Source organism: Zeus faber (assembly GCF_960531495.2).
Source record: "Zeus faber genome assembly, chromosome: 20".
In the NCBI taxonomy this organism is placed as follows: domain Eukaryota; kingdom Metazoa; phylum Chordata; class Actinopteri; order Zeiformes; family Zeidae; genus Zeus; species Zeus faber.
In genome coordinates, this window is record NC_137207.1 from 28,526,331 (window position 1) to 28,598,419 (window position 72,089).

Here is a 72,089-nt window from a genome sequence, read left to right on the forward strand (position 1 = left end):
ACCCACCACGTACTACATACTACACACCACATACTACGTACCACATCACATACTACACACTACACACTATATACTACACACTACATACTACGTACCACACGCTACACACTGCATCCTAATAACTACACACTATACACCATATACTACATACTACACACCACATACTATACACTAAACACTACATTCTTCACCCTATTTACTACACACTACACACTACATACACACTACATACTACACACTACACACCACACCCTACATACTACATACTACACACTACACACCACATACTACATACTAAACATGACGTACTACACACTACACACCACATACTACACACTACATACTACACACTACACACTGCATACAACACACTACATACTCGACCTACACACTACACAATACATACTACACACTACGCACTGCATACTACACACTACGTAACGCATACTACACACTACACACTACATAGTACACTCTATATACTACACACTACATACTAGACAGTACACACTGCATACTACACACTATATACTCCATTCTACAGAATACACACCACATACAACAAACTACAGACTACACACCACATACTACATACTACACACCACATACTACACACTACACAATACATACTACACACTACGCACTGCATACTACACACTACGTAACGCATACTACACACTACACACTACATAGTACACTCTATATACTACACACTACATACTAGACAGTACACACTGCATACTACACACTATATACTCCATTCTACAGAATACACACCACATACAACAAACTACAGACTACACACCACATACTACATACTACACACCACATACTACATACTACGCACTGCATACTACACACTACATACCGCATACTACATACTACACACCACATACTACACACTACATACTACACCCTATAGACTACACACCACATACTACATACTACACATCACATACTACACTCTATAGACTACACACCACATACTACATACTACACATCACAAACTACACACTACACACTGCATACTACACACTATATACTACACATTACAGACTACACACCACATACTACACACTACACACTACATACTACACACCAAATACTACATACTACACACCACATCCTACACACAACACTGCATACTACACAGTATATACTACACACTTCATACTAAGTCGTCATATAGTCACTCCACTTCCTTTTAGCACATGGACATGTCAATGCAGCATAAAAACCTTTACTGGCATCTTTCACCGACGATGCATTGTGCAATACGCTCACCATGTAGGGTGCATTGTTTACATCCTACGATATTTCACCAGATGTAGTTTCAGTCATCCTGGTACCACATACTATTCAATGCATAGTACGGTTTTACACTAATTTACACTCATTTGGCATAGTAAGAGCTATACTAGTTGGACATTTCAGTTGCAGGGAACGTGTCTCATTGTCCAGGAATATTATGGGATGTTTTCACTCTGAGTTGACTTTTGGCTGATCTGTACCACAATGTACTTACTGTGAAGCTGTTCAGTAAATACATGTACAGGCAGTAGGTCTCACTGTAGCCTTTTGGTGGCTGGTTGCAGAACTGACACTAAACTGTGTCTTTTCATATCTAAGTCAATGAGTGCATATATTTCATTATATGATTCCATTAACAGATTTTGGTTATTTATTTAAGTGACTCCAATTTTTTAAAATTAGTATATTGTTTTGGTTGTGTGTGCGTGCTTGCGTGTGTGCGTGCATGTGTGTGTGCACAGCTACCTGGTGCTGGAGCACGTGTCGGGCGGGGAGCTGTTCGACTACCTGGTGAAGAAAGGTCGACTCACGCCCAAAGAAGCCCGAAAGTTCTTCAGACAAATTATATCTGCTTTGGACTTCTGCCACAGCCACTCCATCTGGTCAGTGATGTTGTTACACTGTGTGTGTGTGTGTGTGTGTGTGTGTGTGTGTGTGTGTGTGTGTGTGTGTGTGTGTGTGTGTGTCTCACAGTGTGTGTTCCAGTGCGTTACAGTGTAGTGTGTGTGTGTTCCAGTCACAGGGACCTGAAGCCAGAGAACCTCCTTCTGGACGAGAAGAACAACATCCGCATCGCAGACTTTGGGATGGCCTCCCTGCAGGTGGGGGACAGTCTGCTGGAGACCAGCTGCGGGTGAGTCCTAGGGTGTGTGTGTGTGTGTGTGTGTGTGTGTGTGTGTGTGTGTGTGTGTGTGTGTGTGTGTGTGTGTGTGTGTGTGTGTGTGTGTGTGTGTGTGTGTGTGTGTAGTACACTGTACCAGCTCAGTGTCTCCGGTTATGTGTGTTTCCAGGTCTCCACACTACGCCTGTCCAGAGGTCATCAGGGTGAGGAGCATCACATCAAGTTCCTTTCATGTTCTTTCTGTTTCCAAGTGTGGATGATGTGGATGGAAGCCCAAAATATGGACACACTGACAGATTCAAAGCTAGAATGAAATACCATGTACAGCAAAATGTGGTTGTGCTGCAAGAGCAAGGAGAGTTAGATGTCATTTCTTGACAATAATGATAATTTGTCTCGTAAATAGTTCTACTGACCCAAGACCTGGACTGCAGTTTATTAAATCCAGCCAGTCAGGTTTGGAAATGTGCAAAAACTATGTGCAACTTCCACTGAAATGTCTTAAAAATATCAGATTTATTTTGAATGGTTATTGAAATGTTTTGTGGACTTTATAGAATGATATCAAATGAAAAATGAAAACAAATGTCACTTTTAACGCCTTCACCAGATGAGGGCAGCATATCCCCACTTTCTAGTTGTTATAGTTTCATTCCATTCTGTCTGCCTGTCTGTCTGTCTATCTGTCTGTCTCTCAGGGGGAGAAGTACGACGGGAGGAGAGCAGACGTGTGGAGTTGTGGTGTGATCCTCTTTGCTCTGCTTGTGGTAAGACACATTCTGATGCTGTTTTTGAGGAAACGCTGCGTTCCATGGAACCTCGGGAGTCTGTGTTTGCGACTCGCTGGTCTCTAGTTTGATACGTTTGTGAATTGTACAGCATCTGGAGCTAAAACTTCACAGCAGTTTAGATCCAAGTTCTGTGAGTGTTTTCTAATAAAAAAAAACCCCAATGCAAGAATAACAGCAAAGGGAACCAATATTGTAATAATACAATAATAACATTGCAGACATTGTAATTACTTAGTAATAACAAACAGCAACAGTGTACTCATTTATTGTTATCCATGCCTTTTTGCATGTTCTGTAGATTTTAGGATATTTGGCTATTCTTGCTTTATTTTTTCAGATTGTTAAGCTTTGTGCCAATTGTCTGTTCAACAATGCACCGATCGTTACCACAAGAAATTCCTTGTATGTGCAAATTTATCTGGTGAAATAAACAGATTCTAATTCTGATGCTGACTATTTGTTCACCCTGAACAGCTTCCATGTCGCCATGACGTCACGTCTGTTATCTCAGCAAAACAAACTGCTCTGAAATTCCGACTTCAATGGCCGTTCCTTTGCACCTTTTTCCAGTCTGAGGTTGGGTTTTCTGAGTTCCGACTTCCCTGGAACACAGCGTGTATTACAAACGTGGCCACGGCAGTCTTCCGTAGTATATCCACAACATGGAGACTGACACGGTTCATACTACGTCCCCTCTGTCTCTCTCCCTTCCCCTCTCTCGCTTAGGGCGCTCTACCCTTCGACCATGACAACCTGCGTCAGCTGCTGGAGAAGGTGAAGAGCGGTGTCTTCCACATGCCTCACTTCATCCCTCCAGATTGCCAGGCACTGCTCAAGGGCATGATCGAGGTTAACCCAGACAAGAGGTTCACGGTACGGAAACCAGACACCCTACCACCCCTAAACCCTGACATCCTAACACCCAGACAAGAAGCTCACGGTACGGGACGACACAACCTGACACTCCGACACCCGAGACCCTAAAACCTGGATGCCCTAAGACCCTAAAATCCTGAAGCCACAACAAGAGGCTCAAGTTACGGGATGATGAAACACCCTGACACCTCAACATCCTGACACCCTAAACCCCTAAAACGATGACATCCTAAAACCTGGATGCCCTCAGACCCTAAAATCCTGAGATCCCAACAATAGGCTCATGCTATGGGATGACGACACACTATGACACCCAAACACGCCGACAAGAGGCTCACGGTACGGCACGCTGGCTCACCCCAACACCCTGACGACCAACACCCTGACGACCAACACCCAGATGACCAACACCCTGACTACCTGACACCCTGAAGACCTAAGACCCTGATGATCTGACACCCTGACGACCTGACACCCTGACGACCTGATACCCTGACGACCTGACACCCTGACGACCTGACACCCTGACGACCTGAGACCCTGACGACCTGAGACCCTGACGACCAACAGCCTGACGACCAAAACCCTGACGACCTGAGACCCTGACGACCTGACACCCTGAAGACCTGAGACCCTGACGACCTGACACCCTGACGACCTGACACCCTGACGACCTGAGACCCTGACGACCAACACCCTGACGACCAACACCCTGACGACCTGACACCCTGAAGACCTGAGACCCTGACAACCTGACACCCTGACGACCAACACCCTGATGACCAACACCCTGACGACCAACACCCTGACGACCTGACACCCTGAGGACCTGAGACCCTGACGACCTGAGACACTGACGACCTGAGACCCTGACGACCTGACACCCTGACCACCTGACACCCTGACCACCTGAGACCCTGACGACCTGAGACCCTGACGACCAACACCCTGACGACCAACACCCTGACGACCAACACCCTGACGACCTGACACCCTGAACACCTGAGACCCTGACGACCTGACACCCTGAAGACCTGAGACCCTGACGACCTGACACCCTGACGACCTGAGACCCTGACGACCTGAGACCCTGACGACCAACACCCTGCCAACCAACACCCTGACGACCTGACACCCTGAAGACCTGAGACCCTGACGACCTGACATCCTAACGACCTGAGACCCTGACGACCTGAGACCCGGACGACCTGAGACCCTGACGACCAACACCCTAATGACCAACACCCTGACGACCTACACCCTGACGACCTGACACCCTGAAGACCTGAGACCCTGACGACCTGAGACCCTGACGACCTGACACCCTGACGACCTGACACCCGGACGACCTGACACCCTGACGACCAGAGACCCTGACGACCTGAGACCCTGACGACCTGAGACCCTGACGACCTGACACCCTGATGACCAACACCCTGACGACCAACACCCTGACGACCTGACACCCTGACGACCTGACAACCTGACGACCTGAGACCCTGACGACCTGACACCCTGACGACCTGACACCCTGACGACCTGAGAACCTGACGACCTGAGACCCTGACGACCTGACACCCTGACGACCTGACACCCTAAGGACCTGACACCCTGACGACCTGACACCCTGACGACCTGAGACCCTGACGACCTGAGACCCTGACACCCTGACGACCTGAGACCCTGACGACCTGACACCCTGACACCCTGACACCCTGACGACCTGACACCCTGACGACCTGACACCCTGACCACCTGAGACCCTGACGACCTGACACCCTGACGACCTGACACCCTGACGACCTGACACCCGGACGACCTGAGACCCTGACGATCTGACACCCTGACGACCAGAGACCCTGACGACCTGAGACCCTGACGACCTGAGACCCTGACGACCAACACCCTGATGACCAACACCCTGACGACCTGACACCCTGACGACCTGACACCCTGACGACCTGAGACCCTGACACCCTGACGACCTGACACCCTGACGACCTGACACCCTGACGACCAGAGACCCTGACGACCTGAGACCCTGACGACTTGAGACCCTGACGACCAACACCCTGATGACCAACACCCTGACGACCTGACACCCTGACGACCTGACACCCTGACGACCTGAGACCCTGACACCCTGACGACCTGACACCCTGACGACCTGACACCCTGACGACCAGAGACCCTGACGACCTGAGACCCTGACGACCAACACCCTGATGACCAACACCCTGATGACCAACACCCTGACGACCTGACACCCTGAAGACCTGAGGCCCTGACTACCTGAGACCCTGACGACCTGACACCCTGACGACCTGAGACCCTAACATCCAAACACTCGGAAAGCCAGACAGTTTCTTCAAGTCCTTTTTCCTTTATTTTACTTTCTAAATTAATGTTTACCATACAACTGGGGGGGGGGTAGGGTTAGAGTAGTTTTGCATATTAAAACTCTTGTGTAAGTTTATAAATATAACTAACACTGTGCCCCCCCACCAGCTAGAGGCCATCCAGAAGCACGCCTGGTACCTGTAAGTCACACTGTGTGTGTGTGTGTGTGTGTGTGTGTGAGTGTGTGTGTGTGTGTGTGTGTGTGTGTGTGTGTGTGTGTGTGTGTGTGTGTGTGTGTGTGTGTGTGTGTGTGTGTGTGTGTGTGTGTGTGGCATGCTGTTATTTAATCATATTTTCCTGTTAGAAATATGTGTGTTTTACTGTGTGCCTGCATATTATAGTCCAGTTATTATTAACTACTGTTAAATAATTATAATTAAGGATATTATGGTGCTTAGCAGATATTTACTCCATTACTATAAAATACTGTAGGATGTTTTATAGTTACATTATTCATTTTCAGTAAAGTTTGTATCATTAGTAGTATTCACAGTATAATTATTGCAGTATTACAATATCTGCGGAGGATATATTTGCATGTGTTTTCCTTATACTATCAGCTGTTCAAAGAGTTAAGTCTGTGTTTTGGCTTTTTTGAGTTTTAGATGTTAAGTTGAGAGTGTGTGTGTGATGTGTGTGACCCTCCAGCGGGGGCAGCAACGAGCCGTGCCCACAGCAGCCCCCCCCCCGCAGGGTGTGTGTGGGGGGGGTCTTGTCGCTGGCTGACCTGGACCCCGATGTGGTGGATAGCATGCTATCGCTAGGCTGCTTCAGGGACCGCGGAAAGCTGACCCAGGACCTGCGCAGCCAGGAGTAAGTACCCCTGGCACACTAGCACACTAGTTAGTACATAGTGGCATACTACTTAATAAATACTTTGTGGCGGACCAAACCTCTGGGCAGGGAGCTTTCTTCATGTTTGTCTGTCTTGCAGAGGGGATCGGCGCATGGGCTCATCAGCCGACCAGAGACACAACGCCATTCCTCATGCACCCAAAACCCCCACCACCACAATTATTATTATTATTATTATTATTATTATTATTATTATTTTTGTTATCAATACTTCTGGCCAGCGAGCCTTTTGTTCTTAATAAGATATAATGAAAACTCTTGCCATGTTGGCAAACCACGGAAAAAAGGACTCTGTCTCCCTCCTTAAATCCCTCCTTGCGCTCCGCAGCAAGCGGATGAGCCCCTCCTGAGTCCCCTTTCAGGTGCCACTTGTGGGAGTCTCTGCCCACAGGTAGGGGTTTAGGGAGGGAGACAGACATCAGGCTTTGCTGGGCTCGGGCTGTTCGCAGACGATGGTCCAGCGATGCCTGGTTCGACCCAGGGCTTTGGTGGAGGTGTCACAGGTAGGGGTTCAGGGAGGGAGACAGCCCTTTTATCCATGGTTTGCCAACATGGCAAGAGTTTTTATCTTGAACATGAACATCATGAACAAAAGGCTCGATGACCAGAAGGATAACAATGACCAGATAACAATAATAATTATAATCATCATAATAATAATAATAATAATAATAATAACAATAATAATAACAATAATAATATTAATAATAATAATGGTGGTGGTGGTGGAGCTATTGGTTTTGGGCACAGCAGGTATGGCGTTCGGCTCTCTGGCTCCTGGTCGGCTGATGAGCCCATGCGCCGATCCCCTCTACAAACATTGCGAAAGGTCCCTGCCGCGAGTCGGACCAATGAGAGCCACGCTGATTGGTCCAATTCGAGGCAGCTTGGAGGCCACCGGAAAGGGAGCCGCGCCGTCGTCTGCAGCTGGTGCTTGACCATGCCCCTTGATTTGCCACATACTGGCATACTACTTAGTACGGTACATACTGGGATCCTACTAAGTACATACTAGCACACTACTTAGGACATACTATCATACTGCTACAACTCCTTTGTACACCAAAGTAGTGTTTAGTATGTCTGAAACCATGATATGCATCAAATAGTGTGTTAATAGTACCAGGTTGACATACCGCATCTGGTGAAATACCACAGTATGCCAACACCGCACATTTTACTGGAGAGCAAATCCCACAAAGCACTGCGACGTCTAGGCGGCAGTAAAAGTGTCCATGCAGCATCGTCATGACAACGTGCTGAGAGGAAGTTGAGCGGCTGCATGACGATGTAGTATGCGGTATTTAGTACATAGAATAAAGTATGTAGTATGCAGCATATAGTATGTAGTATGTAGTTTCGAGCATATCGTTTGTAATAGTAAGTAGTATACAGCTTGATGGACATGTATTTTCCAACCTTTTCTGTCTCTCTCTCAGGGAGAACCAAGAGAAGATGATCTACTTCCTGTTGTTGGACAGAAAGGAACGTTACCCGAGCTACGAGGACGAGGATCTGCCGCCCCGCAACGACGCAGGTCAGTACAGGAAACAGGAAGTTCAGAGAAAGCCATCTTGGCCCAAATAAGGATCGAAAGATACAGTATTTAATCTTCCTATACACTGTTTTATAAAGATGTAAGCTCAGCTTGACGTGTTGCGCCAACCCCCAGACCCCCCCAGGAAGCGCGTGGACTCCCCCATGTTGACCCGTCATGGCCGCTGTCGCCCAGAGAGGAAGAGCCTGGAGGTCCTGAGTGTCACCGAACAGGGGTCTCCCACCCCACCACGCAGGGGCCTTGACACAACAGCACACAGCCAGAGGTACACACCAACCCCAACCCTTAGACAACTCACCAAGTGTTTGTGGAAGTTTAAAGTCGCGTTTGTCTGACCTGTTTTAACTCGTCTCAAACCGGTCTCAAAGACTAAGGACTTTCACTGTGTCTATTGGTCATTCAAAATCTGAACGTCTCTTGGCATCCAACGAGGTTCCATGCTTGGCTCCATACCGTTTTTTTCTACAGACATTTATTGGTACCATTGTACAGAAATACAAAGTACAGAAATGAAAGTGTCTTAGCGTCCCACAAGGTTCCATTCTTGGCCCCCGACTGTTTCATCCATACACACTGTTGTTTAATACATTTCTGTACAATGGTACCAAACAGTGTGTACAATTGTACGTTGTACTCTCCGTTTACTTTTCGGCATCCTTGACCTTGTGTGAACTCCGGTTTGGAGCAGAACTTTGGATTTTATAGCGACTTCAGCTCTAGCTTCGAGACTGACATTTCACGTGTCATTCCCTGTCTGCTCTGATGAGCTTTGACCTCTGGTGATCTTGTGGCCTTCCAGGTCTCGCTCGGTCAGTGGAGCCTCGACCGGTCTTTCTTCCAGCCCCCTCAGCAGTCCCAGGGTACGGCATCGACTCTAATATCATCGATATAATATTGAACAATATGATGTTTTGATATTTACCTTTTTCTGTTTGACTTCAAACTGACCTTACTATTACATACTTAACAGGTTTTGTTTTTAAGTCGTTTTCTGAAGGTATTTTAATGTGACACACTCCCTGAGCTGTTCCTAACCTCCACATCATCACTCACCTAACCACCATGAGCCACGCCCATCCACCGCCAGCCACACCCACGTAGCCTCAAGCCACGCCCTGTCACAGCTCTCATCCATCTCAAACACTCTTTTCCATATTCTGTCCTTAACTTCACCTCTCTGCAGACAGGATTCAGGTTTCTCTGATTGACGTTAAAGGTCTTTTTATCATCAGAATCGTATTTTGGTGGAAAAACACAAATGTGTTGGATCCAGCTCTACGGAGTCCGTGTCCATCCAGCTGTTTCCTAAAAACCGAAATAGTCATGTACACAATAAACCAGTGACGCTCAGCCTTTTTCATATCAAGAACCCTCAGTTTGATCCCTTTGATCCGATTCAGTCCCTGTTAGCGCTGTGAGCAGCTTTCAATTGATGAGATGTGATGCATGATATGAGCAGTGGAGCTAGGATCCAAGCGCTCGTTGCTGGACGTTCTCTGGCGGTGCTAACGTCTTGGCCATGGAATACCTGTGAAGTTTAATTCGTGATTGTTTTTAGTCCTACCTCTGGAAGGACTCCGTGGAGGTCCCCGGACGCTACGTTGAGAACCTTACTCAAATAGTATTTCAGCTCAATTCAACACTTTCACAACAACTGTTCAGCAGCAAACGTGTATTTTGTTTGTTTTCAGCAGAGCAGAGTAGTTCATCCATCTCTTCATCAGGCACACTTTTCGCTCCGTCATGAACCATGACTCTCATCCCTCCATCCCTCTGTCTCCCCCCTCCACCCCCTCCACCCCCCCTCCACCCTCAGTCCTATCAGAGCCCCGTCTTCACCTTCAGCCAATCAGACGTCACCGCCGCCGCCACCTCCCCCACGCCACCCCGCAGGGCCAGGCCCTTCCACAGCCCCAAGACCCAGACGCTGCCCGGCAAGGGAGCGCGGCCTCACCTGCCGCCCATCAAGTCCCTTCCCCTGCACGCCTCCCCCTCCTCACCCTCGCCCCCGCCCCTCCTCTCACCCCTCCCCCGCTTCTCCCTCTTCCCCTCCTCCTCCTCGGTCCTCCGCTCGGTGACTAAGAGCTTGTACTCCCGCCCTCCCCCCTCCTCTGCGCAGGTCACCCCTCAGGGCTCGCCCCTGCCGACCCCCCTGGGAACTCCCATGCATCACCCCCCGCTTCCCTCCTCCGCCCCGCCCTCCTCCTCCTCCTCCTCCTCCTCCCGGGCCGAAGGCTCTCTCACCCCGCCCTCCAGCCCCGGCGCAGGTGGAGGCTCCGCTCACTGGAGGACCCGGCTCAACTCCTTCAAGAGCAGCTTGCTGGGGTCGCCGCGCTTCCACCGCCGCAAGCTGCAGGGTGAGTGCACATGCACACATGCACGCGCATGTGCATGGAGGTTTCTGGCAATAAGTGGACATTTTAAAAGTCTTAAGATGTGCGTTTTACAAATATTAGGCCTTAAAAGTTTGATTCATTCCGTTATTTCAAAATGCCAAATGCTATCTGACTGATAAGTATCTATCTTAAAGGGGACCTATTATGAAAAACTAATTTTTTCAGTGCTCGTGCACATGTATTTGGCTCTCTGATTGGCCTACTACCACACACACTGGAATAAGACAAGCCAGTCAGTTTGTTGTGAGGTCCCTAATCCAGAAAACATGTGATTCAAATAGTGGGTCAGACTCAGATCCCTCCCTATGTCAAGTGGGGCCTCAGTCCAGTTAGAACTGCCCCCACCAAGAGTAACTCCACCCACGAATGGAGAAATAACACAGGAACTGCTCCGTCGGCTTAAGAAATAGGACTTGATACCGCCTGTCTGTGAAGGAACTACAGATGAGGGAAATGTAAGTATTTCAAATATAATTCTGCTGTGTGTTTGTTTCTAATATTAAAATAAAAAGAATGTCTGGAGGAGGATCGCATGCGGCATCACCGCGAAAAAAATAAAAACATTTTACATTTGCATTTATTCATTTAGCAGAGACTGAGTTGAAACAGAGCTGAACGTCCTGATCTCTGTGTTTGAATCCTCCGTCCGTCTCTCTCCTCCAGTTCCTACCTCAGAAGAAATGACCAGTTTAACGCCGGAGTCCAGCCCTGAGTAAGGCAGTACTCAGACAAACAGTACCGCACACAGTACATGCGTTGGAGTGTTTTCTCTCATATTGATGTCTATGTTCCAGGCTGGCTAAGAAGTCGTGGTTCGGGAACTTCATCAGCCTGGAGAAGGAGGAGCAGATCTTCGTGGTGATCCGAGACAAACCGCTGAGTTCAGTCAAAGCCGACATCGTCCACGCCTTCCTGTCTGTGAGTATCTGACGTGCTCACACCGGGCCGCTGACAGATATATTTGAAGAATAATGAATACATCCAAAAATGTGATCAGTATTAGTCCTGTGTACTGTGTACTATTTACTTAACGATGATTAGGAAAGGCAGGTATGTAAAGCAACACAAGAGCCATTCAAAGAGCTTCACGTGAGACTATAAATACAAATACTCATTACAAACACTACAAACACTACTGGGAGAAGAGAGGGAAGAAAGACATCCCATTCACCAGGAATGTAAATGTTTTTCAACTAGTCATACTAGTTATAAGAGTAGACATACTAGTTATAAAACTAGATATACTACTTATAAAACCAAACATGCTTATTATAAAACTAGACATAGTAGTTATAAAACTAGAAATGCTTGTTATAAAACTAGACATGCTTGTTATAAATCTACACACAGTAGTTATAAAACTAGACATGCTTGTTATAAAACTAGACATAGTAGTTATAAAACTAGACATACTAGTTATAAAACTAGACATGCTTGTTATAAATCTAGACATAGTAGTTATAAAACTAGACATACCAGTTATAAAACTAGACATGCTTGTTATAAAACTAGACATACTAGTTATAAAACAAGACATGCTTGTTATAAAACTAGACATACTAGTTATAAAACTTGACATACCAGTTATAAAACTAGACATGCTTGTTATAAAACTAGACATACTAGTTATAAAACTAGACATACTAGTTATAAAACTTGACATACCAGTTATAAAACTAGACATGCTTGTTATAAAACTAGACATACTAGTTATAAAACTTGACATACCAGTTATAAAACTAGACATGCTTGTTATAAAACTAGACATACTAGTTATAAAACTTGACATACCAGTTATAAAACTAGACATGCTTGTTATAAAACTAGACATAGTAGTTATAAAACTAGACATACCAGTTATAAAACTAGACATGCTTGTTATAAAACTAGACATACTAGTTATAAAACAAGACATGCTTGTTATAAAACTAGACATACTAGTTATAAAACTTGACATACCAGTTATAAAACTAGACATGCTTGTTATAAAACTAGACATACTAGTTATAAAACAAGACATGCTTGTTATAAAACTAGACATACTAGTTATAAAACTTGACATACCAGTTATAAAACTAGACATGCTTGTTATAAAACTAGACATAGTAGTTATAAAACTAGACATACCAGTTATAAAGCTAGACATACTAGTTATAAAACTAGACATGCTTGTTATAAAACTAGACATAGTAGTTATAAAACTTGACATACCAGTTATAAAACTAGACATACTAGTTATAAAACAAGACATGCTTGTTATAAAACGAGACATAGTAGTTATAAAACTTGACATACTAGTTATAAAACTAGACATAGTAGTTATAAAACTAGACATACTAGTTATGAAGGTAGACATACTAGTTATAAAACTAGACATGCTTGCTATAAAACTAGACAAAGTTATAAAGCTAGACATAGTGGTTATAAAACTAGACAGTTATAAAACTAGACATACTAGTTATAAAACTTGACATACTAGTTATAAAACTAGACATGCTTGTTATAAAACTAGACATGCTTGTTATAAAACTAGACATGGTAGTTGTAAACCTAGAAAAACGACTTTTAAAACTAGACATGCTTGTTATAAAACTAGATATAGTAGTATTAAAACTAAACAGGCTTGTTATAAAACTAGACATACTAGTTATAAAACTAGACATAGTAGTTGTAAAACTTGACATACCAGTTATAAAACTAGACATGCTTGTTATAAAACTAGACATACTAGTTATAAAACTAGACATAGTAGTTGTAAAACAAGACATGCTTGTTATAAATCTAGACATAGTAGTTATAAAACTAGACATACCAGTTATAAAACAAGACATGCTTGTTATAAATCTAGACATAGTAGTTATAAAACAAGACATGCTTGTTATAAATCTAGACATAGTAGTTATAAAACTAGACATACCAATTATAAAACTAGACATGCTTGTTATAAAACTAGACATACTAGTTATAAAACTAGACATGCTTGTTGTAAAACTAGACATAGTAGTTATAAACCTAGACATACTAGTTATAAAACTAGACATACTAGTTATAAAACTAGACATGCTTGTTATTAAACTAGACATGCTTGTTATAAAACTAGACATACTACTGATAAAACTAGACATACTAGTTATAAAACTAGACATACTAGTGATAAAACTAGGCGTGCTTGTTATAGATTTAGACATAGTAGTTATAAAACTAGACATGCTTGTTATAAAACTAGACATGCTTGTTATTAAACTAGACATGCTTGTTATAAAACTAGACATACTACTGATAAAACTAGACATACTAGTTATAAAACTAGACATACTACTGATAAAACTAGACATACTAGTTATAAAACTAGACATACTAGTGATAAAACTAGGCGTGCTTGTTATAGATTTAGACATAGTAGTTATAAAACTAGACATGCTTGTTATAAAACTAGACATACCAGTTATAAAACAAGACATGCTTGTTATAAATCTAGACATAGTAGTTATAAAACAAGACATGCTTGTTATAAATCTAGACATAGTAGTTATAAAACTAGACATACCAATTATAAAACTAGACATGCTTGTTATAAAACTAGACATACTAGTTATAAAACTAGACATGCTTGTTGTAAAACTAGACATAGTAGTTATAAACCTAGACATACTAGTTATAAAACTAGACATACTAGTTATAAAACTAGACATGCTTGTTATTAAACTAGACATGCTTGTTATAAAACTAGACATACTACTGATAAAACTAGACATACTAGTTATAAAACTAGACATACTACTGATAAAACTAGACATACTAGTGATAAAACTAGGCGTGCTTGTTATAGATTTAGACATAGTAGTTATAAAACTAGACATGCTTGTTATAAAACTAGACATACCAGTTATAAAACAAGACATGCTTGTTATAAATCTAGACATAGTAGTTATAAAACTAGACATACCAATTGTAAAACTAGACATGCTTGGTATAAAACTAGACATACTAGTTATAAAACTAGACATGCTTGTTATAAAACTAGACATACTACTTATAAAACTAGGCATACTAGTTATAAAACTAGACATACTGGTTATAAAACCAGATGTACTAGCTATAAAATGAGTCATACTAGTTGTAAAACGAGACATACGTAAAATAATTGTAAATCAATATTCCGTCTTCAGTATGCGGTGTGTAAGCAGGATAATGTGCAGCCCACGGTTGTTATTTTCTAAATAACCTCCTTCATCGACACTCTGAGGTCACCTTCTACTCTGAGGTCACCTACTTATTTATTTACATTCTGCACGGGCCGTTTCCTTTGTTGGTGGCGGGATCCGCCTCCATCGGCAACAACGCCAAGGCCGGGCGCGCGCAGCAGTGCAAGGCAGCTGCAGCCAGTTTCTGCTGCATTGTGGGACTTCATGAAACACAGACCATGTAATGCAGTTGAATGTTGAAGCAGAAAGTGTGACATCAACACCTTCCATCTCATCACACACAGCACAGGCTTCCTGAGTGTCCGCCCGCATGCGCTCTGCTTTCTGTTGTGCTTTCACCAACGGCTCACTCTCTCTCCCCTGCCTCCCGCCCCCACCGTGCTCACCTCACCCCCTCCCCCTCCCCCCCCCCCCCCCCCCCACACCTCTCCTAAGTCTGTTGGTCTCTCTGCCTCCCCTGCCCCGCCCCCCGCTGCAGATCCCAGCTCTCAGCCACAGCGTCTTGTCTCAGACCTGCTTCCGGGCCGAGCACCGCTCCTCCGCCGGCCCCTCGGTCTTCCAAAAGCCCGTCAAGTTCCAGGTGGACATCTCCTTCTCCGAGGGAGAGAGGGAGAGGGACAGAGAGAGGGAGAGGGAGAGGGAGAGGGAGAGGGACGGCCGAAGGCAGACGGGCATCCACAGCGTGACCTTCACCCTGATTTCAGGCAAGTGTCCAATGTTTGACGCGGAACTTACCCTGATGATTTCTGCTGCCGCCTTCCGGGGAAGTCGGAAGTCGGACAAATCCGAGCTCCCACTGGGAGAAGGGTGAAGGAACCACCATCTTTTAGGTTCCAGATTACTTGGGTCTGAGATGTACCGAGATAACAGAGCTGAAGTCACAATCGGATAGAAGAGTGGAGCCCAAAAGGTAGATGCAGGGGAGGTGGGTGGAGTGCAAAACCGCAGCAAAGCAGGCAGCAAGGCAGGCAGCAAAGGCAGGCAGCAAAGCAGGCAGCAAAACAGGAAGCAAAGCAGGCAGCACAGCAGGAAGCAAAGCAGGAAGCAAAACAGCAAATCAGGAAACAAAGCAGGAAGTAAAACAGGCAACAAAGCAGGAAGAAAAGCAGGCAACAAACCAGAGAGCAAAGCAGGCAGCAAAGCAGGAGGCAAAACAGGGAACAAAGCCGGAAGCAAAGCAGGATGCAAACAGCAGCAAAGCAGCTAGCAAAGCAGGATGCAAAATGGGTAACCAAGCAGGAAGCAAAACAGGCAGCAAAGCAGGCAGCAAAGCAGGCAGCAAAGCCGGTAGGCCAGCAGGGATTGGCCGCTTCAATAGGCCCATATAAGGGCGTGGAAGCATGTGGCTCCGTCGAGTTGTCAGACAGAACGAGCTCAGCATCATTTTAGCTCCTGTACAGATGGAACAGGCAGAGCAGAGCATCTGGAACACATTGAGCCCGTACTCTCCCACTTTGACTCCCAAAGAAACGCAGCAAAATGCCCTAAATATCTGTTCACTTCTACATTTTTACTTCTCAAGTTTAAGTTGCATTGTTAACAAGTTGCAGGAGGTAATTTTTGACAAGCAATTTTCCATTTCATCAAACTAAAAGAACACTTTTGAGAGATGTCCCTAAGGAACGATGGATGAGGTGAAATATCAATATGAAACATTTGATGACATATTTCACAAAAACATTACCTGGATAGGTCAGATGAGGTCACTAAGGTTAATTGCTAAAAAGTTTTTTTTACTTTTTTTTGTTTGATTATTCTTAAACTTAAAATTGTGATGTTGACTTTCGAATAAGGACTCGGAGTTCAGACGATTCATCTTTCTTTGCCGTATTGATCTTTTTCAATAATAGCTTTTCTCTGCTGGTTTTGTCTGTTTTGGTTTTTCAGACCAATTTAATTATTATTATAATTTTTGGGGGACGCATCAGGGGACCAAAATGTTTGTGAAAACAGATCAAATCAGTTCAGCAATGTGTTTTCTGTCAAACCTTACATTTCAACAAGGTTTTATACAAAATACAAACTCAAAGACCATTTGTTCAATTGTCACTAACCCTGGTAAAAGTGATATCGTGACAGAAGATGTTGATGTATTGGCTCCAAAATGCATAGAATATGTGTTTGAATGCATCTTTCCATAGAGGTGTTGTAACAGTGTAATAACGCAGGTAGCTTGTCACATTAATCATGGTTCAGTTTGGAATAAGTACATAATGTCTGCACTGCAGCTCTATGGACGGACATGGAGCACAACTGTAATTACATGAGCTCCACCCGTCATTAAACACATGCATGTCAGGGGTTAATGCTCCCATCGGTGCCCTTGAGCAAAGCACTGGCAAAAGAGCTGGAGTTGGTCCCTGGGCACTGCACTGGGGCTGCCCACTGCTCCTAGGTAGAGGATTGGTCAAATGCAGAGAACACTTTTGGCTGTAGCCCTCTTGTACAATGACAATAAAGACATATTCTATTGTGTTACCTGCTACGTCAGCAGTTCAAAGGGCTCATTCACATTGCACGTGTTTGGCGCCCACTGCAGGCCACATGTTGTGTTGAACTCAACCAAATCAATGGAGATGATGGGTTTTTATTTTCTGGAAATGCCTTTTCTAGTTTACAACTGTGAGTTTATTAGTGTGTGTGTGTGTGTGTGTGTGTGTGTGTGTGTGTGTGTATGTGTGTGTGTGCGTGCGTGCGTCCGTGCGTGCGTGCGTGCATCTGTGCTTGCGTGCATGTGTTCCAGGTCCGAGTCGCAGGTTCAAGCGCATCGTGGAGACGATTCAGGCTCATCTCCTCAGCTACCATGACCCCGCCCTCACACACACTCTGTCTGGTGAGACGGACACACATGCACCCAAACACACACACACACATGCACACAAACACACACACACACATGCACACAAACACACACACACACACATGCACACAAACACACACACACACACACATGCACCCAAACACACACACACACACATGCACACAAACACACACACACACATGCACAAAAACACACACACACACACATGCACCCAAACACACACATGCACACAAACACACACGCACACATGCACACAAACACACACACACACATGCACACAAACACACACACACACACACATGCACCCAAACACACACACACACACACATGCACACAAACACACACACACACATGCACACAAACACACACACACACATGCACACAAACACACACACACACATGCACCCAAACACACACACACACACATGCACACAAACACACACACACACATGCACCCAAACACACACACATGCACACAAACACACACACACACATGCACACAAACACACACACACACACATGCACACAAACACACACACACACATGCACCCAAACACACACACACACACATGCACACAAACACACACACACACACACACACACACATGCACACAAACACACACACACACACACATGCACCCAAACACACACACACACACATGCACACACACACACACATGCACAAAAACACACAAACACACACATGCACCCAAACACACACACACACATGCACACAAACACACACACACACATGCACACAAACACACACACACACACATGCACACAAACACACACGCACACATGCACACAAACACACACACACACATGCACCCAAACACACACACACACACACACACAGACACACGTGCACTGGCTGAGTTGTGTTTGTGCTCCAGGTCCAGGTGTAAATTATGAATTATTTGCAGGGTTAGAAATGTTGTGAAGCACTGGTACAACTCTGATCATGAGGAACATACTGTGTATTGGATGTAATCCTATATTTGTATTTGTTTACAGTATGTATTATGTACAGTATGTCTTGGATGTATTTCTATATTTGTATTTGTTTACAGTATGTATTATGTACAGTATGTCTTGGATGTATTTCTATATTTGTATTTGTTTACAGTATGTTTATGGTTAGCCTCAACGCTCCATAGACCTGGGTTCAAATCCACTCTCAGGTTGAATGGATTGATTGATGGGTGGAGGAGGGGTACATCGATGGAGGGATGAATGGAGGGATGATGGATGATGGAGGGATGATGGTGGATGGATGATGATGGAGGAGGAATGAACGAGGGATGATGGATGGATGATGATGGAGGGATGATGGATGGATGATGATGGAGGGATGATGATGGAGGGATGATGGATGGATGGATGATGATGGAGGGATGATGGATGGATGGATGATGATGGAGGGATGATGGATAAATGTGAGGCTCCTGGAGGTGGAGGAGGTTGATGGTCTTTGTTCTAGACGCTTCCAGATCGTTCCAAATAACCTGAATCATTACGTTCCAGATGAGAACGGGCGGCCCCACGGGACCCCCACCCGACAGAACTCGCGGCGCTCGGAGGGTGGAGGCGACCGCTGCGACTGGGGGGATGCCCCTGTCGCCATTGGCGGAAGCGGGGGCGCGCTGCAGCGCCGCGGCTCCGCCAAGGAGAGAACCAGGCTGCTGTCCTCCCACGGCAGCCAGCCCTGAGACCCCCCATTGCCGCCCGGACCCCTCCCCAGGAACCTTAACGCCCCACCACCACCACCTCCACCACCCACCTCCACCCGTTCACCTCCCCCCATCACCGGTTCCTCCCACCGGATCGGGATCCGTCTCAGCTCCGCTTGCATGCCGGGAGACAGCGATCGGCCAATCAGACGACAGGACTGCAGAAAGGCCCTTTTCTCCCCTTTTCATCGCAATATGGATTTACAAAGTTAAAAACCAAATGTTGTGATGGTTCTTCAAAATAACCCGCTCGCTGCTTTCAATTATTATTTATTCTTCATTTATGAATAATATCCGACTTTTCGGACCCTAACCTACACTGACATCCAGACGGATCCAGCTTTGTTTGTTTGTTTGTTTGTTTGTTTGTTTGGGAGGAACTTGTTTCGGTTTATCTCCGTGAATGTGCAAAGAGTATTTTTTTATTTAGTTTTAGGTTCAGATTCTATATCCGTCTCTAGGACATCGCCAGCAGAAAACAGGAGCAAAGAGAGAGCTGAGAATGAAACAGGAAGTTGAAGTATTTTTAGTTGGAAAACAGAAATTAACTTTACGGCAAAACATCGAAATATCAACCAACTTTATGCTCTGAGTCGGACATTCCAGTCGCCTCACATATCGCCGGTGGACATCTTGTAGATGCCGTCGCGGCCGGCATCCACGCTTGGCTCTGCAAACCGGACGTGCACGTATGGAGCATGCGGGCCCCGTCACCATGGTTACCATGGTTACCATATAAAGGATGGCTCGTATCATATCCCCCCTCGCCGGTTGCCACGTCACAGTCTTCCATACGACTCGATATGCAACAGAACCTCAGAGTATCTGCACTGAGCTCCAGTCTGATCCGTTTGTTGTTGTTTATGTTGTGGTTTGTGGTGGCGCCCCCTGGTGGAGAGATGGACCAATCACAGGAAGCAACCGACAACAAGCAATAACAGAAACATGTTGAATGAATGTTTGATGAATTAGAAAATGTGTTTGGATGTGGTCACACCAGAAAGATGGCACAAACGGTGCTAAAGATATAGCTTGTGAAAACAATACAACGCACACTTTGTAGGGACGCACCAGGTTTTTTGGGAAATTGTTGTTTTGTCCGTCATCCCAGATTCAGACCACATTCAGTCCATTCAGGTTTCATCCCCGAGTTTCCAGAACTGCGGTATCGGCGAGCTCCATGCTAACTGTGTTAGCTCAACACAGGGCTGCAGATGGGATCAGCTAGCCTAGCTCCTGTGAAATTTCCCCCCAAAAGTCAGCCTTTCAGGAAGTGCATTACACATGTACTTCCTGCCTCAAGGCTCTGCAAACAAACCATGCTGCATTTGTTTGTAGCAGTTCACATCCTGCCGGTTCAGATGTTATAGAACAGGAGGATTTGATGCAGCCGGGCCAGAATTCCCTGCGAGTCCGAGGTCTCTCATCCCTGGGGACGCCACTTTGGTTATTGATGGATTGATTGGTTGATTATTTATTTATTTATTTATTTATTTATTTTTGTTTGTTTGTTTGTTTGATCAGTGATTGGTATTTTATATTTATTTATATTTATTGTATTTATTTATTAATGAGACTTTATTTTTATTATAACAAGGAAAGATAATTTATGAAGAGTTGTGTCCAGAAATATGTGTTTTTTATATTTTTATTTTCGATTTTTTTTCTTCTTTTTTTTTTTACCCTTTCACCGTCTAATGGCTTCCACACAAGATCTGTGGAGTATGCACATGTGTGTGTGTGTGTGTGTGTGTGTGTGTGTGTCTGGGGTCAGTTTGAGCAGTTCATTTTAATTCCCTCTTCCTCTCTCTCTCTCCCCCTCTGTCCCTCTCTGTCTCTCTCTCCCTCTCTCTCCCTCTGTCTCTCTCTCTCTCTGTCTCTGTCTCTCTCTCCCTCTGTCTCTCTCTCCGCCCTCTTCACCTTCACCAGTGTCTCTGTCTGCACTAACCTTCATCACCTCTTCATCACAGCTTCACCTCCGTCGAGCTAACTGAGATTGTAAACTATCCCTCATTCCCCGGTGGTTAGTAGAATAAGGTGTTTAAAAAAAATAAAAAGTCTGTATCATAATTTAAATATTAAAAGTGCACTATTATAATATTGCCTGTGATTAAACTCCAGTTATGGTTGAAGTGGTGGTCGCAGCAGATCATCCGGATCCTTATGTTAGAATAATAAACTGCATAATAGTGTCTGCGTGGCTTTTCTCTGTTGATGTCTCATCTAGTTTTTATGATTTTTATTTTGATAAAATATAAATATTTTCCAACAGGGATCAGGGACACCCACAGAATATTTAATAATCATAGATTATTCAAAAAGCCAAAAGGTCCTGGGTTCAATGGGTGCGATGTATTTGAGTCCAAATGCATTTTTAAGCACCAGAAAGTCTCCCTGTGTGTGTGTGTGTGTGTGTGTGTGTGTGTGTGTGTGTATATATATATATATATATATATATATATCTCAGGTATCCAAGTCAAGTAGAAATAATTGTGGATAGATAGATAAATAGATGGATGGACGAACAGACAGACAGATAAACAGGTAGACCGACAGATAGACAGATAGATAGGGAGGCAGACTGACAGGCAGATACATAGAAAGGTAGACAGATAAGTATACAGACAGACAGATGTGTTAAAGCAGCACATATCAGAACAAAAAGGCAGTAACTTAATAGAAATTGAAGTATTTGATTTGAACCAGTTCATTTGCGGTCAGTAATTGACATTTGAATGAATTTGAAGTTGAAGCGAAGCAGTTGAAACAGTGTCAAGGAGCAGGACGCCATAGGGGGCGCGGTGCGGCGTTCAAGTCAAATCCAATTCACTGCAATTCCCACTAACCAGCTGAGGAACAGCATTGAGCCCAAAAGTAAAGTGACAGTTTGGCAAATACATGCGCCTAGTTGGACTAATGTTCTTTGTATGTTTGTGTAAGTTGTCATATGTCCGAACAGACAGTACAATAAACAATTCTTTCTTTCTTTCTTTCTACATGTTTTTCTTTCATTTCTTTCTATTGTGCGTAATCACTGGGTGTCATGGCATTTCACTGCATATATGTATGACCGTATGTAAATGTATGTGACAAATAACCTCTTGAATCTTGATCCTGAATCTTGCACCAACGAGCTGGCTTTTAATACGTCAATCTGATTGATTTGTGTTGTCCAAATCAAGGATGTGGACCTAATGAATCCCAAATGGGCAGTTTGGTAGGTCCCAGTCTGTGATTTAAATATTTATAATTCATCAATATAAACGGTGATTAGGGAATACATTATTTTAAAAGGCAACGTGATTGTGTTAGAATTGTAGTGGAGTAATATTCGAAAGTCTCCAAAACACAAACAGCTTCTAGTCTCCAAACAAACTCTTTTAAAGTACAAATTCTTGAAACAAATAATGGATTTTCACTTTACACCACTTGAGTTTCCCCAAGCACCGAACGCGGCAGCAGAGAGGGAAAGATGCCCAAATTTTCCGACCCTCCCGCCGGGTCTTGAACACGCCCTGGAGGGGCGGAGCAGCATCAGAAGCAGAAGCAGCTGAAGGCCACACCGAGGACGAAGCTCCGACGACGGCCAGTGCTACCCGCCCGGTCCGCTGCCTCTTCTGGACCCTTCTGTTTCCGTGAAGCAGGTTCGATTGTTCAGTCTCTCGCTGCATGGCGGCCCGCTAGCTGGCAGGCTAACGGCCTGGCTGCTGCGCTGCTTTATAAGTTAAATATCAGCTCTTTTTTGTCTGTTTATTTTGGTCGTTTTTTATGATATTATTCCACCGATATTGTCTTTGATTCATATTGAAATGGATAATTGTTTAGTGTGAACGGCCTTGACAATGTGGACATTGCATGAAGACTTGATATAATATAAATGAAGTCTCAGTTTGGACACTAAATGGTGATTCAGTGCTTTCCAAAGTGGTGGCGTGCGACCCAGTGTAGGGCCGCCAGAGGGCCGTGCTGGGGACCGCAGCAGCTTCAGCCTGGGTGGTGCGTTTTCAGACACGATTACATTTGAATGTAATTCAAACTTGTAATGTGCAATAGTTTTGTTACAAAAAAAATCCATACTTTGTAATTGTCCTGTATTTTTTTGACTAACGTCATAAACACCATTTGGCGAATTGGCGCTATGCATGTGCATTTGTTGTTTACAGTGTTGGTGGACATCCAGTTTCAAATGGAATTCTTTAAAAATAAGGTTGAAACCAAAGCCGCCGCTAAGCCATTACAGTTAAGTTCAGTGTGGCATTTTTGCCTACCACCCGGCATGTTCAGGGACCTCTGACACAGAAGAAGGGGTTGTAGAAAACACAAGTTTATTGTGGCGAGGGTTCTTGATAGAAAAAGCCCCCTCTCCAGATGGACACAGGTCATGACAAGGCTCCTCTTGAGTGAGTGTGGGAATGGGGGTTTTACCTGTTGCTAGTTAGACCAACCAACGAGGGACAGATGTACAGCCACTCTGATCCTGGATCCCAATTACCTAGTTCCAGGGCAGGTGTGGCTGCTCAAACCATACAACCATATTAAAGCACAGGCCCTTTAATATAAAGAATAACATGTAATTATGTTGACATTTTATGATAACTTGTTTTTTTGATGGGTTTAAGCAGCAAGACGAGTTGATCACAAACTACTTGCAGACAGATGTAGTTCACTTCTTCCAGGATTATTTAACTTGATATTTGATGATGATAATTAAAGTGGTCATTCGTAAAATAATTTTGTTTCAAAGAAATACTTGGACGCGCCATATTTTATACATTTCTTTTTCTGGCACTTTCTACAACGCAGTCATTCAATGTATTTGCCTTCTGTATGTGCTCTTCTGTTTCATATTGTTGGTGGTGGGGTCCGCCAGTAAACAATTTGGATAAAGATACCTTTTTTTCTTGATGGTCTTCTCAGATGATGATGATGGATAATGGGCCATTGTAACCGAGGGATCACACACGAGCAGGGTCATCTGGTAGAGCGGAGTCATCTGGTACAGTGGGGTCATCTATTAGAATAGTCATCTAGGAGAGCGGGTCATCTATTAGAATAGTCATCTAGGAGAGCGGGTCATCTATTAGAATAGTCATCTAGGAGAGCGGGTCATCTATTAGAATAGTCATCTAGGAGAGCGGGGTCTTCTAGTAGAATAGTCATCTAGTAGAATAGTCATCGAGTAGAGCGGGGTCTTCTAGTAGAATAGTCATCGAGTAGAATAGTCATCAAGTAGAGCGGGGGCATCTAGTAGAATAGTCATCTAGGAGAGCGGGGTCTTCTAGTAGAATAGTCATCTAGGAGAGCGGGGTCTTCTAGTAGAATAGTCATCTAGGAGAGCGGGGTCTTCTAGTAGAATATTCATCTAGGAGAGCGGGGTCATCTAGTAGAATAGTCATCTAGGAGAGCGGGGTCATCTAGTAGAAAAGTCATCGAGTAGAGTGGGGTCTTCTAGTAGAATAGTCATCTAGGAGAGCGGGGTCATCTAGTAGAATAGTCATCTAGGAGAGCGGGGTCTTCTAGTAGAATAGTCATCGAGTAGAGCGGGGTCTTCTAGTAGAATAGTCATCGAGTAGAATAGTCATCTAGTAGGGCGGGGTCATCTAGTAGAATAGTCATCTAGGAGAGCGGGGTCATCTAGTAGAATAGTCATCTAGGAGAGTGGGGTCATCTAGTTGAAAAGTCATCTAGTAGAGCGGGGTCATCCTGGCTGCTCCTCCTGGCAGCACGCTGAATTGTCCTTGACACTGAACCCCTAACTGCTCCCGAGAAGCCTTGCATGCCTCCTCCATAACACTCTACAAATCCTCTGCTCAATAACACAATCTTAATGGAATTATATGTATAAATACACTGTAATGTCCACAGTCCAAGCAATAATTTTGTTTCAAAGAAATACTTGGACGCGCCATATTTTATACATTTCTTTTTCTGGCACTTTCTACAACGCAGTCATTCAATGTATTTGCCTTCTGTATGTGCTCTTCTGTTTCATATTGTTGGTGGTGGGGTCCGCCAGTAAACAATTTGGATAAAGATACCTTTTTTTCTTGATGGTCTTCTCAGATGATGATGATGGATAATGGGCCATTGTAACCGAGGGATCACACACGAGCAGGGTCATCTGGTAGAGTGGGGACATCTGGTAGAGCGGGAACATCTGGTAGAACGGAGTCATCTGGTACAGTGGGGTCATCTATTAGAATAGTCATCTAGAAGAGCGGGTCATCTATTAGAATAGTCATCTAGAAGAGCGGGTCATCTATTAGAATAGTCATCTAGGAGAGCGGGTCATCTAGGAGAATAGTCATCTAGGAGAGCGGGTCATCTATTAGAATAGTCATCTAGGAGAGCGGGGTCTTCTAGTAGAATAGTCATCTAGTAGAATAGTCATCGAGTAGAGCGGGGGCATCTACTAGAATAGTCATCTAGAAGAGCGGGGTCTTCTAGTAGAATAGTCATCTAGAAGAGCGGGGTCTTCTAGTAGAATAGTCATCGAGTAGAGTGGGGTCTTCTAGTAGAATAGTCATCTAGGAGAGCGGGGTCTTCTAGTAGAATATTCATCTAGGAGAGCGGGGTCATCTAGTAGAATAGTCATCTAGGAGAGCGGGGTCATCTAGTAGAAAAGTCATCGAGTAGAGTGGGGTCTTCTAGTAGAATAGTCATCTAGGAGAGCGGGGTCATCTAGTAGAATAGTCATCTAGGAGAGCGGGGTCATCTAGGAGAAAAGTCATCTAGGAGAGCGGGGTCTTCTAGTAGAATAGTCATCTAGGAGAGCGGGGTCTTCTAGTAGAATAGTCATCTAGTAGAGCGGGGTCATCCTGGCTGCTCCTCCTGGCAGCACGCTGAATTGTCCTTGACACTGAACCCCTAACTGCTCCCGAGAAGCCTTGCATGCCTCCTCCATAACACTCTACAAATCCTCTGCTCAATAACACAATCTTAATGGAATTATATGTATAAATACACTGTAATGTCCACAGTCCAAGTTGTAATCCATGGTGATGTTTTAAATCCATGTCCAATTGTCCATTTGGAAAGTAGTCCACCTTTATAATCCAAGGTGGTATGATGACCATCATGTAATGTAATATAACATATTGGTATAAAGTAAATAGCTCTGAGGTGACTCATTCTACTTTTCGTCATAAAGACGGTTTGATTTAAAGGAGCAGTCTGTAAAAACAGCGCCAAAGAAGGCGTAGCAGCATGACCCCGAATGGACCCAGAGCCTCTGCTCGGTGCCAGAGACTTAAAATGAAGGTTGAGTTCACAGCTGATCTGTCTCTATGCAAGATGTTTTCGCAGAACAACAACCATCTCCTTTCTCCGTCTTTCATAACTCGCAGAAATATTCAGTGTTTAGCCTAGCCAAGTTTTTTTTAATCAAAATATAAAAAAACAACCTCAAATGAATACATATTTTGGCTCAGGTAACAGCTTACAAAGTATTTCATTTGAACAGTAAATGGTTGTGAAGCTCAAAAACAGTATCAATATTTCAATTTGCTGAATCGATTCAGAAACGTTTGAAGGGTATTAACCCATTACTATTTAACAATAAATATATTGAAATGCTTTTGTTTGCGTGGATGCAGAGTTAAATACGTGCCAAGTCTGATTCTGAGGGTGCGGCTATCTTCATGGAGATTTTCACGTTAAAAATATTTCTTCCTTAACGCTGCCTGGTGGATGCTCCATAGAGTTGGGTGGAGTTCCACTCTGAGCGGGTTGCCAAGCCACATCACATTCCAGCACCACAGCCATTCCGTTTACAACCAGATCCCATAAAAGTAGCTTGTTTTGTGGGAAAATTGCAAAGCTGGCAACCCTGTCCCTTCTGCAATGGACAGGCTTTGGACACGAGTGGTTTAAACAAATGGCTCAGAACGAGAAGATCGTTGTTTTTTATTTTTGATTTTAGAGACACTTTTGAAAAAACGACATGATCCATAACCTCCTAAATAACTTATTGAATTATCAATAGTTTTTCTAAACTATAAACAATATAAATCCATAATGGCAAGTTCAAGACTACTCCTACATTAGCCAGTGGCCACCCAACGCACTAATATTCTTGCAAAGTAAAGAGAGGTACACGTCCTATAGACATTTACATTACATTTACATTTAGTCATTTAGCAGACGCTTTTATCCAAAGCGACTTACAAGGGAGAATAACATTCAGCTACATTGCGACAGAGATTAGTGTAACAAGAGAGAGAGAGAGATTAGTGTATAGAATAGGGTTAGATGTTTTGATTTCTTTCTTTCTGAAATGGGTTGAAGACTGTTAGGATCCACAGTGACCGAAAGGACGAGCAGCGACTTCTACTTAAGCCTTCACTTTTATAAAAGCCTTTTCCGACTCTTTTTATTTATTTATTATTTTTTTTGGAACGCCTACATTCTGACAGCTGTTGTGGTACCTTTATGCATTAAATTCAACTTTTTCTCTTGAAACATTGGATTCCGAATGGGAAGCTGTTTTTCACTGTAATAATTAATCATTGTTTCAGGTTATTTTCCCTCCTGCATCAATAGGATTTCATTAAAAAACATGTTTAAATAAAACAAAATGGTCTTCTCAAACTTGGTTTTTGAAGAATGTGTTTCCTGCTCCGACTCTGTCCGTTTACTTTTGAGTAAATACTGTATGTAACGCAGAGACGAAACATCTGAGGTCTTGTAAGGACTCTTCTGCAGGAAAAGCAATTTTAATATAGTTAATACTTAACACTACTCATTAAATACTTAAAATAGTTAAATAATGTAATAGTGAATTGATGGATTTCGGCTATTAAACACGTTCTTGTTTGTGCACTGCTGTTTTATTCGATGTATTTCTATCAGTTCCTGCATCGTAAATGATGACTTGTCTTTGGAAACCATCCACAACGTTTTTTAAAGGATCATAACTGAAGTCAAGTCTCAGTTGAGCAGAGAACCAGGCTTAATGCCAACAAACCTCTATTTGGAGGTGAAAGGGAGAGGTGTTCCGGTGGAGTTGGGGTTGGGAGACCTCCCATGTGGATTGCAATCTGCTCGTGGAGGAGAGGAAGGTCCGCTCTGCCAGCGCTGCAGAGCGACAGAATGCAGGTTCCCAAGTATCGTGTTGCGTTGCTAACTAGATGGATGTTGTAGCTAAGGTTTGATGGGAACTGGTCGCCGGCTCTGTTGTGTTGCCACTGGATTTGCTTTTGTTTTCAGACACCTGGTTCGGTCAGAACCTGCTGGAAGGTCACATGGTGTTGATCCTACCTTGACTGGAGTTTGCTTGAACGAATCCATGGGGTCACAGATGTTGACAATAAGGTTCTAGATGTTGCTCAACTGGTTGTTGATGGCGGTCATCTTGTGACCTAAAGGAACGCCAGACTTTTGGCCTTTTTGAAGTTGGCATGAGGTTCATCACAGTGAACTATAATATAAAGTATGACATCCCCGAACTGTAGTAGGATGGTTTGGAGACATGGTCCCGCCCCAGACCTGCAGAGGCACAAGGTTCTTAAAGTTTCTGTTGTCGCTCACAACAGAACCATAAGGAGCAAAAAGTCATATTGAGGACACGAACATTAGTACTGCATGTCTCGGTGTGCAGACGCTCGTAAAAGACACTTCTATCACTGACTACTTAAAATGAAGATTTATACAAATTTTAGTAAAATGTTCAGAGGGTGCAGAGGTGGTCTTAGCCGGCAAGTACCAGCTACTGGCGGTTAATTTTGAATGAAGTCCAGGAAATGTAAAGCCCTCCTGACAAAGGTATTCAATGATAAGTGGTGTCGTTAGGGGTGGGCATCCAGGGATTCAGCCCCCAATGTTTTTTTTTTTTTTTTAACCTGTTCTGTCGGATGCTGGACATACATTTATTCTTTAATCGTCAACAACTGCTGCAATAACTCTGTCCTGTGTTGACCTGTGGCACGACAAGAGCACAGCTTTTTATTACACACCACCACCACCACCACCAATCCTCTCTTTGGAGAACTATCTTACCATGTTTGTTCCATAAACAACTGATCACTACTCCAAGAGGGAGAATCACCACGGGTGAGACAAATAAACATAGAAACAAACATCTACATGGAAAAAAATAAACATAGAAACAAACATGTACATGGAAAAACATAAACATAGAAACAAACATGTACATGGATAAACAAACATGTACTTGGAAAAACAAATATAGAAACAGACATGTACATGGAAAAACAAACACAGAAACAAACATGTACATGGAGAAACAAATGTAAAAACACATCTACATGGAAAAACATAAATATAGAAACAGACAACAACATGTACATGGAAAAACAAACAAACAAACAAACAAACGTACATGGAAAAACAAACAGAAACAAACATGTACATGGAAAAACAAATATAGAAACAGACATGTACATGGAAAAACAAACAGAAACAAACATGTAAATGGAAAAACAAACACAGAAACTAACATGTACATGGAGAAACATAAATATAGAAACAGACATCTACATAGAAAAACATAAATATAGAAACAGACAACATGTACAAGGAAAAACAAACAGAAACAAACGTACATGGAAAAACAAACAGAAACAAACGTACATGGAAAAACAAACAGAAACAAACATGTACATGGAGAAACAAACAGAAACAAACATGTACATGGAAAAACATGAATATAGAAACATACATGGAAAAACAAACAGAAACAAACATGTACTGTACATGGAAAAACAAACATGTACATGGAAAACATAAATATAGAAACAGACAACATGTACATGGAAAAACAAACAGAAACAAACATGTACATGAAAATACATAAATATAGAAACAGACAACATCTACATGGAAAAACAAATATAGAAACAGATAACATGTACATGGAAAAACAAACAAACAAACATGTCCATGGAAAAACAAATATAGAAACAGATAACATGTACAGGGAAAAACAAACAGAAACAAACATGTACATGGAAAAACAAACAGAAACAAACATGTACATGGAAAAACAAACAGAAACAAACGTACATGGAGAAACAAACAGAAACAAACATGTACATGGAAAAACAAACAGAAACAAACGTACATGGAGAAACAAACAGAAACAAACATGTACATGGAAAAACATAAATATAGGAACAGACAACAACATGTACATGGAAAAACAAACAAACCAACATGTATATGGAAAAACAAACCAACATGTACATGGAAAAACAAACAGACAACAACATGTACATGGAAAAACAAACAGACAACAACATGTACATGGAAAAAAAAAATATCGAAACAGACAACATGTACATGGAAAAACAAATAGAAACAAACATGTACATGGAAACAAACATAGAAACAATCAACATGTACATGGAAAAACGAACATAGAAACAGACGTACATGGAAAAACAAACAGAAACAAACATGTACATGGAGAAACAAATATAGAAACAGATAACAGCATGTACATGGAAAAACAAACAGAAACAAACATGTACATGGAAAAACAAACAGAAACAAACATGTACATGGAGAAACAAATATAGAAACAGACATCTACATAGAAAAACATAAATATAGAAACAGACATGTACATGGAAAAACCAACAGAAACAAACATGTACATGGAAAAACAAACAGAAACAAACGTACATGGAAAAACAAACAGAAACAAACATGTACATGGAAAAACATGAATATAGAAACATACATGGAAAAACAAACAGAAACAAACATGTACTGTACATGGAAAAACATAAATATAGAAACAGACAACATGTACATGGAAAAACAAACAGAAACAAACATGTACATGAAAAAACATAAATATAGAAACAGACATCTACATGGAAAAACAAACAGAAACAAACATGTACATGAAAAAACATAAATATAGAAACAGACAACATCAACATGGAAAAACAAACAGACAACATGTACATGGAAAAACAAATATCGAAACAGACAACAACATGTATATGGAAAAACAAATAGAAACAAACATGTACATGGAAACAAACATAGAAACAATCAACATGTACATGGAAAAACAAACAGAAACAAACATGTACATGGAGAAACAAATATAGAAACAGATAACAGCATGTACATGGAAAAACAAACAGATACAAACATGTACATGGAAAAACATAAATATAGAAACAGACAACAACATGTACATGGAAAAACAAACAGTAACAAACATGTACATGGAAAAACAAACCAACATGTACATGGAAAAACAAACAGAAACAAACATGTACATGGAAAAACATAAATATAGAAACAGACAACAACATGTACATGGAAAAACAAACAGTAACAAACATGTACATGGAAAAACAAACCAACATGTACATGGAAAAACAAACAGAAACAAACATGTACATGGAAAAACATAAATATAGAAACAGACAACAACATGTACATGGAAAAACAAACAGTAACAAACATGTACATGGAAAAACAAACCAACATGTACATGGAAAAACAAACAGAAACAAACATGTACATGGAAAAACATAAATATAGAAACAGACAACAACATGTACATGGAAAAACAAACAGTAACAAACATGTACATGGAAAAACAAACCAACATGTACATGGAAAAACAAACAGAAACAAACATGTACATGGAAAAACAAACAGATACAAACATGTACATGGAAAAACATAAATATAGAAACAGACAACAACATGTACATGGAAAAACAAACAGATACAAACATGTACATGGAAAAACATAAATATAGAAACAGACAACAACATGTACATGGAAAAACAAACAGTAACAAACATGTACATGGAAAAACAAACCAACATGTACATGGAAAAACAAACAGAAACAAACATGTACATGGAAAAACATAAATATAGAAACAGACAACATGTACATGGAAAAACAAATATAGAAACAGACATGTACATGGAAAAACAAACAGAATAAACGTACATGGAAAAACAAACACAGAAACAAATATAAAAACAGACATCTACATGGAAAAACATAAATATAGAAACAGACATGTACATGGAAAAACAGAAACAAACGTACATGGAAAAACAAACAGACAACAACATGTACATGGAAAAACAAATATCGAAACAGACATGTACATGGAAAAACAAATAGAAACAAACATGTACATGGAAAAACAAACATAGAAACAAACATGTACATGGAAAAACAAACCAACATGTACATGGAAAAACAAACCAACATGTACATAGAAAAACAAACCAACAAACATCTACATGGAAAAACAAATATAGAAACAGACAACATGTACAAGGAAAAACAAACAGAAACAAACATGTACATGGAAAAACAAACACAGAAACAAACATGTACATGGAAAAACAAACATGTACATGGAAAAACAAACAGATACAAACATGTACATGGAAAAACATAAATATAGAAACAGACAACAACATGTACATGGAAAAACAAATATAGAAACAGACAACATGTACATGGAAAAACATAAATATAGAAACAGACAACATGTACATGGAAAAACATAAATATAGAAACAGACAACAACATGTACATGGAAAAACATAAATATAGAAACAGACATGTACATGGAAAAACAAACAGAAACAAACGTACATGGAAAAACAAACAGAAACAAACATGTACATGGAAAAACAAACAACATGTACATGGAAAAACAAACAGAAACAAACATGTACATGGAAAAACAAACATGTACATGGAAAAACAAACAGATACAAACATGTACATAGAAAAACATAAATATAGAAACAGACAACATGTACAAGGAAAAACAAACGTACATGGAAAAAAACCCAGAAACAAACATGTACATAGATAAACAAACACAGAAACAAACATGTACATGGAGAAACATAAATATAAAAACAGACATCTACATGGAAACATAAATATAGAAACAGACATGTACATGGAAAAACAAACAGAAACAAACGTACATGGAAAAACAAACAGACAACAACATGTACATGGAAAAACAAACATAGAAACAAACATGTACATGGAAAAACAAACAAACAGACATGTACATGGAAAAACAAACAAACAATCAACATGTACAGTACATGGAAAAACAAACATAGAAACAGACATGTACATGGAAAAACAAACAGAAACAAACGTACATGGAAAACAAACAGAAACCAACATGTACATGGAAAAACAAACACAGAAACATCAACATGGAAAAACAAATATAGAAACAGACAACATGTACAAGGAAAAACAAACAGAAACAAACATGTACATGGAAAAACAAACAAACAATCTACATGTACAGTACATGGAAAAACAAACAGAAACAAACGTACATGGAAAACAAACAGAAACCAACATGTACATGGAAAAACAAACACAGAAACATCTACATGGAAAAACAAATATAGATCCAAACATGTACAAGGAAAAACAAACAAACAAACATGTACATGGAAAAACAAACAGAAACAAACATGTACATGGAAAAACAAACACAGAAACAAACATGTACATGGAAAAACAAACATGTACATGGAAAAACAAACAGATACAAACATGTACATGGAAAAACATAAATATAGAAACAGACAACAACATGTACATGGAAAAACAAACACAGAAACAAACTTGTACATGGAAAAACATAAATATAAAAACAGACATCTACATGGAAAAACATAAATATAGAAACAGACAACATGTACATGGAAAAACAAACAGAAACAAACATGTACTGTACATGGAAAAACAAACAGAAACAAACATGTACATGGAAAAACAAACATGTACATGGAAAAACAAACAGATACAAACATGTACATGGAAAAACATAAATATAGAAACAGACAACAACATGTACATGGAAAAACAAATATAGAAACAGACAACAACATGTACATGGAAAAACATAAATATAGAAACAGACAACAACATGTACATGGAAAAACATAAATATAGAAACAGACAACAACATGTACATGGAAAAACATAAATATAGAAACAGACATGTACATGGAAAAACAAACAGAAACAAACGTACATGGAAAAACAAACAGAAACAAACATGTACATGGAAAAACAAACAACATGTACATGGAAAAACAAACAGAAACAAACATGTACATGGAAAAACAAACATGTACATGGAAAAACAAACAGATACAAACATGTACATAGAAAAACATAAATATAGAAACAGACAACATGTACAAGGAAAAACAAACGTACATGGAAAAACAAACAGAAACAAACATGTACATAGATAAACAAACACAGAAACAAACATGTACATGGAGAAACATAAATATAAAAACAGACATCTACATGGAAACATAAATATAGAAACAGACATGTACATGGAAAAACAAACAGAAACAAACATACATGGAAAAACAAACAGACAACAACATGTACATGGAAAAACAAACAGAAACAAACATGTACATGGAAAAACAAACAAACAGACATGTACATGGAAAAACAAACAAACAGACATGTACATGGAAAAACAAACAAACAATCAACATGTACAGTACATGGAAAAACAAACATAGAAACAGACATGTACATGGAAAAACAAACAGAAACAAACGTACATGGAAAACAAACAGAAACCAACATGTACATGGAAAAACAAACACAGAAACATCAACATGGAAAAACAAATATAGAAACAGACATGTACAAGGAAAAACAAACAGAAACAAACATGTACATGGAAAAACAAACAAACAATCTACATGTACAGTACATGGAAAAACAAACAGAAACAAACGTACATGGAAAACAAACAGAAACCAACATGTACATGGAAAAACAAACAGAAACAAACATGTACATGGAAAAACAAACATGTACATGGAAAAACAAACAGATACAAACATGTACATAGAAAAACATAAATATAGAAACAGACAACATGTACAAGGAAAAACAAACGTACATGGAAAAACAAACAGAAACAAACATGTACATAGATAAACAAACACAGAAACAAACATGTACATGGAGAAACATAAATATAAAAACAGACATCTACATGGAAACATAAATATAGAAACAGACATGTACATGGAAAAACAAACAGAAACAAACGTACATGGAAAAACAGACAACAACATGTACATGGAAAAACAAACATAGAAACAAACATGTACATGGAAAAACAAACAAACAGACATGTACATGGAAAAACAAACAAACAGACATGTACATGGAAAAACAAACAAACAATCAACATGTACAGTACATGGAAAAACAAACATAGAAACAGACATGTACATGGAAAAACAAACAGAAACAAACGTACATGGAAAACAAACAGAAACCAACATGTACATGGAAAAACAAACACAGAAACATCAACATGGAAAAACAAATATAGAAACAGACATGTACAAGGAAAAACAAACAGAAACAAACATGTACATGGAAAAACAAACAAACAATCTACATGTACAGTACATGAAAAAACAAACAGAAACAAACGTACATGGAAAACAAACAGAAACCAACATGTACATGGAAAAACAAACACAGAAACATCTACATGGAAAAACAAATATAGAAACAAACAACATGTACAAGGAAAAACAAACAAACAAACATGTACATGGAAAAACAAACACAGAAACAAACATGTACATGGCAAAACAAACATGTACATGGAAAAACAAACAGATACAAACATGTACATGGAAAAACATAAATATAGAAACAGACAACAACATGTACATGGAAAAACAAACACAGAAACAAACTTGTACATGGAAAAACATAAATATAAAAACAGACATCTACATGGAAAAACATAAATATAGAAACAGACAACATGTACATGGAAAAACAAACAGAAACAAACATGTACATGGAAAACATAAATATAGAAACAGACAACAACAACTACATGGAAAAACAAATATAGAAACAGATAACAACATGTACATGGAAAACAAACGGAAACAAACATGTACATGGAAAAACAAACATGTACATGGAAAAACAAACAGATACAAACATGTACATGGAAAAACATAAATATAGGAACAGACATGTACATGGAAAAACAAAAAGACAATAACATGTACATGGAAAAACAAATAGAAACAAACATGTAAATGGAAAAACAATCAAACAAACATGTACATGGAAAAACAAACAGACAATAACATGTACATGGAAAAACAAACAGAAACAAACATACATGGAAAAACAAACAGAAACAGACATGTACATGGAAAAACAAACAAACAAACATGTACATGGAAACAATCGACATGTACAGTACATGGAAAAACAAACATAGAAACAGACATGTACATTGGAAAAGAAACAGAAGCTAACAAGATGTACATGGAAAAACAAACATAAAAACAAATGTACATTAAAACAAACATAGAAACAACTACATGTACATGGAAAAACATATACATAAAAACATCAGACGACATGTATTGACAAAACAGAGTTAATTAGGTCCAGGAAAACTGGAATTACAACTGGTCACGTGGCCTCTTCCTGTCATAGTTATGGCAGCAAATGGGGGAGAAAAGGAGTGGGATGCAACCAGGAGGCTGCTGGGGTGTTCAAAGCAGGTGGTGCGTGTGTGTGCATGCGCGCGTGATGTGTGTGTTTGCATGTGATGTGTACACCTTCAGTCCCCAATGTTTTCTGAATAGCCCCCGGACAGAGTTTCCTTTATGTGGTAATTGCCAGTTTTTGACGTGGAAAATCTGTTGAAGTCTGACATATTTAAATCTCATAATATCATAATGTCCAGTGAAAATAATTCCCTCAGAGAAAAATTTGAATTAGTGCTGGTGGATCATTTTGATTTAAAAAGTCTGCAGATCTGTTCATTTCCCTGCTCGGCAAGTTGCAACGGGAAGCCGATTGTTTTGGACGATCCAAGGCTGATCTGAAAGCTTCACCTCTGACCAATCACGTCGTCGATATAGAAATAAGCCCCGCCCCCTCCCTTGTGCACAGGTTGCCATTGTAAACACAGTAAACACACACACGGAGCGGAGACAAAGCCGCAGCATCTAGAACTCTAAGGAGCAACGGAAGATGTATCGTTAGGACACATACTGTACATCCATGGTTTGGTGTTTTTTCGGATATTTAAGTTCCGACCCAAGGCAGACGTTAAATATCCATTGTATAAAATGTCAACGGGACTCCCAACGAAGGACAACACCGCAAACTTTATTATTTGTTTAGACCTTGTGACAGTTTGACCACTCTCACTGTCTGTTTAACTGCCTATCAATAAGCGCACATTGATGGGTAGTGTTTGAACAGCAACTAAGATCAGTCAAGCACACATTCAAGCTCTTTATCCAAGAAACAAACAATCTCTCTCACCATGGCTCTGCACTGCAGACTAAAAGAGTCAGGGTGGGGGTGGACTCTTTAAGTAGTGTCAGGAACCTCACCAGCCACTGATTGGGCAAATTGGGCCAAATCCTGTTCTCTCCAAGGTTAGGGGTGTCATAGGAGGACACTATCATGGACAATCAAGGATCTACGAGCTCAGTTTCTAAATGGACATTGACTTTGAGAAACACTGATCTACAAGCTGATATGAACGTTTAACATGCATGTTGTATTTAGATGAGTTTATTTGTGTTTGGTTTGAAAAGATGCCACGGTATTCGGATCCCCCTGTTGGTTGGGCCTGTCTAGTGGGAGGGGCCATGAGTTATATAAGGTGCGAGTTGCTCTTTTTTTGACAGTCTGCTGTCTGGTACCTGAAGTGTCTGTGCTGAGCCGGGGGCTCAGCTCTCCATGAGAGTGTCGAATATCTAATGAGATATTTGGGTTTTTGGTCTTCTCTGTAAGGTTGCTGCACTTGACACTTGGGGTAAATAAATGTTAAAATCTATTTGAAACTGTGTGCCTTGGCATCCTTTGATCTTGAAAGTCCGGTTGTACAAGGGTTGCATTACCCTCACCCGAGGCGGGGGGGTGACAGACCTAATTGCCATATTTATTTTGTTTTTGATTTGATCAAAATGTTATTTTAGTGAAATGATAATTAAAGTGTTGTACGTGTTATTTATTGTTCACAAATGGAAATAATTTCATTTCAATTAGTAATATTTGTAATTTTTACTTTTGTTTTTAAAATGGCGTTAACTGAAGAGACTTATTTTATTTATAATATTCAATAAAAAATATAAATCTACATGCCTTAATGATGTCATTCTCTGTAGCCTGCTTATCAATTGTTTTTAAGCTCAATAAACACGGATAATATTTGACTTGGCTCTCTCCCATTTGTCCGGGAAATTGAGATCTTCCAGGACACGTTGACCAGCACCGATTTGTTCGTACAGAAACTCTGAACCCAGATCTATAGTCGTAACTCTCTTACAGCCCAAATCAGACTCCAGCCGCTCTGTCGGGCCCAATCAGCTGTTTTTGAGGCCACTTTTAATGCTTCACGGCCTAATCATCCACTTGTGCATGGCGTGGGTGTATGACATTTTATCATGTATTTTCAGTCCAAAATATCCCCTTATGCAAGCAGTGACAGAGATGTAGTGCTATCGTATCGTTTGCCTGACGCTGTCATCCTCCTGGACTTTGGGTCACGAGGCTTAAAGCAGACGGCCCCAGCACATGCTGCAGGATGGGGAAAGTGTGTGTGTCCATTCAGGGAAATTGATTTTCCATGAGCACTACAGTCAGTAGTGAAGTGAAGCAGAGCGTGTCTCTCCATCCTCCATCCTTCATCCTTCCTCCACATCCTGAAGGTGGGTGTTCTCAGGGTGTGATGTCAGCGTTTCTCTGGCTCATCTGCTCGTGGAGGGGGCGTCGGTTTCGCTCGCCCTGAACTGTAACCTTTTAGTTTTCCAGTCTGTTGTGGTTGTTTCTGCCCGGTGTGGCCGATGCCAAACACATCGATCGGCTCATGTCACACTCATTGATTAATGTTGTGTGTGAGCCTCGGCCTCCTGGAACAAAGAGGACAACAGAGGAAATACAGTGTAAGGTTTGACACAAATTGAAAGACCTGCGCCCAGTGTCGAGTGAGGAAGAAGAACTGTGACCATGGGAACATGGACAAAATATAGTGAACGTTGTATCGTCTCTGTAGTTGTCATGCTGATATGTGAGCATGATAATGTCTGTGTAGTTGTCGTGGTGATAGTGTAGCATAGTGAACATTGTTTTGTCTGTGTAGTCGTCATGGTGATAGTGAACATTGTTGTGTCTGTCTCCAGCTGTCATGGCAGAGGCTCATCAGGCGGTGGCGTTCCAGTTCACCGTCACCCCAGAAGGCATCGACCTCCAGCTGTCTCACCAAGCGCTGACGGAGATCTACCTGTCTGGCCTCCACTCATGGAAGAAACGCTTCATCAGGCTGAAGGTCTCTCTGTCTGTCTGTCTGTCCGTCCGCCTGTCTGTCCCTAAGAGCTAGAGACTCAAGCCTCTCCCCCCCCCTTCCCTCCCCCCATCTCTCGAACAGAACAGTGTGATAACGGGGGTGTACCCCGCCAGCCCCTCCTCCTGGATCTTCGTGGTGGTGGCCATCTTGTCCACCATGTACACTCGCTCCGACCCCTCCATGGGCCTCATCGGCAAGATCCAGGAACACCTGCCTGTCAGGTGAGAGGGGTTGGGACCTGTAGACAGGTGGCAGGGCCTAGACACTGGAGCACAATGTGTTTACTAACCAAGTTCGTTCCCTGTCTGGCTGGGACAGACAGGGAAACAGGGACACGGACTCTCCCTGTCCCTGTTTTGTAATGACTGTTTTGCTGTGTCTTACTGACTGTCCTCCAGTTTAACTTACTGTCTTGCTGCCTGCCTGCAGCCCCCAGCTGCTCACGGTCCTCACGTAGCTCTTTTCCACCAGGCATTTGGAGGCCCGCTTCCAAGCCGGGGCCTCATCTCCAACCGCTTCTTTGCGTTTCGACAGCATCCGCTTGGAAGCCGGAACAGAACCAAGAAGCGCTTACGTCAGGGGCTGGGGGCGGGGACAGCCCCAGCAAAACATTGTGACCTCCATTTTTTTTTCAGCAGTGCAGAACTCATAGACGTAAAATGTGGTTCAACGAGCTTTCAAGTGGATTTATTATAAAATAGATCATTTTGTTTAGTCTGAGCATTACCTTTGGATGATGGATGGATAGATAGGTGGATGATGGATGATAGGTGGATGGCTAGATGGATGGATGGATGGATACATAGATGGATGATGGATGGATTGATAGATGGATGATAGGTGGATTGATGGATGGATAGATAGATGAATGGATGGATGGATGGAGGATGGATGGATGATAGGTGGATGGCTAGATGGATGGATGGATAGATGGATGATAGGTGGATGGATGGATAGATGGATGGGTGGCTAGATGGATGGATGGATCGCTGGATGGATTGATGGATGGATGGATAGACAGATGAGTGGATGGATGATGGATGGATTAATGGATGATAGGTGGATGGCTAGATGGATGGATGATAGGTGGATGGCTAGATGGATGGATGGATAGGTGGATAGATGGATGATAGGTGGATATATGATCGATGGATGGATGGATGGATGATAGATGGATGGCTGATGGATAGATGATAGATGGATAGATAGATGATAGATAGATGGATGGATAGATGATTGATGGATGGATGGATGGATCGATAGATGATAGATGGATGGATGGACGGATAGATGATAGATGGATGAATGATGATGGATGGATAGATGATAGATGATGGATGGATGGATGATAGATAGAGAGATGGATGGATGGATGGATGATAGATAGAGAGATGGATGGATGGATAGATGATAGATAGATGGATGGATAGATGATTGATGGATGGATGGATCGATAGATGATAGATAGATGGATGGATGGACGGAGAGATGATAGATGGATGGATAGATGATGGATGGATGGATGGATGATTCATTTCAGCCGTTTATATCCCACCGCAAGCGGACACCGACGCAGCTCTGTCGGTTCTGTACGATGTGTTGTGCGGATTTCAGAACAGACATCCCGACGCGGCTGTGGTGGTGACTGGAGACTTTAACAGGGCCAACCTTAAAAAAGTTCTGCCTAATTTCCACCAACACATCACGTGTGCCACCAGGGGAGATAGAACTTTGGACCATTGTTACACACCTTACAAGAACGGATACAAGACCGTCTCGCTACCTGCTTTCGGGAAATCAGATCACGCCGCGATCTCGCTGCTTCCTGTTTACAGGCCTCTGATCGCACGGGATCTGGTGATGACAAGGGGAGTGAAGCGGTGGACGGACCAATCGGAGGCTGCGCTTCAGGACGCTCTGACTGACGTAGACTGGCACATGTTCCAATCAAGTTCAAGTGACGTCAGCGAGTTTACGGAGCTTGTAGTAAGTTTTGTGACGACGCTAGCGGATGATATCGTTCCCACGGTGAAAGTTCGGATATTTCCAAACCAGAAACCATGGGTTGATAAATCCATCCGCTGCGCTCTGAATGCGCGCACGCCCGCTTACAACGACGGTCTTGTATCTGGTAATATGGACAATTACAAAGCGGCGTCGTACAATCTGCGGAGGGCGGTGAGGGACGCCAAACGGACGTACAGGGATACCGTGGAGCTACAGATGGAGCGGGGGGACACAAGACGCTTGTGGGAGGGGCTGCGAACAATAACAAACTACAAGAGCAGCTCCTCCCCAGCCACAAGTGTGGACGCCTCCCTGGCCAACCAACTGAACTCCTTTTATGCACGGTTCGAGTCTGGCAGCAACACCGCTAGCTCGCCGGCTAATTGGAGCTACACCGCTGGGGACGAGCGCGCACTCTCAGTGTCCGTGCACGAGGTCAGGAGGGCTTTGATGCGGGTGAACACCAGGAAAGCTGCGGGCCCAGACGGCATATCTGGACGAGTACTGAAGACCTGTGCTAACCAGCTAGCTCCGGTGTTCACCACAATATTCAACATCTCCCTGGCTGAATCAGTGGTCCCGTCCTGCTTCAAGAGGTCCACCGTCGTTCCTGTCCCGAAGATCGCCTCTCCAACCTGCCTGAATGACTACCGTCCGGTGGCCCTCACCTCGGTGGTCATGAAGTGTTTCGAGAGGCTGATTAAGGATTATATCTGCGCCTCCCTCCCCCGCACCTTGGACCCGTTGCAGTTCGCGTACCGGCAGAACAGATCCACGGATGACGCGGTCTCTCAGGTACTGCACACCACGCTCACGCACCTGGATGGCCAGAAGGGGGCCTATGTGAGAATGCTGTTCATCGATTATAGTTCAGCTTTCAACACCATAGTCCCCACCAGACTGGCTGTCAAGCTGATGGAGCTCGGATTGAATGGTCCGCTGTGCGCCTGGATCCTGGACTTCCTCACAGCCCGCCCCCAGGTGGTCAAGGTGGGGAAGTACATGTCAAGCTCCCTCACCCTGAATACAGGATCCCCCCAGGGCTGCGTCCTCAGCCCCCTACTGTACTCCCTGTACACACATGACTGTGTGGCCAGGTCCAGCTCCAACACCATCATCAAGTTTGCTGACGACACCGTGGTCGTGGGCCTGATCACCGACTGCGATGAGAAGGCCTACCGCGAGGAGGTGGCTGACCTGTCACTCTGGTGCCAGGACAACAGCCTCCACCTGAACGTCAGCAAAACCAAGGAGCTGATTGTGGACTTTAGGCGTGGATCACAATCGGGGACGCACGCGCCCTTGTGGATTAATGGGACTTCTGTCGATAGGGTGAGCAGCTTCAGATATCTGGGAGTCCACATCACAGAGGACTTAACATTGACTGTACACACAGCCACTCTGGTGAGAAAGGCGAGGCAGCGTCTCTACCACCTCGGGCAGCTGAGGAAATTCCGGGTCTCGGTGAGGATCCTTAAGTCCTTCTACTCTGGAGCAGTGGAGAGCATCCTGACAGGCAACATCACTGCCTGGTTTGGGAACTGTACTGCCCAGGACAGGAGCGCCCTGCAGAGGGTGGTGCGTTCAGCTGAACGTACCACTGGAACTACCCACCCCCCCCCCCCTTGCAGGAGCTATACACCAGGAGGTGTAGTAGCAGAGCCCGTAGGATCATGAAGGATCCTCATCACCCCAACAACGAACTGTTTCAGCTGCTGCGGTCAGGCAAGCGCCTCCGCAGTCACACAGCGAGAACAGAGAGACTGAGACGGAGTTTTTTCCCGCAAGCCATTAGAACTGTCAATGCTGACCTCACCAGGGGTCCTAAAACATAGGCTCCACTACCTACTGTACTGTATGTAGCATACTGTACCGCATATTGTGTCACTGTTCAGGGTTGTTCTAATGCCGTATTGCTGCGCCGTACTGTTGTATACTGTGCTGTATTATCCCAAACACTACCTCACTCTATTCACATTCACATGCCACTTTAATTCACATGCCACTTTAAATGCACATATCTGTATATACATAGGTATATTCCCACTATCTATTCCTTTTTATTCATTTTATTTTTATTGTATTTTATTCTATATATTTTTATCTTATTCTATAAGTATTCAACTTACTGTATTACGTTTTAGGAGTCAGTTAGTCGGTCTGTTAGAAAATGTTTTTTTACTTTTATTTTTTTCCTAGGACATATTGTGTGCTATCACCGGGTGCGTTGCATTACATTTCACTAAAGTATGTATATGTATGTGACAAATAAAAATCTTGAATCTTGAATGATAGATGGATAGATGATAGATGGATGGATGATGGATGGATAGATGATAGATGGATGGATGGATGGATGGATGGATTCTTTTGTTTAGTCGGAGCACACTTTTTCTGTTGGTTATGAGAACACTTGAGTTCCAGCAGTCGCTCCGGAGCAGCTCGCAGCTCGGCAGCAGCAGGCTGCTCAGAGCGAGGGATCCGGACTCCTGGAGTTGGAGTAAAAAAATAATGTTATGCTTGTTTTCAGAGTTTAGATGGATGTTTAGCATGTTCTGTCCCACTCAATAAAAAACAAACAATGCACCACAAAACATAAGGAATGACTGACTGATGATGACTGTATACTTGTCTTGCTGACGGTCTTCCTGTCTTGCTGACGGTCTTCCTGCAGCCAGTCCCCCCAGCTACAGACGGTGCTCTCGGCGGTGCTGTTCAGCACTCTGCTCTGGCTGTCTCTCATTTTCACCATGAGGTTCTGCCTCAAACAGCTGCTCTCCTACCACGGCTGGATGTTTGAGCAGCACGGAAGGATGTCCACCACCACCAAGGCCTGGCTGGTCAGTATGTCTGTTCCTCTATCTGTCTGTCCCTCTATCTGTCCACCACCACCAAGGCCTGGCTGCTCAGTCTGTCTCTCCCTCCATCTGTCTGTCCCTCTATCTGTCCACCACCACCAAGACCTGGCTGCTCAGTCTGTCTGTTCCTCCATCTGTCTGTCCCTCCATCTGTCTGTTCCTCCATCTGTTTATCCCTCTATCTGTCCACCACCACCAAGGCCTGGCTGCTCAGTCTGTCTGTCCCTCCATCTCTCTGTTCCTCCATCTGTCTGTCCATGTATCTGTCCACCACCACCAAGGCCTGGCTGCTCAGTCTGTCTGTCCATCCATCTGTTTGTCCGTCTATCTGTCCACCACCACCACCAAGGCCTGGCTGCTCAGTCTGTCTGCCCTTCACCTGTCTGTCCCTCTATCTGTCCACAACCACCAAGGCCTGGCTGGTCAGTCCGCCTCTCCATCTATCTGCCCTTCCATCCATGTGTCTGTCCATCTTTCTAATGCATAACGTCCAAACAAAATCACGATTTTAGAAACTATACAGAAAGTGTGTGTGTGTGTGTGTGTGTGTGTGTGCGCTCTCTCTCTCCAGTGTCTGGTGCGTATCTTCTCTGGCAGGCAGCCTCTGCTCTACAGCTTCCAGGGTTCGCTGCCCAACCTGCCTGTCCCCACCACCCAAGACACCGTGCGGAGGGTCGGTTCACTTACATTTAGGGCTGGGTATTGGTACTCAATACCTTTTGAAGGTATTGATTAAAATAACCTAATACCAAGTAGTATCTAAATTTCTCCAGTCAGACAATACCTGCATTCAATCCTTTTTCTACCAAGATGTAGAAGACAATTACAATTTTATTTTTTATTTTTTTGCTCGTCCTTGGATTTAATGCAACATGTGATGGGTTCATTACGGCAGCAGCAGCTACAACAGTCTAAAAACAACAGTCTGTGAAAGCAAAAAGAGTCTTGAAACTACAGTATGTAAAAGGATAAAGAGTCTTTAAACAACAGTATGTTAAAGGATAAAGAGTCTTAAAACAACAGTCTGTTAAAGCAAAAAGTCTTGAAACAACAGTATGTTGAAGGATAACGAGTCTTAAACAGTCTGTTAAAGGATAAAGAATCTTAAACAACAGTCTGTCAAAGCAAAAAGTCTTGAAACAACATTATGTTAAAGGATAACGGGTCTTAAAACAACGGTCTGTTAAGGGGTAAAGAGTCTTAAAACAGCAGTATGTTATAGGATAAAGAGTCCTAAAACAACAGTCTGTTAAACGATAACAAGTCCTAAAACAACAGTCTGTTAAAGGATAAAGAGTCTTAAACAACAGTCTGTTAAAGCAAAAAGTCTTGAAACAACAGTATGTTAAAGGATAAAGAGTCTTAAAACAACAGTCTGTTCAAGGATAAAGAGTCTTAAAACAACAGTCTGTTAAAGGATAAGGAGTCTTAAAACAAGTCTGTTAAATGATAGAGTTAAAACAACAGTTCGCTAAAGGATAGTCTTAAAACAACAGTCTGTTAGAGCATAAAGAGTCTTAAAACAACAGTCTGTTAAAGCATAAAGAGCCTTAAGACAAAAGTCTGTTAAAGGATAAAGAGTCTTAAAACAACAGTCTGTTCAAGGATAAAGAGTCTTAAAACAACAGTGTGTTAAAGCATAAAGAGTCGTAAAACAACAGTCTGTTAAAGGATAAAGAGTCTTGAAACAACAGTCTGTTAAAGGATAAAGAGTCTTGAAACAACAGTCTGTTAAAGGATAAAGAGTCTTGAAACAACAGTATGTTAAAGCATAAAGAGTCGTAAAACAACAGTCTGTTAAAGGATAACGAGTCTTAAAACAGCAGTCTGTTCAAGGATAAAGAGTCTTAAAACAACAGTCTGTTCAAGGATAAGGAGTCTTAAAACAAAAGTCTGTTAAATGATAGAGTTAAAACAACAGTCTGCTAAAGGATAGTCTTAAAACAACAGTCTGCTAAAGGATAGTCTTAAAACAACAGTCTGTTAAAGGATAAAGAGTCTTAAAACAACAGTCTGTTAAAGCATAAAGAGCCTTAAGACAAAAGTCTGTTAAAGGATAAAGAGTCTTAAAACAACATTCTGTTAAAGGATAAAGCGTCTTAAAACAAGTCTGTTAAAAGATAAAGTCTTAAAACAACATTCTGTCAACGGATAGAGTCTTAAAGCAACAGTCTGTTAGAGGATAAAGAGTCTTAAAGCAACAGTCTGTTAGAGGATAAAGAGTCTTAAAGCAACAGTCTGTTAAAGGATAAAGTCTTGAAACAACAGTATGTTAAAGGATAAAGAGTCTTAAACAGTCTGTTAAAGGATAAAGAGTCTTAAACAACAGTCTGTTAAAGCAAAAAGTCTTGAAACAACATTATGTTAAAGGATAAAGAGTCTTAAAACAGCAGTCTGTTAAAGGATAAAGAGTCCTAAAACAACAGTCTGTTAAACGATAACAAGTCCTAAAACAACAGTCTGTTAAAGGATAAAGAGTCTTAAAACACAGTCTGTTAAAGCAAAAAGTCTTGAAACAACAGTATGTTAAAGGATAAAGAGTCTTAAAACAACAGTCTGTTAAAGGATAAAGAGTCTTAAAACGACAGTCTGTTAAAGGATAAAGAGTCTTAAAACAACAGTCTGTTAAAGGGTAAAGAGTCTTAAAACAACAGTCTGTTAAAGGATAAAGAGTCCTAAAACAACAGTCTGTTAAAGGATAACAAGTCCTAAAACAACAGTCTGTTAAAGGATAAAGAGTCTTAAACAAAAGTCTGTTAAAGCAAAAAGTCTTGAAACAACAGTATGTTAAAGGATAAAGAGTCTTAAAACAACAGTCTGTTAAAGGATAAAGAGTCTTAAAACGACAGTCTGTTAAAGGATAAAGAGTCTTAAAACAACAGTATGTTAAAGCATAAAGAGTCTTGAAACAACAGTCTGTTCAAGGATAAAGAGTCTTAAAACAACAGTATGTTAAAGCATAAAGAGTCTTAAAACAACAGTCTGTTCAAGGATAAAGAGTCTTAAAACAACAGTATGTTAAAGCATAAAGAGTCTTAAAACAACAGTATGTTAAAGCATAAAGAGTCTTAAAACAACAGTATATTAAAGCATAAAGAGTCCTAAAACAACAGTCTGTTAAAGGATAAAGAGTCTTGAAACAACAGTCTGTTAAAGGATAAAGAGTCTTGAAACAACAGTCTGTTAAAGGATAAAGAGTCTTGAAACAACAGTCTGTTAAAGGATAAAGTCTTAAAACAACAGTCTGTTAAAGCAAAAAGTCTTGAAACCACAGTATGTTAATGGATAAAGAGTCTTAAAACAACTGTCTGTTAATGGATAAAGAGTCCTAAAACAACAGTCTGTTAAAGGATAAAGTCTTAAAACAACAGTCTGTTAAAGCAAAAAGTCTTGAAACCACAGTATGTTAATGGATAAAGAGTCTTAAAACAACTGTCTGTTAATGGATAAAGAGTCCTAAAACAACAGTCTGTTAATGGATAAAGTCTTAAAACAACAGTCTGTTAAAGCAAAAAGAGTCTTGAAACAACAGTCTGCCAACACTTTCAAAATGGATTTCTGTAAAAATCAATCGGATCTAATTAAGTACTTTGGTATCGGTATTATTTTAAGGGTATTGGTACTGGTATCATTTTTGAAACAATACCCTAACCCTAATTACATTTGATTATTTGACATCGGATGACATCATCGATCAGTTGGTTTTATTGCAGTCGGTGTCAAACAAACTGTATTTCACAGTCAGTTGAACCTTCTATTAGTGGAGTATAGATATGTATTGTACTGTAAAAAGTGTGTGTGTGTGTACGTGTGCGTGCAGTACCTGGACTCGGTGCGTCCCCTGATGGACTCGTCTCAGTTTGACAGGATGAGTGCTTTGGCCTCGGAGTTCGAGGTGGGTGTGGGGAAGAGGCTGCAGTGGTACCTGAAGCTGAAGGCGCTGTGGGCCACCAACTACGTACGTTTGTTTGACCTCTATCCAGTTCAGGCTTCATTCTCATCCACTTCACCTTTTGTTTTCTTTGTCCAAACAGTTTTTGCTGCTTGTAAAACCATGCAAAAAGAAAATGTTAAATCTTATAACTGAATCTTTTATAACTTATGGATGTTTTTTCTTATATTGTTTGATGCTGCTTCTGCATAGCCATTATTTCAATCGATGGATGGATGGATAGATGATAGATGGATGATAGATAGAAGATAGATAGACGGATGGACAGATTTGGACTTTGTTCATCCCCGGAGGCAGATTGCAGTGTCAGCAGCTCGCATCAATATTATCAATATTCAATAACGATAAAGAATAAATCAAATCAGACACTTTAAAAATCAACAGTAGTTTGACAGAATGTGAGTGAACACATAGTGGTGAACAGGGCAGGGGCTAGAAATCCGTGTGTGTGTGTGTGTGTGTGTGTGTGTGTGTGTGTGTGTGTGTGTGTGTGTGTGTGTGTGTGTGTGTGTGTGTGTGTGTGTGTGTGTGTGTGTGTGTGTGTGTGTGTGTGTGTGTGTGTTGCAGGTAAGTGACTGGTGGGAGGAGTACATCTACCTCCGTGGCCGTAGCCCCATCATGGTGAACAGCAACTATTATGGGATGGTGAGTGTGCCTGTCTGTCTCCATGGCAACAGGCAACTGCAGCCCACAATCAGCAGTGACAGCACGCTGCCGTCTCGCCCCCTGCAGGACTTTCTGTACGTGACGCCCACGCCCATCCAGGCGGCGCGCGCTGGAAACACCATCCACGCCTGTCTGCTGTACCGCCGCAAGCTGAACCGGGAGGAGATCAAGCCTGTGAGGGAGGGAGGGAGGGAGAGAGGGAGGGATGGAGGGATGATGGATCAATAGAATGTGTAGAAAGGGGGAAGTGTGTTTGAGTGTGTGTGTGTGTGTGTGTGTGTGTCCATTTGTTTTGTTTTTGTCATACCCATATCCATCACATTCATTCTCTCAATCTCTCCTCCTCTCCCCTCTGATTTTGGTTCCTCGCTCTCCCCTCTCCTGTCCCTCCTCTCCACTCATCCCCCCTCTCTCCTACTCTTTCTCCCCCTTTCCTCTCCCCTCTCGTTTGGCCTCCTCCTCTCTCCTCCCCCTCTCAGAGTCGTATTCCAGGTACTGTCATCCCTCTGTGTTCTGCTCAGTGTGAGAGGATTTTCAACACGACTCGAACTCCTGGAGAGGAGAGCGGTACGCTACGTGCACGGAAGACAGTCTGTGTGTGTGTGTGTATGTGTATGCGCGCATTTCATCCCGTCGTCTGTCTTTCTGTCTGTCTGTCTGTCTGTCTGTCTGTCTGTCTGTCTGTCTGTCTGTCTGTCTGACTGACTGACTGACTGACTGATCTGGGGTCTGTCTGTATCTGCTGCGTCTGTCAATAACTTCTCTTTTCTCTCTCCCTCCATCCTTTTATTTCTGTTTTTTAATTTGACCGCACCGCTTCCTTCTGCCATGCATGTTCTATCTCTCCCTTCCTCCTCTCCCTAACTCCCCTCCTCCCTCTCTCTCGCTCTCTCGCTCTCTCTCTGGTTCAGTGGATATTGAGGTCTTCCGCTCCCTGCTGCTCCTATCAGTATGAGAGGATGTTTAACTCTAGTCGCCTTCCAGGAGATGTAACAGGTATTCAGAGTCTTAACAGGTATACGCTGCGCCCCCTAAGGGAGGAGTCCCTACACTGCTCCTCTGAGAGGAGTCAGAAGGCTGTCACATCTTTGTGGATAGCTTGATTGATGTGTCAATCAAAAGCTGAAATGCTGATCAATAAGAGCAAACTGAAACATGTCATCACTAAATGGTTACATCTACATTTTTGTTACTCCTATAATATAATGTTACATATTTAACTTCTATATAAGTTCACATTCTGAGTTTGTAAGCGCAATTCTGCATATATATATATTGCTATACTGTATATATCTATATCCTGGCAGTCCTGTAGAGGGCACCACCACCTTTAAACATCCCCTCCCCCATGCAGACACACTGCAGCACTGGCAGGACAGCAACTACGTGGCTGTCTACCACAGGGGGCGTTACTTCCGCCTGTGGGTGTACCAGCCGGCAGGCCGGCTGCTCTCTCCCCGGGAGATCGAGCTCCAGGTCCAGCGGATCCTGGACGACACGACGCCTCCTTGCGACGGGGAGGACAAACTGGGAGCGTTGACCGCTGGGGAACGGTGAGTCACGTGACATGATGACAGGGCCATGAACCAATCAGATCGTCCGCAGCTCCAGCTGTTAAAAGAAGAGTACGGAAGAGAATTAGGGCCGGCCAAGACTTTTGTTTTCAACTGTATTTTGGGAATAAAATTGCAATTATGATATTAAAGTAATTCTTTATTCTTATTTCGAGATTTAAAAATGCTAAGATTAGTCATTAAAATGATTTGAGAGAAAATATGAAAGTGCTACTCTGAATACATTTTTTTTTCCTATTTTGACCTTAGTCTGAAATTCAATAATGAAACTCTGAATTTAGTTTTTAATCCCTGTCTTTTAATTCAAAATTGTGACTGTATTCAAAGTGTCTTTATTCTTCCCCTTTCCTGTCTGTTTTTCTCAGAATCCCCTGGGCCCAGGCCAGGAAGGCCTACTTCAGCAGCGGGCTCAACAAGCGCTCTCTGGACTGCATCGAGAAGGCTGCCTTCTTTGTCACCCTGGATGACGAGGAGCAAGGCATGATGGGAGGAAACCCGGCGGCGAGCCTAGACCGCTACGCCAAGTCGCTGCTGCACGGGAAGTGCTACGACAGGTTGCCAGCGATCAATACATGGAACTGTATCAATAACTTGATTTAAATCGATATGTTGATTTATCTTGTGTTATCCTATTTGAATCATTAGATTGATTTGGATCAATGCATTGACTGTCTCACTGGATGCCTGTCTGTCTGTCTCTACCTGTCTCACTGCCTGTCTGTCGCTCCAGGTGGTTTGATAAGTCCTTCTCCTTCGTCATCTACAAGAATGGGAAGAACGGTCTGAACGCAGAGCACTCATGGGCCGACGCCCCTGTCGTAGCTCACCTGTGGGAGGTACCTGTCTGCCTGTCTAGGAGATGGGGACGGTCTCGGAGCCGGGGGGCGCTCTAGGAGCTGGGAATAGGAGACAGTTTTGGAGCTAGGAGACTCATCAAAGTCCTTAGTCTCTTCCATCGTATCATCAACCAAACCATTTCTAAAATGAGGAAATATTGGGATTGTAAAAGTGTGTGTGTGTGTGTGTGTGTGTGTGTGTGTGTGTGTGTGTGTGTGTGTGTGTGTGTGTGTGTGTGTGTGTGTGTGTGTGTGTGTGTGTGTGTGTGTGTGTGTGTGTGTGTGTGTGTGTGTGTGTGTGTGTGTAGTACGTGCTGGCCACTGACAGCTTCCAGCTCGGCTACGATGCAGACGGTCACTGCAAAGGCCTGGAGGACTCGACGTTACCCAAACCCCAGAAGCTGAACTGGGAGCTTCCAGCTGAAGTTGGAGACACCATCCCTCTAAAAATAAGTCTTACATTTTAGTTGGAATTTGTGTTATAAAGGTCTCTTGAGTTATTTTTTTTTTACCCACAATCCCCCAGTGCCAGGAGCAGGTGAGCGTGTCACTGACAGTTGCTCAGGCTCTGGCCGACGACATTGACTTCCACGTCTTCTCCTTCCGGGACTTCGGTAAAGGACGGATCAAGAAGTGTCGCATCAGCCCCGACGCCTTCATCCAGCTGACACTGCAGCTGGCCTACTACAGGGTAACACACACACTGCACCCTGTGCTACACACTGTGCACACTCACACTGTGTCTCACGGTGTTGTCCTGTGTCCTCAGGACAGGGGGACGTTCTGTCTCACCTACGAAGCCTCCATGACCCGTCTGTTCCGTGAAGGACGAACGGAGACCGTTCGTTCATGCTCCGACCAGAGCTGCGACTTCGTTCGAGCGCTGGAGGCTGGAGAGGTAGTACACACGGTACACACACAGTACACAATGTGTGTTGTTCAGATCCTCGCGCAGGGACTCTGCTAGTCCCTGTGTAAAGTTGTTTAAACCACAGTGTACTGTCAGTTGTTCATGCTGCAGTTCCCCTCTTCTCCACCAGGGAGCAGACGTCTGCCGGCGTCTGTTCCGTTCCGCAGCAGAGAAACACCAGAGCCTCTACCGCCTGGCCATGACAGGTGGAGGCATTGACAGACACTTGTTCTGTTTGTACGTGGTGTCCAAGTACCTGGGGGTGGAGTCTGCCTTCCTCAAGGAGGTGTGTCTGTGGTCTGTCTGTGGTCTCTTTACACTGTCTGTAGTGTGTGTCTGTAGTCTGTTCACACTGTAGTCTGTCTGCAATTTAGTCTGTTTACATTATAATCTGTTTACACTGTAGTCTGTCAGTAGTCTTTCTGCACTGTAGTCTGTTTTCACAGTCTGTAGTCAGTTCACCCTGTGTCTTCTGTGCAGGTGTTGTCAGAGCCCTGGCGTCTGTCCACCAGTCAGACCGCCGTCCAGCAGGTGGAGCTGTTCGATCTCATCAACCACTCGGAGTTCATCTCCTGTGGAGGGGGCTTTGGACCGGTCAGTACCTCACATCGATGGATGGAGGGAGAGTTGGAGGGAGGGAGGGTTGTAGGGAGGGTTGGAGGGATGAATAGAGACAGGGATGGATGGAGGGAGGGTTGGAGGGATGGAGAGATGGATTGGGGGGATGGAGGGATGGATGGATGGGGGGATGGATGGATGGAGGGAAGGATTGGCTGGGGAGGGAGGGAGGGAGGGATGGATGGAGGGATGGATTTGGGGGGAGGGAGGGATGGGTATCTCTTGAAATGAGGTTTTTGCGTCCTCTGTGTCCAGGTTGCAGATGACGGTTACGGTGTCTCCTACAGCATCGTGGGAGAAAACATGATCAACTTCCACATTTCCTGCAAACACTCGTGCCCTCACACTGTGAGTACAGTATTAGTGTTAGTACCCAGGAAGTGCTCAGTACTCATTAAATACACATTTAACAGAGCAGGCAACATCTAGTACACTAAACACATGAAACACCTAGTACACAAAACGCCTAGTACACTCAACACCTAGTACACTCAACATTAGTCCACGAAACATCTAGTACACGAAACACCTAGTACACGAAACACCTTGTCCACTAACCACCTAGTACACTTAACATCAGTACACTAAACACATAGTACACTAACCATCTAGTACACTTAACATCCAGTACACTAAATACCTAGTACACTAACCGTCTAGTACACTAACCATCTAGTACACTAAATACCTAGTACACTAAACATCCAGTACACTAAACATCCAGTACACTAAACATCCAGTACACTAAACATCCCGTACACTAAACACCTAGTACACTAAACACCTAGTACACTAAACACCTAGTACACTAAACATCTAGTACACTAACCAGCTAGTACACTTAACATCCAGTACACTAAATACCTAGTACACTAACCACCTAGTACACTAACCACCTAGTACACTTTACATCCAGTACACTAAAGATCTAGTACACTAAACATTTCGTACACTAAAGATCTAGTACACTAAACATCCGGTACACTAAACATCTGGTACACTCAACACCTAGTACACTAAACACCTAGTACACTCAACACCTAGTACACTAAACACCTAGTACACTAAACACCTAGTACACTAAACACCTAGTACACTCAACACCTAGTACACTCAACACCCAGTACACTCAACACCCAGTACACATAACATCCAGTACACTAAACATCTAGTACACTAACCAGCTAGTACACTTAACATCCAGTACACTAAACACCTAGTACACTAACATTTACATTTACATTTAGTCATTTATCAGACGCTTTTATCCAAAGCGACTTACAAGGGAGAATAACATTCAAGCTACATTGGGACAGAGACATTAGTGTAACAATAAATACTGCTAGGTACTGCTAAGTAATTGTAGGTTAGGAGAGAAGGTACTCTCTGAAGAGCTGGGTCTTCAGGTGCTTCTTAAAGACAGAGAGGGAGGTCCCTGCTCTGGTCATTTTTGGCAGCTCGTTCCACCAACGTGGAACTACAAATGAGAATAGCCTGGATTGCCGTGGCTGTATGGCCGGCAGAGCCAGGCGACGCTCATTTGACGAGCGCAGCATCCGGGGGGCAACATGTGCTCTTACAAGAGCATTTAAGTAGGTGGAGCATTCCCAGCAATCACTCTGTAGGCCAGCATCAGAGACTTGAACTTGATGCGAGTTCCACCTAACCACCTAGTACACTAAACATTTCGTACACTAAACATTTCGCACACTAAAGATCTAGTACACTAAACATTTCGCACACTAAAGATCTAGTACACTAAACATTTAGTACACTAAAGATCTAGTACACTAAACATTTAGTACACTAAAGATCTAGTACACTAAACATTTAGTACACTAAAGATCTAGTACACTAAACATTAGTACATCTTGTTGTGTTGCAGGGAGCCCACCAGTTTGGAGGTCAGATCCGGAAAGCTCTGCTGGATCTGCTGCAGCTCATGTCTTCTGACGCCAAAGATCCCAGTCCACCCACACAGAGCCAGAAGAAAGACCAGTAGATGATGGAGAGACTCCCAGTATCTACCAGAAGAAAGACCAGTAGATGATGGAGAGACTCCCAGTATCTACCAGAAGAAAGACCAGTAGATGATGGAGAGACTCCCAGTATCTACCAGAAGAAAGACCAGTAGATGAAGGGGTGGAGGGAGGAGAGGAGGTGAAGAGGAGGAGCTGGAGCCTGTGTGTGTGTGTGTGTGTGTGTGTGTGTGTGTGTGTGTGTGTGTGTGTGTGTGTGTGCGTGTGCGCGTGCGCGCGTGCGCGCGTGTGTGCGTGCGCGCAAGTGTGTGTGCGCAATAAGCAGTGTTTTCATTTGTGTCTTTAGTTTTAATAAGGTTTCATATTTTATTTCAAATCAGATTCTCCCCTAAATATTAATGTTAAATATGAATGAAGCATAAACAGCACATTTACACCTTCTGCTCTTTTCCTTTTCTCTGCGTTTGATTTGGTGTTTAACAACTTATTAAAAGTGAGAAATGTCATTGAAGTTATTAAACTGGGAGAGGTTTTATTGTATTCACTTCTTGTTTCTCTATTTGTACATTACAGTAAAATAATAAAATTATATTTCCATCAACCAAACGTGGAGTTTACAGAGATTAAAATGTTTAAAGTTTTTGTTGTGCTCAAAGTGCCAGACCCGTCCTACTTTGGATTTTCAATAATCATGTTCATTTTTATTTTTTATTCTTTTTTTTTTTGTTGCAAAGTACACATTCAACTGGAAACAGTTACTGCATTAAAATGTGAAAAGTTGGAATTGTACGAGTCGTGTTTTAAAATGCACTTTAGCCATGTGTTTTATTATTGTCACTTCAGTTATTAAAGTATTATTTTCTTTTTCTATACCAAGGATTTGTATTTCTACTTTTTGGTTTCTTCTATTTCTATTTATTTGACTTATTTCTTCAACTACGCCCGCTCCTTTCAGCTGTGTTGCTGTTGTGACTCTTATTATCCTGTCAGACGCTGCTCCATCTCCTAAAATCCTCCAGTTAATCTGCTCCATTGTTACTGCATGAGGTCAGGTAGGAGACCACCGCCACCCCACCCCCCACCTCCACCTTATATAAAGCTCTGCCTCCTCCTTGCTGCCCTGTCTGCGTCTGCAGCTGAAGGTACGTCTGCTCGGTCCTCATTTCACCTTTTTCCTGTTTGTGTCGAAGTACAGAAGGATAAATCTTTTTCTATCTTACCTGTAGCAGTCAATGAGGTGAGTGTACTAATATGTATTTCAGTACTAATATGTAATAAACTGCCACCAGTGTTGTGTTAAATGTTAATGGGAAATAATGAAGTAATTAAAAATAAATCTGTTTCATATCTAACTACACAAATACAGCAGGGAGTCTGGCTGAGCTTTGACCTTTACCTTTGAGGTGGAGCCATGGCGCTGTGCTGACATAGTTTGTGTTTTAAACCACGTCAGTTGTTTTGGATTCTATTACTTTGCTCCCTCAGGTCGTCAACAAGACGACGTTGAGATTAAATCTCGTCAAGTAAATGGAACCGTACAGTATTACATTTACATCCTGTTATTATTATTATTTCTACTATTATATTATTACTGTTATTGTAATGACTATTATTATTACTAATACTGTTATTAGCAGTATTTTTATTGTTATTATTCCTGTTATTATTATTATTATTATTATTATATTGTTGCAGACAACAGTTGTGCAGTGTTAAACTAATTCCTCAGATCCTGTCACTGTGCAGCCTGATCCAGACCTGACATCCCATAATAACACCAACTGAGCCACTGCTTTGCACTTAATTCAAGTTGAATCCCCGACCACCTGGTGCTCTGAGGTCAGGAGGGTGAAGGCTGAAGGAGGAGGGTGGAGGCTGAATGAGGATGATAGAGGGTGGAGGCTGGAGAAGGGTTGTTGCTGAAGGAGGAGAGTGGAGGCTGAATGAGGAGGATGGAGGCTAAGTGAGGATGAAAGAGGGTGGAGGCAAAATGAGGAGGGTAGAGGCTGAATAAGGCAGATGGAGGCTGGGGGTGGAGGCTCAGAGAGGAGGGTGGAGGCTGAATGAGGAAGATTGAGGATGATGGAGGCTGAAAGCTGAGGGTGGAGGCTCAGTGAAGAGGCTCTATGGTGGAGGCTGAATGAGGAGGCTTGAGGCTTAGTTAGGAGGATGGCGGGTGGAGGCTGAAGGAGGAGGATGGATGTGGAGGCTAAAGGCTGAGTGAGGATGGTAGAGGGTGGAGGAAAATGAGGGGGTAGAGGCTGAATAAGGAAGATGGAGGCTGAATGAAGAAGATGGAGGGTGGAGGCTAAGTGAGGAGGGTGGGGCTGAATGAGGAAGATGGGAGGCTGAAAGCTAAGGGTGGAGGCTAAGTGGGGAGGCTGGATGGTGGAGGCTGAATGAGGAGGGTGGAGGCTAAGTTAGCAGGATTGTGGGTGGAGGCTGAAGGAGGAGGGTGGAGGCTGAATCTGGAGGGTGGAGGCTCACGTCAGATCCCTTAAAGCCCCTGAAGTCGGGGATCTGCAGCATTCTGTCTCCTCTTCCTGATTTCTTATGATTTCCGAATTATTCATATTATTCCTTATTATTTTATATTTGATATGATTTCTTATGGTTTCAAAATTGTTCATATGATTTGTTATTGCATATTTTATATGATTTCTTATGATTTCATATCAGTTGATGCTATAATCCTTCCAGGGTGTAATGACTGAATCAGCCTCAAGAGGGCGTTTGGCTGCAGCAGCTGCTGTTTGATCCGTTTTTTCAACTAGCTGCGTGATGATTTATGGAAAGGTATTTGCGGTCACTTGGGGTCAGGGTGGATGATGGGTGGATGATGGGTGGAGCAGCTTTTATTTCTGGAGCTGAGGTGTTTACTCACTGGGATCCCAGCAAATCAACCTTGGATCACACGCTGAGCCGGCGATAATGACACCGGTAATTCCAATTAAACATGGAGGGTCTCTCCCTCCTTGACGCTGAGGAATTCTGGGTAACTGGACACTGATCCTCCTCTGTGCCCCCCCCAAAACCCCCCGAAGCCCCCTCCACCTCCGCTGGCCTCAGAGGAATGCACCTAGGATCTGTGAGGCCAGGGTCCGTTCGAAGCCTCCTCTGGCTTTAGGCCGACCGCCATCCTGGCAGGAAACTCATTCAGGAAGTCCAAATTTGGATTCTTGGTGTATTGGGGGCGGGGGGCAAGAGGCAAGGCCCCCCTTGCTAAAAGGCGGACGGGACACCTGTCAATCAAGGAGGCCACACCTTGAATCCTCAAAAAGCTTCACCTGCATTATGCTGAGCTGGAGGGGGCGGGGCTTAGGAACTACAGCCAATCAGGATCTCTTTGATCTCAACGCCGCGTCACGTCGTCGTGGTTATTGGTGGTATTCACTGAAACCATGGAAACGGCTTCTATCAACCTGGATATTTCTGGTTTTGATTTTCATGTGTTTTTATAGTTTGGTTGATAATATTGCAAAAAAAAAAAGATAAAGAGCAACCATAAATACTTGTCAAACATGATTTTGAGTGAAGGCCATCTTTAATATTTTCAGTAAGATTTAAAATCACAACCCAAAAGCCCCAGAGAAGAGGTAAAGTGAGAAACTGAGTCAGAAGTGTTTCATTGACTCTATCTGTGATAAGTTGCTTCTTTTTTTCATTCGCTTCCATTCAGTCGGAGGTTTCCTGCAGCAGCGTCTAGTGGCCGTTAGAGGAACTGCAGTTTAAAACGCTTCCACATTCAACACCCAAATGTAACGGTTGCCACCAAACTTGACAACTGCAGAGGGTCCACTATTATCATTTTCCATTTTTACTTTATTCATGTTTGTAATAAATGGGCGGTTTTGTTTTTTTGTTGAAATTAGCAATCTTTTGTTAATATAAGTTTTGTTGACCTACATGGTAGATTATTACAGGCAAAGTTTTTCTAGGTAAAACATCCCATAGAGTGATCTTTAAATATTTTAGAATTGTTATGTTTCCTCCTTCCAGGGAAGCCATGTTGGATGCAGGGAATGGACACCAGTAGGTGAAATGACTCTTTGTCCAGAAACACGATACATCAGTGTTTTAAATTCCATCTTTCTGACATGTTCTGTCGTTCTTCTCTTTCAGCGAACACCTGGAGGGTAAGATCTACTCCTCCTTTATTCTGTCCTTCCAGGAATTCTCTCTTCACTTCAATCCATCTTGTTTCACAGAGGAAGAGGAGGAGCCGACAGAGGGAGGTCGGACCTTCATCACCCATCAAACCTATCTTAACCAACCCGACCTGAACTTCACTTAACTGAACTTGACTTGACTTACCTAATGAGACTTACCTTAACTTGATGTAGCTATCAAGACTTAAGTTAATTTCAATTACCTAGTGAGATTTACCTTAACTCGATTTAACTTACTTTAACTTGACTTACTTTAACGCAACTTAACCTACCTTAAGTTGACTTTACTTAACTTAACTTACCCAACAAGACCTACCTTAACTTGACTTACCTTAACTTGACATAACTGAACTCAACGTAACTTACCCTTACTTGACTTACCTGAACTTGACTTACCTTACCTTAACTTGACTTACCTGAACTTGACTTACCTTACCTTAACTTGACTTACCTTAACTCGACTAAATTGACCTTGACTTAACTTACCTTAACTTGACTTAACTTACCTTGACTTGACTTACCTTAACTTTACTTAACTTACCTTAACTTGACTTGACTTACCTTAACTTGACTTACCCAACAAGACTTACCTTAACTCGATGTACCTATCAAGACTGGTGTGAACTTGAATTACTTAGTGAGACTTACCTTAACTTACCTTACCTCGACTTACCTTAACACAACTTGACTTACCTTAAGTTGACTTAACTTACCTTAACTCGACTTACCTTAACACAAATTGACTTACCTTAAGTTGACTTGACTTACCTTAACTTGACTTACCCAACAAGACTTATCTTAACTCGATGTGCCTATCAAGACTGATGTGAACTTGAATTTCCTTATGAGACTTACCTTAACTTACCTTAACTCGACTTACCTTAACACAACTTGACTTACCTTAAGTTGACTTACCTTAACTTCACTTACCCAACAAAACTTACCTTAACTCGATGTACCTATCAAGACTGAAGTTAACTTGAATTAGCTAGTGAGACTTACCTAAACTAACCTTAACTCAACTTAACTTGACTTTAACTTGATTTACCTGGATGCAACTTAACTAAACCTTAAGTTGACTTACCTTAACATAACTTACCCAACAAGACTGACCTTAACTCGATGTACCTATCAAGACTGAAGTTAACTTGAATTACCTAGTGAGACTTGCCTTAACTTGACTTAACTGACTGTAACTTGACTTAACTTACCTTAACTAACCCAACAAGACTTACCTTAACTTGACTTACCTTCACTCGATGTACCTATCAAGAATTGAGTTAACTTGAACTTGAATTGAGTTAACTTTACTAAGTGAGACTTACCTTAATGTACCCTAACTCGACTTAACTTACTTTAACTTGACTTACCTTAACTTGACTTACCTTAACGCAACTTAACTTACCTTTACTTGACTTACCTTAACTTGACTTAACTGAACTTGACTTGACTTACCTTAACTTGACTTACCTTGACTTGACTTAACTGAACTCGACTTAACTTATCTTAACTTCACTTACCTTAACTTCATTTACCTTAAGTTGACTTACTTTATCTTGACTTACCCAACAAGAATTACCTAACTCCATATACCTATCAAGACTGAAGTTAACTTGAATTACCTAGTGAGACTTACCTTAACTTGACTTAACTGACTTTAACTGGACTTGCCTTAACACAACTTAACTTACCTTAAGTTGACTTACTTTAGGTTGATTTAACTTACCTTAACTTGACTTACCCAACAAGACTTACCTTAACTTGACTTTCCTTAACTTGACTTAACTTACCTTAACTTACCTTACCCAACAAGACTTACCTTAAGTTGACGTAGCTTAACTTTACTTACCTTGACTTGGCTTAACTTACCTTAATGTGACTTACCTTAAGTTTGCTTACCTTAACTTGACTTACCTTAAGTTGACTTACCTTAACTCACTTACACAACAAAACTTACCTTAACTCAATGTACCTATCAAGACTGAAGTTAACTTGAATTAGCTAGTGAGACTTACCTTAACTTACCTTAACTCAGCTTAACTTGACTTTAACTTGATTTACCTGGATGCAACTTAACTAAACCTTAAGTTGACTTACCTTAACTTAACTTACCCAACAAGACTGACCTTAACTCGATGTACCTATCAAGACTGAAGTTGAATTACCTAGTGAGACTTACCTTAACTTGACTTAACTGACTGTAACTTGACTTAACTTACCTTAACTTAGCCAACAAGACTTACCTTAACTTGACTTACCTTCACTCAATGTACCTATCAAGAATTGAGTTAACTTGAATTACTAAGTGAGACTTACCTTAATGTACCCTAACTCGACTTAACTTACTTTAACTTGACTTACCTTAACTTGACTTACCTTAACGCAACTTAACTTACCTTTACTTGACTTAACTGAACTCGACTTGACTTACCTTAACTTGACTAACCTTGACTTGACTTAACTGAACTCGACTTAACTTACCTTAACTTCACTTACCTTAAGTTGACTTACTTTATCTTGACTTACCCAACAAGACTTACCTTAACTTGACTTACCTTCACTCGATGTACCTATCAAGAATTGAGTTAACTTAAATTACTAAGTGAGACTTACCTTAATGTACCCTAACTTGACTTAACTTACTTTAACTTGACTTACCTTAACTTGACTTACCTTAATGCAACTTAACTTACCTTTACTTGACTTACATTAACTTGACTTAACTGAACTCGACTTGACTTACCTTAACTTGACTTACCTTGACTTGACTTAACTGAACTCGACTTAACTTACCTTAACTTCCCTTACCTTAAGTTGACTTACTTTATCTTGACTTACCCAACAAGACTTACCTAACTCGATATACCTATCAAGACTGGAGTTAACTTGAATTACCTAGTGAGACTTACCTTAACTCGACTTAACTGACTTTAACTGGACTTGCCTTAACACAACTTAACTTACCTTAAGTTGACTTACTTTAGGTTGATTTAACTTACCTTAACTTGACTTACCCAACAAGACTTATCTTAACTTGACTTTCCTTAATTGACTTAACTTACCTTACCCACAAGACTTACTTAACTTGACTTAACTTACCTTAACTTAACTTACCTTAACTTGACTTCACTTACCTTAACTTAACTTACCTTAAGTTGACTTACCTTAAGTTGACAGAGGAAGAGGAGGAGCCGACAGAGGGAGGTCGGACCTTCATCACCCATTAAACCTATCTTGACCAACCCGACGTGAACTTCACTTAACTGAACCTGACTTAACTTGACTTACCTTTACTCGATGTACATATCAAGACTTAAGTTAACTTGAATTACCCAGTGAGACTTACCTGAGCCTGTCTTGCTCCTTCTCCTTCCTTTCTGTCATCACATTTAAAGACTCTTCATTTATTTTCCTTCTATTTTTCTTCTCTAGATGAGCGCCCAAAATACAAGTAAGTCCTGTGGTGTGAAGAACATTTTCCATGTTTACCTCTGAATCTGATTGGACGTCGTCCTGTTTGTGTTCCAGGCCTATTGTTTCTCAACTGGTGGCACCAAAGATTCCTGAAGGAGAACGGGTCGACTTCGATGTGAGTTGTGAAACATTCCCGTTGTTTTGGGCGCATTCTGATTCAACTTATGTGGAAATAAGAAATTTAAAAAAACTACAAAGTGTATCAAATCTTAGTACAGTGGTACCTCAACTTACAACTGTAATTCGTTCTATAAGAATGGTCGTATCTTAAAACAGTCGTATGTCGAGGCAATTTTTCCCATATACACCACACTTTTTCTATGATTTCCTTCTTAGTTTCAATGGGAGTCATTGCCTTTTTCTTTTTCCATCATCCTTCTTCTTAGGACTCATCATGAAGGGTGAAAATAAACAAAATAATATCGAAAAAACTAGAAAAAAAAATATCGATAAGCCACGAACTACGTGCACACATGATGTAGGTTGCCCGCTGACTGACTGCTGACTGACTGCTGACTGGCCGCCGACGCGCCAACTGCAAATTTCCACGGTCGTATCCTGGAGCAGTCGGTCACAAGTCGATACAAATTTTCGCGACTATTGCTACTCGTATCTTGGATTAGTTGTAAGTAGATGCAGTCGTAAGTCAAGGTACCACTGTATCTGTGATGTCACCTGTTAGTTTCTGAAGAGACTATTTGAAACCTCGAGTCTGGCTTACGCTCGCAGCCATATTTGCAGGAATCTGAACTGGAGCTTTCCAAATTTGGGCAGATTTTCAAAATCACAAGCTATCACTAGCTATTGAGACTCTTTATTGACTCTGTATTGAGACATTTCTTCTATTTCCATTGACTTCCATTCAGTCTGAGGTTCTCTCAAGCCCCATCTAGTGGGCATTAGCTGAACTGCAGTTTAAAGACTTTACAAAATGGCTTCAACACCTGCCATGGTGGTTGCTGCTTGACTCAAACATCTTTGATTAAGAACCCATTGATGCCTATGATTGAGAGACACCACCAGGAGGGCCTCTGCCAGGCCATGGCAGCAGTAGAGCGCCCCTTGGTGTCTGATCTAACACTGCTGGAAAGGATGGAAAGGATTCCTATCAACATCCATTACTTCTGAATTTGATTATACCAACCAGCCTCCAGTGTACAAAGGAGTTCTGTATTAATGGACCATCAAGGAACATTTGTATCTACTAATATTTTAGTCTAAAGTTTAAAGACTGAATTTGTGAAAGTCAATGGAGAGCAGAACTAACCAACCTCAGAAACCTCTGGTGGAGTGTCACAATATGAACTGATTGGGACATGTTCAAATCACATTTTATTGCTCTTTTTTCGTGGGTCACCTGTCCACAAAATCAGAGCTCCTTTAGATATCCAGAACGGAATCCATCATGGTGGAGGTGAAGCTCTGTGTGCTCCTCTCCAGGACATCCACAGGAAGCGCATGGAGAAGGACCAGCTGGAGCTCCAGACGCTGATCGACGTCCACTTTGACCAGAGGAAGAAGGAGGAGGAGGAGCTGATAGGACTGAAGAACAGGATTGTAAAGTCTCTCTCTCTCTCTCTCTCTCTCTCTCTCTCTCTCTCTCTCTCTCTCTCTCTCTCTCTCTCTCTCTCTCTCTCTCTCTCTCTCTCACACTCACATTTTACATTTTACTCGATGGTTAAATGTTTATGATTTTGTGAGTCATAATTGCAGCGACTGAGCTTTGTATGTTCTGAGGAGACTGAATGAAATGGCATGAAGCTCTTACAGCTAGATGTGTGCATGTAGGCTCTCCAGAGAATGCACACGTGTCTCCAGAGAGCGTGCACGTGTCTCCAGAGAGCGTGCACGTGTCTCCAGAGAGCGTGCACGTGTCTCCAGAGAGCGTGCACGTGTCTCCAGAGAACGCGCACGTGTCTCCAGAGAGCGTGCACGTGTCTCCAGAGAACGCGCACGTGTCTCCAGAGAGCGTGCACGTGTCTCCAGAGAGCGTGCACGTGTCTCCAGAGAGCGTGCACGTGTCTCCAGAGAGCGTGCACGTGTCTCCAAGGAGTGTGCACGTGTCTCCAGAGAGCGTGCACACGTATTGTTGTCTTCCAGGACTCTCGCCGTGCACAGCGTGCCGAGCAGCAGCGAGTCCGAGCCGAGAAGGAGCGGGAACGCCAGACCAGGATTGCGGTACAACACAATCCCGCCCTGACCTGCCAGGCCCTGTTCTGAACTCTGACTCCACCCTGACCTCTGACCCCACCCTGACCCTACCCCACCCCCTTATTATTACCAGTCTGGCTGCTTTCCTCACAAATGAATTACAAGCGGATTGAAATGTTTAAAAGGATAGAATGTCTCCCTCTTCTCTCAGGAAGAGCGACAGAGGAAGGAGGAAGAGGAGGCGAAGAAGCGAGCTGAGGAGGAGGCGAAGAAGAAGAAGGTTCTGTCCAACATGGGTGCTCACTTTGGAGGATTCCTGGCCAAGGTCTGGAATGATCCTGGAAACACGGAGTCTGGGTTTTAGAGATTCTAATTTTAAAGTAATGAGAATGAAAATAGAAAAATTTACTGTATAAAAATACTGTATATACTAAACAGAAAAAATGACTGAAAATAAATAACAATAATACATATATTAGTTTCATTATTATATAAAAAAATAGGAAAGTAGGACTAAATGTCAGCAGGTGATTTGGTGATTAAATGTCTCTCTCAGGCGGAGCAGAGGAGAGGGAAGAAGCAGACTGGGAGAGAGATAAAGAAGAAGACTCTGACAGAGCGACGTAACCCTCTGGTGATGGACGACCTGAAGGAGGATGCTCTGAGGTGGGTGTGAGGGACAGTAACGTGTCTGTCTGTCTGTCTGTCTGTCTGTCTGTCTGTCTGTCTGTCTGTCCATCCATCTCTCTATCTATCTCAGGGAGCGAGCTGGAGAGATGTGGAGGACGATCTACGAGCTGGAGTCTGAGAAGTTTGACCTGAGCGAGAGGATGAAGAGGCAGAAGTATGAGGTGAGGAAGAGGAGTAAGGGATGAGGAGGAAGAGGAGTAGGGGAGGAGGAGGAAGAGAAGTAGGGGAGGAGTAGGAAAAGGGGTAAGGGAGGAGGAAGAAGGGTAAGGGAGGAGGAAGAGGAGGGGTGGATCTCTCACGTTTCTACTTCCTGTTTGCAGATCAACGTCCTGCTGAACAGGATCCATCACGCTCAGAAGTTGTAAGTTTATTCCTTCGTGTTTGAACTGAAGAGGTTTTTAATAATATTGAAGGATAATTTGGTTTTATTTTGGTCTGTGCAGAGACGTTAAGAGGGGCAGGGGCTCAAAAACAAGGTAAATGGACCCCTAGCTCCGTTTTCGGCAATTTGCTTCTGTGGGCAATCTGTCAACGGGGAAAGCCAAAAACGCTTAAAAACAACAAAGCTGCCTGATAAAAAGGTGCAACGGGGCAGGCATCCTCCCCCCCGAGAGCCCCCTGGAGACAGGGACGTAGCGCCCCCCTAGCGGCTGGGACGTAGCGCCCCCTAGGGGCTGGGACATAGCGCCCCCCTAGAGGCTGGGACGTAGCGCCCCCTAGGGGCTGGGACATAGCGCCCCCCTAGAGGCTGGGACGTAGCGCCCCCTAGGGGCTGGGACGTAGTGCACACCTAGAGGCTGGGACGTCGTGCCTCCTAGAGGATGGCACATAGCGCCCCCTAGGGGCTGGGACATAGCGCCCCCCTAGAGGCTGGGACGTAGCGCCCCCTAGAGGATGGCACATAGCGCCCCCTAGGGGCTGGGACGTAGTGCCTCCTAGAGGCTGGGACGTAGCGCCCCCTAGGGGCTGGGACGTAGCGCCCCCTAGGGGCTGGGACGTAGCGCCCCCTAGGGGCTGGGACGTAGTGCCTCCTAGAGGATGGCACATAGCGCCCTTCTAGGGGCTGGGACGTAGCGCCCCCTAGGGGCTGGGACGTAGTGCCTCCTAGAGGCTGGGACATAGCGCCCCCCTAGAGGCTGGGACGTAGCGCCCCCTAGAGGATGGCACATAGCGCCCCCTAGGGGCTGGGACGTAGTGCCTCCTAGAGGCTGGGACGTAGCGCCCCCTAGGGGCTGGAACGTAGCGCCCCCTAGGGGCTGGGACGTAGCGCCCCCTAGGGGCTGGGACGTAGCGCCCCCTAGGGGCTGGGACGTAGCGCCCCCTAGGGGCTGGGACGTAGTGCCTCCTAGAGGATGGCACATAGCGCCCTTCTAGAGGCTGGGACATTGCGCTCCCCTAGAGGCTAGACATAGCGCCTACTACAGGCTGCGATGTAGTGCCCCCCTAGAGGCTGCAAAGTAGCGCCTCGTACGGAGTTTCATCGAGGTGAATGGACAATCGGAATTCCATTCCACTCATCACTCGACATTTTGAGAAAACTCAGAGTTCTGCACACATTCTGGGAAGAAAGACAAGTGAATTGAGCTAGGGAAGGGGGAACTCCAAATAAGGGCATATAAGTCTCAGCCAGGAAGGGGGAACTCCAAATAAGGGCATATAAGTCTCAGAAGTCCAAATATGCCTGCGTGTGTTGTTTTGGTAAATAAAGAGTGATGTCATTCCAGAAGGGAGTGTTCATCTTCCTCATCATCCTCCTTGTTTTGTGTCTTTGCAGCAAAAAGGGTCAAGGGAAGGGCAAAGTGGGCGGCCGCTGGAAGTGACAAGGAGAAGGAGAAGATGAGAAGAAAGAACGTTCGGAAGAATGTTTCAACTGTTTGAATGTTCATTAGTTTGGGTTTGTTGTTGTTTTGCAGTGCGGCTGAAATAGTTGACGGAACAAAAACTTTCACTTCATAAAACGTTACTTTTCAGGCGAATCGTGAATACAACAAAAAGTGAAAAGTCTCAGAAACATATGAAAGGGTAGCTTGTCCATTTCTTCCAGCTCTTCTCACTGTGCTCCAGTACAGTCCAATGGGGCAAACGTTGAAGACTTAAAAAGAAGATTGAATCTCTTTTTAGATAGCGGGAAACAAACAATATAAAGTGACAATCTTTATATGTTTTACTGATAAAATAAATAGTCTGAAAGCCGCACATTTTATCAGGTTTTTTGGGAGTTTGGGAGTTTTTTTCAGGAGTTTTTTGCTACAGGCAAGAGACTAGAAACAGGAAGTAAGAGAATAGAAACTCTGACAAACTCATCCTTTAATATTGTAAAAGTATCCAATAAACCATTTTTTTTCCTCTCTGATGTAAAAGATCATTAAACGTGAGTTTGAGCTTCAGAGGTCATTCCTTCTCCATTCAGAGAAAAGATGGCGTGGCTGTCGTCCTCCTGCTGCGTCCAGGGTTCGAATCCCGCCGCTCCGGCCAGTTCAAAGACTTTGTGCTTGAAAGACTCTTCCTGCTCCTTGTTCAGCTCCAACAGAAACCTGAGAACAATAACAACAACATCGGATTCCACTGAGGGGCAAATTCACAAAAGGATGGCGTGGCTTTTGGGGTTGCTAAACCGCCGCAAATAACAGAAAAAGCGTCTTATTCAAAAAGCACCGAAAACAGTGAAATGCACGATTAGCTGCATTGCCACGCAACCAGCGTCTCTGTGTGCGGTGCTATTTGCACAAAATTTAAATGAGGTATTACTCATACATTTTGTGCAAAATTGGCCTGTTCCTATTCAAATTAACCTTGTTGCAAATAGCGTCCCATTGACAAACACCCAAGCTAACAGCCACGCCCAGTTAGGGTGACGCTCTTACGGTCCGCAGAGACCTGGTGGTGGCTGCACTGTGCAATCATCTGCGGAGACCTGGTGACGCTGAAGAGCATTTGTGAGGGCTGCCACGCCAGGACGTTCTAATGATCTGTGAATAATACTTTCAGGGGTGCCCCAGTGACTCACCGGGTAGAGAGAACCATATACAAGGCTGAGTCCTTAGCCTGGGTTCCATTCTGGCACAAGGCCATTTGCTGCATGTCGTCCCCTCTCTCCCCAAACTGTCACTCTCGAATAAAGCAGGAAAATGCCCCAAAAATATATCTTAAAAAAAAAAAATTATATATTGACATTATTATAATTATTTTTATTTTATTATTATTATATTATAATATATTATATATATATTATATATATATATAATATTATATTATTATTTCTGTCACAGCATCTGTAGGGTACTGCATTACGTTTTAGGAATCAGTTAGTCAAGTAGAAATTCTTAGGTAGCTACTGTGTTCAGTCTAGAACATATTGTACGTATTTCCCTGCATATATGTATGAAAGTATGTATATGTATGTGACAAATAAACCTCTTGAATCTAGTGGAACGTGCAGCAGTCGTGTAGTTAGAAGTGTAGAACGTGTAGTTTTTAAAACGCTCCAAAACCAAATGTTGAAACTTTGAATCATTTCTTGTACAAAAAGAGGCATTAGAAACGTTGACAAACGGTTCCATGATTCCTGTTCAACTCAAAAGATATCGGAAAAAACATGAAAAAGCTACAGAGCGTAGTGATGAAGTGTCTAAACTGCCATTGAAGCACAGATGGCATCGAACCTCACAGGACCATGGACGGCCCCGCAGGCCGTGGCCTTTCGGGTGCAGCGCCCGGGAAACTTAGTAAAACCATGAAATTAAGTATCATCATTTGTACATTTTAATTTTAAGATTCAGTGAGAACAAGGATGCAGCTCAAATTAAATATTTACACATTTTATTCATGTCATAAATGCTATCATAAACATACCAGAACATAAACCTAAAAATACTAAGTAAAATCTGCCCCCCAAGGATTTACTACAATTTGACATTTTCATTAAAAACTTTCAATCAAATTGACATTAAACTGCTGTCCAAACAATTACTACTACACAATACTACACACTACATACACACTACAATCCTACACACCAGATACTACACATTGCATACTACACACTACATCCTACACACTACATCCTTCACACTGCATACTACACACTAAATCCTACACACTACGTACTGCATACTACACACTGTATACTACATCGTACAATGTCAAACTTCATACTAAGATATTTCACTAGATGTAGTACATTATCCTGGTACTTGTTGCATACTATTTGAGCATAATATGACTGACTACTTTCGTGTACTACATCGCATGCTAGTGTGTACTAAGTAGTTACAGACTGACGGGATGAATCGTTTCCTAAAATTATAAATTGCAAAAACAACTCACCTGGCGAGCTCCATCACCAGCACCGCACCTGGAGAGGAGATCTGCTTCAGGGAGGGTGTGATCTGGTGAGACAGGCTGAGAGAGAGACAGGTGGTGAGAGAGAGAGAGAGAGAGAGGGGTAGTCAGACAGACAGGTTCTACCTGGCAGAGCAGTAGATGGTGTGGAAGAACTTGGAGTATTTCTTCTTCTCTGGTAGTTTGGAGAGAGAGTCCATCGGCAGGAAGCTCACTGTGACTCCGCCCACATTCATCAGGCCTGAGGTAAGAACCGGTTCAGAGCAGTTTAAAACCAGTTCAATGAAATCACAGTGTATAATCTTACGACCTTGAAATTCCTTGTGCTGCTTGGTAGGGGGATGGTAGCTCAGGCGGTAGAGCTGGTGGTCTAGTCATCTAAAGGTTGCTGGTTGGATCCCAGGCTCCTCCTGCTAGCATGCTGTAGTGTCCTTGAGCAAGACACTTAACCCCTCATTGCTCCTGATGGCTGCGTCCGTCGCTGTTTGAATAATTGTAAATCGCTTTGGATAAAAGCGTCTGATCAATGACTAAATGTAAATGTAAATGTAAATGTAAATGTAAATGGTAGCTAGGTAAGTAAGTCGGGAGCAAGGACACTTAATGGTAGGAGCAAGGACACTTACTAGGTAGAATCAAGGAAGCTTACTAGGTAGGGAACAAGAACGCTTACTAGGTAGTGAGCAAGGATGCTTACTAGGTAGAGAGCAAGGACGCTAATTAGGTAGGGAGCAAGGTCGCTTAATGGTAGGAGCAAGTACGCTTACTAGATAGGAGCAAGGACGCTTACAAGGTAGTGAGCAAGGACGCTTACTAGGTAGAATCAAGGAAGCTTACTAGGTAGGGAGCAAGGACGCTTACTAGGTAGTAAGCAAGGACGCTTACTAGGTAGAATCAAGGAAGCTTACTAGATAGGGAGCAAGGACGCTTACTTGGTACTTACTAGGTAGGGAGCAAGGAAGCTTACTAGGTAGAAAGCAAGGACACTTACTAGGTAGAGAGCAAGGACGCTTACTAGGATGGAGCAAGGACGCTTACTAGGTAGAGAGCAAGGACGCTTACTAGGATGGAGCAAGGACGCTTACTAGGTAGGGAGCAAGGACGCTTAATGGTAGGAGCAAGGACGCTTACTAGATAGGAGCAAGGACGCTTACAAGGTAGTGAGCAAGGACGCTTACTAGGTAGAATCAAGGAAGCTTACTAGGTAGGGAGCAAGGACGCTTACTAGGTAGTAAGCAAGGACGCTTACTAGGTAGAATCAAGGAAGCTTACTAGATAGGGAGCAAGGACGCTTACTTGGTACTTACTAGGTAGGGAGCAAGGAAGCTTACTAGGTAGAAAGCAAGGACACTTACTAGGTAGAGAGCAAGGACGCTTACTAGGATGGAGCAAGGACGCTTACTAGGATGGAGCAAGGACGCTTACTAGGATGGAGCAAGGACGCTTACTAGGTAGAGAGCAAGGACGCTTACTAGGTAGGGAGCAAGGACGCTTAATGGTAGGAGCAAGGACGCTTACTAGATAGGAGCAAGGACGCTTCCTAGGTCGTGAGCAAGGGCGCTTACTAGGTAGGGAGCAAGGACGCTTACTTGGTACTTACTAGGTAGGGAGCAAGGAAGCTTACTAGGTATGGAGCAAGGTCACTTACTAGGTAGGGAGCAAGTACTTTTACTAGGTAGGAAGCAAGAAT

At 42.7% G+C, this 72,089-nt stretch overlaps 4 protein-coding genes across 4 annotated transcripts in view; 3 read left to right on the plus strand and 1 right to left on the minus strand.

The window, feature by feature from the left end:
* The window catches only part of LOC307245707 (serine/threonine-protein kinase BRSK1-like), a gene marked incomplete at both ends in the record, with an annotated part of 25,576 nt that extends 5,810 nt beyond the window's left edge, over nt 1-19,766 (plus strand). Inside the window, 16 exons of the mRNA XM_080021355.1 lie at nt 1,773-1,913; nt 2,048-2,164; nt 2,322-2,355; nt 2,851-2,919; nt 3,670-3,816; nt 6,328-6,359; nt 6,868-7,032; nt 8,514-8,611; nt 8,747-8,897; nt 9,432-9,492; nt 10,449-10,989; nt 11,692-11,740; nt 11,823-11,946; nt 15,712-15,937; nt 17,977-18,066; nt 19,582-19,766. Of these exons, the coding sequence (XP_079877481.1) occupies nt 1,773-1,913; nt 2,048-2,164; nt 2,322-2,355; nt 2,851-2,919; nt 3,670-3,816; nt 6,328-6,359; nt 6,868-7,032; nt 8,514-8,611; nt 8,747-8,897; nt 9,432-9,492; nt 10,449-10,989; nt 11,692-11,740; nt 11,823-11,946; nt 15,712-15,937; nt 17,977-18,066; nt 19,582-19,766 (2,230 nt within the window). The remainder of the gene's footprint in view (nt 1-1,772; nt 1,914-2,047; nt 2,165-2,321; nt 2,356-2,850; nt 2,920-3,669; nt 3,817-6,327; nt 6,360-6,867; nt 7,033-8,513; nt 8,612-8,746; nt 8,898-9,431; nt 9,493-10,448; nt 10,990-11,691; nt 11,741-11,822; nt 11,947-15,711; nt 15,938-17,976; nt 18,067-19,581) is intronic.
* A 3,549-nt stretch (nt 19,767-23,315) lies between these two features.
* LOC307245505 (carnitine O-palmitoyltransferase 1, liver isoform) lies at nt 23,316-56,444 on the plus strand. The gene is made up of 19 exons (XM_080021104.1): nt 23,316-23,431; nt 40,011-40,156; nt 40,256-40,395; nt 44,856-45,021; nt 45,611-45,712; nt 48,860-48,997; nt 49,559-49,636; nt 49,724-49,831; nt 50,137-50,224; nt 51,012-51,210; nt 51,597-51,785; nt 51,962-52,067; nt 52,376-52,492; nt 52,594-52,758; nt 52,837-52,965; nt 53,108-53,263; nt 53,458-53,571; nt 53,851-53,943; nt 55,481-56,444. Exons 2-19 carry the CDS (start codon nt 40,016-40,018, stop codon nt 55,595-55,597), a joined length of 2,346 nt encoding a protein of 781 aa, XP_079877230.1. The 5' UTR covers nt 23,316-23,431; nt 40,011-40,015; the 3' UTR covers nt 55,598-56,444.
* Nucleotides 56,445-62,936: 6,492 nt separating this feature from the next.
* Nucleotides 62,937-68,080, plus strand: LOC307245956 (troponin T, slow skeletal muscle-like). Its single transcript, XM_080021709.1, has 10 exons — nt 62,937-62,947; nt 63,176-63,194; nt 63,272-63,332; nt 64,658-64,774; nt 65,318-65,395; nt 65,580-65,693; nt 65,925-66,034; nt 66,129-66,219; nt 66,379-66,419; nt 67,833-68,080. Exons 4-10 carry the CDS (start codon nt 64,676-64,678, stop codon nt 67,876-67,878), a joined length of 579 nt encoding a protein of 192 aa, XP_079877835.1. The 5' UTR covers nt 62,937-62,947; nt 63,176-63,194; nt 63,272-63,332; nt 64,658-64,675; the 3' UTR covers nt 67,879-68,080.
* Nucleotides 68,081-68,423: 343 nt separating this feature from the next.
* The window catches only part of dnaaf3l (dynein axonemal assembly factor 3 like), a gene marked incomplete at its 3' end in the record, with an annotated part of 10,526 nt that continues 6,860 nt past the window's right edge, over nt 68,424-72,089 (minus strand). The window contains exons 8-10 of the mRNA XM_080021356.1: nt 70,526-70,640; nt 70,385-70,459; nt 68,424-68,592 (exon numbers count right to left, since the gene is read on the minus strand). Coding sequence (XP_079877482.1) covers nt 68,424-68,592; nt 70,385-70,459; nt 70,526-70,640 — 359 coding nt within the window. The remainder of the gene's footprint in view (nt 68,593-70,384; nt 70,460-70,525; nt 70,641-72,089) is intronic.

Coding starts and splice junctions, on each gene's coding strand:
- LOC307245956 (XM_080021709.1), top strand. CDS start 64,676: ATGGAGAAGGACCAGCTGGAGCTCCAGACGCTGATCGACGTCCACTTT. Junction 65,694..65,924: donor TTGGAGGATTCCTGGCCAAG/GTCTGGAATGAT, acceptor TGTCTCTCTCAG/GCGGAGCAGAGGAGAGGGAA. Junction 66,220..66,378: donor TGAAGAGGCAGAAGTATGAG/GTGAGGAAGAGG, acceptor TCCTGTTTGCAG/ATCAACGTCCTGCTGAACAG.
- LOC307245505 (XM_080021104.1), top strand. CDS start 40,016: ATGGCAGAGGCTCATCAGGCGGTGGCGTTCCAGTTCACCGTCACCCCA. Junction 52,966..53,107: donor GAGCGCTGGAGGCTGGAGAG/GTAGTACACACG, acceptor CTTCTCCACCAG/GGAGCAGACGTCTGCCGGCG. Junction 53,572..53,850: donor GTGGAGGGGGCTTTGGACCG/GTCAGTACCTCA, acceptor CTCTGTGTCCAG/GTTGCAGATGACGGTTACGG.